General features: G+C 41.5%; 1 protein-coding gene and 1 long non-coding RNA gene across 2 annotated transcripts; one reads left to right on the top strand and one right to left on the bottom strand.

Moving 5' to 3' along the window:
- Window positions 1-44,256: 44,256 nt before the first annotated feature.
- On the bottom strand, window positions 44,257-44,856 carry LOC136371386 (uncharacterized). The gene is made up of 3 exons (XR_010745334.1): window positions 44,782-44,856; window positions 44,501-44,618; window positions 44,257-44,341 (listed from the first exon to the last, which is right to left on the bottom strand). It is a non-coding gene; the product is annotated as an uncharacterized lncRNA (long non-coding RNA).
- Window positions 44,285-61,710, top strand: HAS2 (hyaluronan synthase 2). The gene is made up of 4 exons (XM_066335444.1): window positions 44,285-44,371; window positions 53,378-54,004; window positions 58,510-58,611; window positions 60,580-61,710. Exons 2-4 carry the CDS (start codon window positions 53,378-53,380, stop codon window positions 61,510-61,512), a joined length of 1,662 nt encoding a protein of 553 aa, XP_066191541.1. The 5' UTR covers window positions 44,285-44,371; the 3' UTR covers window positions 61,513-61,710.
- Window positions 61,711-72,089: the final 10,379 nt, after the last annotated feature.

Here is a 72,089-nt window from a genome sequence, read left to right as displayed (position 1 = left end):
GGAAGATTCAAGTGCAGAGATAGATAGGAACTGATCATGGGAGGGAGTCAGGGTGGCAGGAAGAAAGGACGGTCATCACCAGGACAGCAGAGGAGTTTGCCATCCTCCAGGCTCCATGAAGAGCTGAATCTCAGCTGCAAAGCACCTCCTAGAAAAGGAACAGATCCTTTGCTCTTACCTGACATGAACAAGGCTCCCTAAAGTACAGAGATTATTTTACTTACTGGTGAAATAATGAGGGCAGATTCTGTCTCTGACTCCTCCACACACAGAGAGATGGCTCCAGGCCACCCAGAAAGCTCCATCAACTGTGAGCCATAAAATTATGCCAACTCAAGAGACAGGCTCCACATCTTGCTCTCATGGTGATATACCATTGTGGACACTTACAAAAAAATTATTTCATGGCTGCAGAATTAGCTGTGCATGCTGAGATCACAATCACACACAGTGGTCACTGAGCAGTGGAAGGAACAGTGAGAAACCATGATTTCTTTGATTTCATTGTGCAGAATGAGTTTTTCTTAACATTGAGAAAGAAGCAATACAAATTCTTCAGTTTTAAGTGAGGAACCCTAAAATTTCATAGCAGCAGAAGCTTTCCTTTGGTACTACTGCAGTAGTAACATGTTATAAGAGAGTCAATATCCATGGCAGTTAAACAAAACAAAACAAAAAAAAGGATCTATTGGCAAAAGTTTTCTTTGGTGACTCTGAATGATGTTATAGCTCTGGCCTCACTGTCAGCAGCAGATACCGTCCCAGTGCTCTGTAACTGGAAGATCTTAACTCACTTTTGGATACTATTAGAGAACAGATTTACCTTTTGCTAATTTGCAGATTTGTCTGCACATCTTTGTCCATGTTTTCCAATGCAATTCCAATCTAATCCTCCTTTGGTGATATTTCACAAAAGTCTTAGTCTGATCATGCCCAGGTATCCAATTCAGTCTGAGAGATATTGCTTTTCAGACTACCCTTAAATTACAAAATGTTTTAAACATTATGTTTGGAAAACATTTAGAAGCATTTCTCCTCTCCTACCAAACAACTTCACAATTAATATAGCTTTTGTTTTCTTTGAAGTCAACAATATGGTTTCTGCAGGTAAAAATACCACTGGTGGAATGAAAACCATCTCGTACTACAGGCAGAGAAAATTTTAAGAATAATTTGTTGCTTGGTGCGCTTGTGTGGTGCACAAAAGATAAAGACAAGAAAACCGCCAAACTTGCCTTTTTAGGTTTAATCTGGTTTGTGATTACAGTTATCTAAGAGGAAAGAGCAAGGAGCTGTAGAAAGAATGAATGGAAGTGGAGAAAAAAGAGAAAAGGAGCTATAAAACCTTCTGCAATCTACAGAGAGAAGTGCTGGCTAAAAGCACACAGGAGGCCTTTCAGGCCAGCTCCCAAATTCCTCCTTCTTTGAACATTTTGTAAACAGAGGTGGAATCTTCAGCACAGCAAGGGCTGATGGATGAGAAGCGCTGAATACCATAAGTGGTTTAGGAGCCAACAGTCCTTTTAAAGAAAGGATCTAGGCATCCAAAAAAATGCAAAACTGAATTTTTAACAGATATTACCTGGTAGACAATAACAATGTATGAACCCAATGAGCCAATGCCTAGGGAATTCCCAGCGCTGTGTACCCTGGCTCCAATCTTTGACTCTCTGGGGAGTGCATGGGGAGAGTTAAATACCTGTAGAGGGATCTGTTGGGGCCTGGCCAACTGTGCTGGGAGCTACTGAACTAGCCACAAGCTAAATATGGTGAGCCAAGGGCTTCATTGCACCCAGCCTAAAGTGCTGCTGCGGCAGCCTGGGTGGGAGCTGCAGCAGCCAGCCCTGGGTCCTGCCCTGCTTTTGTAGTCTGATGCCTACAAACCTGTGTATGCCACTGTCATCCCTCCCCTTGTGGCCAGTTTGTCTCCTCCAACCTCTCAGGAAGCTGTCAGGTCTTCAGGAGGTGACAGGAACATTGAGACAGGCTCATTTACTGCATGTCAGAAATCCAGGCAACCAAAATCTTATGCTTAAGATGCCTGTTCTTTCTGTTTCTTTCTTTGACATCTTCTAGCTATTCCAGACATTTGACCAGTCAAGCAGATGAAAACAAACAAAAAATAATCAAAGCAACACAAAGACCTGTTCAAAGTTGTTTGCAGGCAAAGATTTGGGTAATACAGTTGCTGTTGCAAATTCTTTATTTTCCCCTCATCAAAAGCAACAGCATGTTCTTTATCTTCCCAATGCCATCAAAGCAACTGAGATAAGAAGGACAAGCCACTCTTAACCTTCATGCACATCACAGTGAGATCACAGCATTGCTTAGAGTCTGTTGAGTCAAAGGGATCTATGAAGAAAGACCTCTACTCAAGCAGGTATCAACAGTGAATTTAGACTTGCCAGACATGGAGATTTTGGGGGAGGAGGAGAAAATATTATTCACTTTGGAACACTATTAAATTTGAAATTGTTTATATTATACCAACATGCCTAAATCTGTTAGAAAGAGGACTTGAGGCCAGCAAATATGCATGGATAAAAGTCTTGCATAGAGTAATATGTTGACAGAAACTGATAAAAAACATCATTTTGGTAAACTTCATTTTGTTCTGTAATATGCTAGGCCAATATAAACAATTTGCCACCAGTATAATTGCCTGTTCCCTTGAGTATTTTCTGTGTTGCAGTTTCAATTATACCACTGTAGTTAAAGTGGCAAAACTATCACAGACAAGCCTCTTTAGAAGGAACTCAAACTTCCTGCCAAATAGGGATTTGTATTGCTCAAATAAACTCCACACAAACATAATATTCAAAGGCTTCCAGTCAATAAACGTCAATGATATTAGTTCATAGACTGCCAGCCAGTGTGGGCCAGCTGTGCAGGGGCAGTCAGGGGCCCAAGTAAGGAGATGCAGCAAGTGGAGTCTGCAAAACTGCCTAGCCAGTGCAGAAGGCAAAGTGCCAGCAGCTTTCCCCAAGTGTGTGTTGTTACATACCTGATTACCTTTGTACCTCTGCCCTAAGAGCATGAATTTCAACAACAGGCGATGCTAATGCTCTGGTAAAAGCAGTTTACCAGCCTAATCCTCACAACTGAAAGCAGTCTGAAGTAAAAGATCCTTAGAAGATATCTGAGGTTGTCCATTTAAAATTTCTCATCCATTTAAAATTTCTCATCAACAAAAATGTTTGGGTACCAATGGAAGGGCCATACCAAACCAGGGAAGATTTAACAAAAGGATGTGACTTGACTTAGGTCAGGTCACAGACATACACTACACTGGAGACTCTCCCATCCAGCTCCCACGTGCTGCTCCCATCTCCGATCTTCCGTGTGTTCCTCTATTCCACACTGAACTGCCTGCAAGACAAATCTGTGGACTCAGACTTGGAGTTCTTGTCAGGGCACAGAATCTGTGTGACCACCTCATGCTGCAACTGCAGGTTGGGAAGGGCACCTCAGCTGAGTGAAACCAAGAGTGATCTTTCATCAGCAGGATTAGGAGCCAGGTTTAAATTAACCCAGAGCTGCAGCCTGCTTTCCTGTGGCAAAGGCTGCATAGACTGGCATATCCTGGTGCTTGAAACAGTTGAAGTGAAGGAAGCAATAAAGAATTTTTTGTGTGGGAAAGAAAGAGAGGTGTATGGACTAGGTATCCTCTCAGAGTCCATTCCAATCCTACTCAAGGATTCTCCACTGTGAGAAGTAAATGCTGGCACACATAAGAACAAACCTTGTGCTGTATTTGCTGGCAGAGTTTGAGCAACCCTGTTCCCTTCTCTGTAACAGCTCATGTAGAACTGACAGCAGTACTGTGGTTCTCAAGTCCCAGCTGTATCCCAGCGTTAGAGGTCACAGTAAGCTTTAAACATTGAAGAATCAAAACAAAACCTTGACTTGAGGTTTATTGGGTTAAGAGGTATTCTCACTGGAGAGGTGGTTCCCAAGGGCAGTGCATTATCGTCTATTATGTTGTGCATTTTCTTGGGAAGGGGGCCCAGACTAAGATAGTTCTGAAAGATGTTCTCCCTTTTATCCTCATCTGATTTTTTTTTATTTACCAATTCTCCAGAAAATTCTGTGGTCTGAGTAAAATTCCATCCTCTTTTCAGTAATAGATTTGGTATTACTGAAGATCTGCTGAGAGATTTTGGAAGTACACTGGTTTAAGTGTTTTTTGTGGTAATGGTTTAGCAAGAGTACAGCTCTACCATTGCTGCATAGCTCTGAAATAGAACAGACTTATTCTTCTGCTCATAAAGCTCTTGAAATAAAATACAGAAATTACCTTTTCATAAAATCATTCTATGTCACATTAGTCCCATTAATATTTCATGTTGTAACAGATTAATACATTTGACGCAAATCTCATCACTTCTTATAGCAACCTCAGGTGGAATGACCCAAATTCTGTTCACTTTGGGGAAGAGATTGTTCTTGAGCGATCTGCTCTGGTCAGTCTTGTGCTCTGGGGACAAACTATAGCCAATGCCAAAAAACCTCTCCTAAATGCAACCAGGTGTAGATATCAGACCCTCAACAACAACTGTTTGACCCTGATTCACTCATTTCTATTCCAAGTGGACTCTACTCCATGCTAACATATACACTGCTTTTCTGGGGCTCCACAGTATTTCTCTTCTTTTTCCACTCTTTTCATTTCTGTTTGTCACACTCTCTTTAACTGACATTGATTTAAAAACCTATGAAACAGATTTAATTTAAGCAAGCTTGCTGGAGTGATAGTTATGCAACATTTTCTTTGTGGATTTTTTTGGTGCTAATTTTTAATATTTTACTTTGCTTTAAAATATATTTTTCAAATTATTGCATTTTCATCTTTTTACTGTACTTTTTAGGCACATATTTTTGACTGAATAACTCCAAGTCTTCTAATAACATATTTGCACATCTGATTTTAAATAATTTGCAGCATTAAGCAGTTAAGGACATCAGTGGAGGTACTCAGGGGACTCAAATTACTTCTCTTGAAAGAAGATTTGGGGCTAAATTGGAAAACTTGGCATTCCACATATGTGTAATATTTGATGACCCACAATTTTAATCAGGTTAGGGAGAAAATGGGGTTTATCTATGTGTGACAAAGAACATTGTCCTCAGACACACCAGTGACAACTTTTAGACTATACTCAGTCACAGACAAGACCTTTTAAAACATATTTTTAAGTGGTGATTTCGTCCTATTTACTCCTTGACAATTAAATTAGGAATTAGAGGATTCTATGGAGAAAAGGAACCCATGTCTTCAGGTAGCACTTTGGCCACTTGAAGTCCAAATCACCCACTGGAGGTGCTCGTATTCCTTAGCGGGGCACTCTGCTGCTCACAACACTTGGGAATAGGGAAAGACATGATTGACTTACACCAACAAGAAATTAAATAGTTTTCTTTTTTAATACAACATTCTCCTCTTTTTGTATAATAGTGGAGACAACAAAGTCATTCTGTCAGATATGGATACTGTTTATTTCAGGTTTGAGAATGCATATTAACAAAACAAACATTTGGAAGAGCTTTAAAAGTTTGGAGTTCTTTTTCTTCATTGATTCCTCAATGAGACTTTCTACATTAATTACTTCTAAATAGAAGTCAATGCTGCACCTTTGAGAATGTTCTTCATGATGGAATGGGAAAATACCTACAAAAAAGATACAGCCTTCTGGGACATTGTGATACTAACGGAAAAGTGCTTTCATCCAGGAGGCCAGAGCCTAATGTGCCAGGGTTCTGTTCCCCAGTCTACCAGAAAAATTTGTGTGACCATCTGTGCTTAATATATTCAGTCTTTGAAACACACAGATAACTGACCATTACTGAAGGCTTTGACTCAAACCTATGATTCTTCAATTACTTTTGTGTAAAGTGTAAGTAACAGCACTTCTCTACATGAGAAGGGTGTTTTAAGTAGTTCCATTCCTAAGCAGAAAGGGCTGTGATATTTAAGTCAAGGAATCATGCATTGCATTGTGATTGTGATATTATGACTCCGTAGCTGACAGACATAATAAAGATCTGCAAGAAACTTGACTGTGCCTGCCAACATTCATTCAAGTTGAAAGTGAGTTGCAGTAGCATTATCTGAAAAATCAAATACTTATTCTTTGGCATTCAAACCCACTGTGACTTAAAAATATATGTTTTTCTCAAGACCACCAAGACAGCAGGATCTGCATGAGGGCTAATTACTGATCTCTGACATACACAATTGTGCAACAGCATCCCAGCAAGGTTAGCCAAACCTCATGCTTTTATATGTTTCAAACAGCGCCAGAGATTCCTCTTCCAAGTCCAAGTTTGGCCTCCTCTTTATTTTACAATAATTCTGTGCTTGGGAATCTGAACAAAGGCCACTAGAAACTTGAAATCCAGAAATGAAGTCCAGAGTAAACAACGGACCAGAGCTAAGCTCTCTCACATTGGCCTGTTGCTGGCACAGATGTGTCATAGCATTTGCAAGAGTAGAGTCCAGACCCCTGCAGATGCTCTTACTTTTTTATCTCAGTCGTTAGATAAAGATATGCCTTTCAGGATTGTTTTAGAGCCAAGATCATACCCATGATTATTGAAGGAGTTTCTAAGAGACTAAAAATTGAACATTTTCTCCCCATAGAAAAGCCTTATTTTCTATGAAATGCAACCTGCAGAAAAGCTGTCGTGTGATACTACAAAAGAGTCTCAGTGGAATGTCTTCTGTCCATTATCAGATTCTTTACCTACCTACTCCCTTTCCTTTTCTTTATCCTCTCTCAAAAATTACATAATTTAAATCACTGATCCTTTCTGGAAAGTTTTGACACATTTTTATCAGATGAGACAGGCCTTTGTATCACTTTCACTGCAGACTGGCACTGAGGGATCCTCTGCTTTACAAATGAGCCAACAGAATTCAGTGCAAGATCCTGTCAGGGCAAAGCACATTATGTTTGCACCAAACACTTTTCCTCACAGGCACTTCCAGCTTTCCCATCATTCCTATCACAGCAGATACATCTAGCATCTCCTCCCTAGAAGATATTTATAAAGAAAATACATTTTTTCATTTTTTTCCAGAGTGTTTTAAATGGCCTTGTCCTACCCCATGCATAGTAATGGTCACACTACTAGAAGAGTAGAGGTTACTTCCTTGTGTACCTCAACTTCTCACAGCTTATGATCTTATGATCTGATGATACGAAAGGTACCTCTTTGCTCTGCCTGAAGCAGCCATGGGACTTATTTTCAGCCTAGAGACAGAAGTGGCTATAAGGAGCTTAACATGGCCATGAGGTTATTTGCATCTGGGGTTTTTTTGCTGCTTGCTTGTACAGGGTGAACACGTGAAACTACCACCTTCGTGTCACAAATCCTCGAAGAACTTTTCCCTTCACCTTTCCCTCCTCCTTCAAAGGAAAAAGTGGTTGTAACAATTTACTTGTGTAAAATAATGATTGTATTTGTAGACAGATCACATTTTCATCAATGCAAAGGGCTTTGAAGTTGACATGAGAAGGACCTAACTGAATGCACAACACTATTGCTGTATATTAATACATCACCTTTGCTGAGTAAAACTTTTATTCCTGGCCTGCACAAATGCTACCAATCAGGAAACAAACTAAATAGAAAAAAAACTTAAATGGCATTTGTTTCCCACCAATTTCAAGGTAATATGCATCCACCTATCTTTGCAGAACAATTTGGGCAACATCAATGTGATGGCAGTAGAAGAAAAAACACCAACATGTTACTGATAGGCCTAGTCTCAGGCCTAGCTGAGACTCAGAAAGAAAAACTCCAAACCTCTGCCAAAGGCTGAACATATAGATTGCAGTTCACAAAATATTGCCAGGTGTTCTATAACTATTGCATTTTGACAAAACTGAAAAATATAACGGAGCTGAACTCAAATTAGGACTGGTATTCCTTCGTGTTTGCTAAAGGAATAAGAATGAAAACTGTTCAAACATTTTGTATCAAATCAGTGTGCCAGAAAATTTGGTTTGGCTAAGAGAAATGACCACAAATGTCATTGCTGACAGCAGATATTTTTGTACTTTTCTATATCCTTTCTTTTTTTTTTTCAAACTGTCCTCCTAAAGAATGGACACTTTCCTATTTGTGTGAAAAATCCCTTTCTTTTGGTTAAATATCCCTGCATATTAAGACACACTTTCACATACTTATTGCATTAGCTTTCATCTACTTAACTATCGTCAGGGTGTTCTTTGTAGAAACATTCATACACTTTCTACCTTTGATACTCCTCCCACTGTAGCAAGCTGAACTGGTTCTGTATGCATTTGCATCTCACAAAAGTTTGATGGGGTTTAGCAGCCAATTAGTACCAGTTAGCCCAAACCTGAATTATGAAATCCTCATCCACAAACTCCAAGTACTTCTCTAAGGAGATGCCAGGTATTTTTTTGGTTGTTGCTCCCCATCAGCAGCCCTTTGCACCAATGAGCCAGACACCCTAAATACAGTACCTAGAACCTTGCCTCAGAATTAACTGGAGGGTAGATCACCAGTAGCAGCCAGTGCAATTTCACCCTTGTGTTGTCAAGATTTACCTGGGTCAGGTGGGCAGTGATCTGCTCGATTGCATGTGCCACTGAAAGGGATGGGAAGCCTGAGGTGGGGAAAGGCTGGTATAGGTGCAGCATCAGGCTGCTCTCTCAAAGCCTCTGGAGAGCAGCACTACAAACAAGAAATGGTGAATATATGACCAGTTACTTACTGAAGCTATGGAAAATACTTTCACAGCTGGTCCTACAAAAACAGATGGGAATATACCATGATGGGAAAGATAGTAAGTTCATTGAGTTCATTCAGCCACTGAAACAGAGAGGGCCCATGAGGAAAGACTGCAGAAGCAGCTTTGCCATCCTGCGGGCTCCTTAGCACAGGTCTGCAATCGGAGGCTGAACCCTGTAACTCTTCTCTCTGATCTCTATGGATTAAAAAAAGCTCATCAAAAGATGAAAGCATCCAGAGGTGCATGACAAGGACAGAGGCCACAGCAGGTTCATGAACCCTGTTTGTGTCTTCATGGTAGCATGAAGAGGAAATCAGCTGTGTCACATTGAGACACGTAAACCCCCTTATTTCATTCTTGCTTTCCATTTCCATATTATGGGTAGTACTGTCCATAACAACTCTCCCTTAGCTTTGCCCTGGATTAAGCCAGACAGCTGCATACATTACATCATTATCCACAGAGAAGCAAGATTCTCCATGTTCTAATAACCAATCCCTCACCAAAGGACCCAAGCAAAGATCTGACAAGTAAGACTTATTTCCACAAGACTGACTCACATGGTGTTATGCCTTTTCAGAGAGGGCAAAATGTTCAGACATGAACTAATAAAGCAATTCCTGAAACTAGTGGGACATGCCTACGTGGTCCTGGTTCATGAGGACACTGGATGTGGGTGGAGATCAGCAACAAACCAGGGGTGATGGGACAGGAGAAAGTGGGTAAAGGAAAAATGTCTCAGTGGCAAGGCAGGAGATAAGACTCTGTTGCAGAAAATACAAGAAGGAGCAGGGCCCTTGAGAGGAGGAAAGGCTGTGAAGATGGGAAAACCAAAGAGCTGGATCAAAAGGGGCGAAGGGGAAAGGGCCTTGCCTCTTCACTTCATCACACTTGCTATGTTTCTGATATGTAGCACTGAAATATCCAGCTGACATTATGACAGTAGATTTCCCAGATAGGTTAGGAAAATTTATCCAGTTAACTCATGGATCTCTGTGACTTATCACCAAAGGGTTATGTCTACACTTTTAGAAGGTATCACTTTAGTTCCTGATGACAAGCCCCAGAGCCTCTATCAGCATCATCAACACTTCCAGGTAGCTGGGGCTGTAAAAGCTGCTGCTTGGCAGCTCAGCTGAGTGAGCCCAGTGAGGTGAAACCTGCAAGGTTCAGGAACAGTAGGAATCTTGCCTTATCCCAGCTGTACCTGGTTGAAGAAAATATATCTCTTTCCTCTGTAGTTCTATAAAACACATGTGGACAACTGGACATGCTTGCTAATTTTCTTCTCTCACCTCCAAATTCAGACTCACCTCACTTCCAGCAGACTGGATACAGCTTTCATGGACACAGAATTAGTGATGACAGCTTGGGGCTGAAAAACTTCGGGGATTTTCTAGTCAGCCCTACACATGGCACAAATTGTCTCGAGGAAGATCCCACATATATTTCCTGTGCAGCTGGTCAGTTAAGCCAGACCAGTTCCCCAAATGTATCAACAGATGTGTCTTTGCAGGCATACATGTTGGACATTACTGTTTTGTCTTCAAGGAAGTAAATCTTCTTTTAACAGTTTTACATGGGATGAAAATGACTTTAAACCGGATTAAATTGTATCGTCTCTAGCATCAGCCTCAGCTCTGTAAGCAGTTAACTCATTCACTTCTGTGCTGCCTTTTGGGCTAAGGTTTGTTATTTCTTTGTGCTGTTAATTAGCTGATAACAGTGGCAAGGAGTTGTGGGTGTAAGGACTGCATTTCTGAGGCAGAACAATAAACCCCTGAGCAATTAAGGAAATCCAATCAGTCCCACAAATATAAGGTGCAAGACCTTTTGTCCAGGGATCTGGTAAATGTTTCATGCCTTTATTCAAGAGAATCCAGTGGGGAAGCTGTCTGCCTCAAGAAAATGTTTATTAGTTGAGCCACTGAAGTTATGCCTGAGTAACATTCCTACTATTCTCCCGTAAAGCAAAGGGGAGATCATAACATAATTTGCTAAATTAGATCTACTGATTGGACTGCCAGCTCCTAGCAAGCATTAACCAGCACCCAGGTTTCTCAGGCAGCATAGACTGGCTGGTTGCACTAGTTACAAGGCTATTTCCTTGACCTGAGAGAGGTGAGCTTCACTTTGCCCAATATCATAATCATATTTAAACCAATGCCTTGGGAGTGTTCAGATTCTGTAGCAAAATGTCTCAAGCTCTGAGGACAGAGTTCAACACCTTCCCACAATCCACTCCTGGAAATCACCAGCATGTGAAATATCAAAATGTGGTAGCCCAAGGTTTATTTGATCTCACCCAGTTCTTCAGGTGAAAGACTCATACTTCACAGCCTACTTTCTTGTGGTGTTTAGTCATTAAAAGCAGAAAATCTTAGAGGATTTCCTCTTAAGTGTCTCCAATTCCCTCAGCAAATTATCTCTGACGTTCAAATCTGAAAACTTACACAACTGTCTCACTCTGGTTCTTGGAAGTAAATCCTTGTGCATCACAGCTTTTATGCAATATATACATGTTGAAGTAAAATTAATATCCTCTGTTTAGTCTGAATTCATTGGCTCAATGCCTAGAGTGACTAAGGAAAGAGACTAGCATTTATAGAACAAAGCTGAAATTAATTCTGCTAGGGAAATGGACTGTGTTGAGAAAAAAGACTGTGAGAGGTGGAAAACAATGGGACTCTCAGTATCCAGAAGTCAAGAGTTGTTACCTATAAACTGGAGTCTGGGAAGCGGAGAGGACATAACATGCCATAACTCAGAGAATAAAGGATCTGATCCAAACTCCTTGACTGCCACTGGAAGTTTATATGTTTCTGAGAGTGGGGCGCAGATGACATCTGTATACATTGAGTTTCTTACAGTTGCAGGGCCAAATTCCATTTTCATTCATCCTGGTATTCAAACAGAATTAATCCATCAGAATATAGACAGATCTACCCTTCTTACCATGGGTGGTAAGACAAAGAGTGGCTCCCCTGTGATCTGTGTAGCTGTTCACACCCAAAGAGGATGTTCCACTCCACCCATTCAGAGCGAAGGAGAAGAAAAAATTGCTCGGTTTATCCATTAAGCCCCCAATACAACTCTATTAATTGTTTTGGTCATGATTTGGAAACTTACAAATGTAGTTTGAGGATTTTCATGGTAGACATTGTAAGGCTGTAGTGAAGACTATCTCACTGTAAACTAGGGCCATGCCAGCAAATAGCTTTTTGCTATAATTTCAGCAAAAAACAAAATTCACATTCCCAGAAGTGGAAAAATGTTTGAAAGAGATGGACTAATTAAGTGTCTCTAATATTTAAGCAGTTTAGGGTTGAAATACTTTCGGGGTTTGATAATGAAAGAGAATAATGGATATTATGATTGAACTTGGGAACAGTTTAGCTTGAAGGAAAATTGTATAGATTAGAGGGCGCTTATACCTGTCTTGGAACCAAAACTTAATTGCTGTTCCTATAATAAATATTTCCATAAGCTAATCACTTCAAAGAGGTGAGCTGTGTTTCTTTGGAGTAAAAGAATGGTATATGAAAAGAGCAACAATACAGAACAGCCCACCTACCAAGGGCAAATTGTTTTACACACTACAGGCTACAAGATAATCTCTCTTGATCTTAGCATTTAGGCAGATTGACTCAAGAGTATGTGTGATAATTATTTATTAACAAACTCCATAGAATAAAGGGCTTTCTGCAGAATTAATATAACTCACATTGTTAACTCACTGACAAAAATGGATTGCTTGATAGCTTATTTTTATTTGGCGAAGTTATCCACTAATCTAACAGATTTAAATGCCACTTTCTTTGTGGCCACATCTTGTTGGAATCAGAGTGTTTTTAAGAGCAATAACAGTCAGCAATGATAGCAAAGGAATTTATAATTGAAAGAGTTTAGAAGTCTCATAGAAAATTGGTTAAAGGCATACCTCAACCCTTATAAGGGTTGACAAACAAGACCACAGATAATTTTATGGCTCAAAAAGGAAAGCAAATTTGAAGGAAAGGTTTAACCATTCATAAACAGTTTGACCAGGTCATAAAATTTCATCCATCATTAAGCTTTGATACTGCAATTAATAAAACAGCTGAGCACCAGATTTCACTGGTAAGTAAGATGTAAGTAAGTAAGATTTCACTTTGCCAGTAAGATATTCTATGGATGTTGTTACCGTAAAACTGTTTCTAGGTCCCAAAATTATGATTTTCAGGTACTTTGTTGTTTGCTACTAGTAGTTTAGAATTATGTTTATAGAGATGGGAATATGTGAGGCCTAATTCTTTTCAATACTATTTCATAAGTCTGTAATAACTGATTTATGTATTTGTTTCCCCTTCCTCCCCCCCAAAAAAGTGCTGGTATTAAATATTAATAAGCAGTAATTAATCCCACTTCATTAGTTTTCAGTAATCAATACACTGTTGACACTGATGAAGCAAAGCTCTCTATATAGGTAGATTTACTTGGCAATTCAATACTTCCATTTTTTTTAATGCCTTGGGAAGAGGCATCGCAAGAAAAAATACTGGCATGGGAGGTATATGCCCCCAGGAGAAAAACTGGAAGGTGAAAAATGGCAACTGAACAGCACCACTGATTCTGCTGTACCCCGGGGTGGTGACTGCCCAGCCACCATCAGTTGTCTTCTAAGTGGCAATGAGCACAGTAATGGATGCTTGCTGCTTTTACCTACTTCATACTCCTGAATTGTGTAGATGCTGCTTGCAGAGTCTCTTGACACAGATTGAAAGTGGTTTGGATCGACATGACCCAACAAGCAGAGAGAGGTGCCTGCTCCATACGTTCAAGTTTACTCAGTTAACAGAATATTATGGACATGATGTGGTTTTTCTCTTTATTCACATGCATATGACTTGTTTCCTTGCATTTTGCCAAACTATTTACTATTGACTGGCCACTTTGGGCAATTTATTTTTTTTAAGAAACAGTGTGGGTAGTTTTGCCAGCCTCCTGACATTTACTTCTAATGCCTTATGCTATAAAGCAATATATTCCTCATTCCCTTGCTGAGCATGTTCTGAAATGCCGTCAGTCTGTCTTCTCACGAGTGGTTTGTTGCCCTGTTTCTGTTCTGCTGCATTCATCTCGGCATAGCTTGTTTCTCAGTCGTTTCTTTCAGCACAAAAGCCTGCTTGCATGTGAGGCTCAAGATCATTACTGTCATAGTCTTAACTTTTACCTCGAGTTCCTGCATGAAGTCAGATCCGTTTTCATTTGCTGTAATACTTTGGCAGAAGAGTCTGTTTATTGCCATGACTGCAGTTTGCATACAGAATTCACTCCTAAAAGATTTACTGAACTCTCCAGATATACTTTATTCATTTGTTTTAAACATAAATTGAGTTCACTTAAATAAACGGTGTCTCAAATCCAATTCTTGAAACTACCTGGTTTCATTTAGCATTTTCAGACAGTTGCACTCTATTGATTTAGATTTTTCTTCATGAAAGACTGTAGAACTGTCATTTTTTTCAGACATATTCTTTTATTATGATGGTCATTATTATATGAATTGGTGAGAGACTTTAGCAACTACAGTCTCACTTCAAATCCATTTTGTTCATCTCTGTGAAAGAATAAAAAAGAAAAGGTTATAATACCTTAAAAGTAGAAGCTAGATTAACTGAAAGAATTTTGATCCAGCCGTGATAGTTTAAGATATGGTGTTCATTGTCAAGGCAATGGAAACAACACATGTGTATTGAGTTACAGCCAAAGAAAGGTGCATTAGGAAGTAATTGTCATTTGTTCATGGGAATGAATAACATTAGCACTTTGCTGTCAGCCCACTATGTCTCAGCTACAAGTATGTGCACAAACATTTACTGCTAATAAGCTCATCTGCAGGAACCCATTAAACTGAGATAACAAGATGTCTCAGGCTCATCTGCCTGCTCTGATGTGACATACCAATCTTGAGATAAGTCTCAGTAGTACATGCCATCATTTATAAGCATTCAAATGCATTGCAGAGATCAACGGCACATAAATAGTGCTCAGAAGAGTTTTTTACTAGCTCTCAAGTCAAATAAAGTTTTGAGTCAATGGAGTTTGCAATTTGAGCCCGCAACATATATCCAACACTTTTTATATCTACATTAAAATATTAAAAAGAAATGCTGTGATGTGAACATGCACATAAATCTCAAGGGCCATATTTTACTAGTCACGTTTTTCCAGTGGTGTCTGAAACATTTAGAAATGCTTCCAGGACTGAGACAACTTTAAAGTAGGCCCCAAACCTTCTTTAAGGAGAGAGAGACGGAGACTGCCTGCCCTAACTCAAGAAAGAATAAACAGGACTGTATTTGTTAATCAAAGGTGACAGCCATAGATGGATACTAGAGATAACTGTGACCTTAATGATGGTCACTAACAGCCAGGGCACCCTACCTCCTTGTATGGGACTGAAAAGGAAAATTCCAAGGCAAAACTGGGAAAAGGGAGTCAGAGTGGAGCTCCGTTGCCTGCAAAAGCAGTCTGAACTTGAGATGGGAAACACGGGTAAGGTAATAGCAGTCCTGGGCTTTGCTAAGGTCCAAAACCAAAAAAGCAGGGCTTCTGCAGGAAGTGGCAAGGTTTGGGGACCAAGGAGATAACCTTTCTGCCAGAGATGTGTTTAGCCTTGCTCCTAATGCTGCTTTTGGAGTCATTTTGGTCAAGCAGTTTGTTTTTCCCAGGCCTCCCTCTTTCCCTGGACTGCTTTTTTAGAAGACAATGCAAAGCAAAAACAAACTGCAATTAAGTTCAGGTAACACTAAATGTCTGACCTGAATCCACAAACACAAGGGATCTTTCAAGCTGAAGCTGGAGACTTCATCCCTATGTCAATGGTCTCAGTATTACTTCAAATGCCAGCTAAGATCATCTAACAAACTGAGACCACAGGTAATTGTGTAAAGAAAACAAAGTACCCTCAGGATGGAGTCGGGACTTTAACTCTGTGTGGTCTGGTTTCTGTTTGCTTGAAAAAAATACATTATTTCCTATGCCTGTTGCAGGGTCTTGAAAGTATTGGTTATAACAAAATCTCCTCCTAGCTCGACAAACAAACTGTAGTTCCCAGCTTTGAAAGCTGAAAAACCTCCATCTTTCAGGTGTTAACAGTTCAAACAAAAGGTCAGATCTTAAAAGGTGAGCTTATACTGTTGTATTTGCTGTAATTTGCATAGATACAATGCAGGGGAGACTTTCTTGATGCTACAGGAAACAAGGAGTTTACATCAAAGAGCACTGAAAGGTGTTCTGTAAGTTCACAGAGCAAGAAACTCCTTTGGTCTACATATCTGGATGGAAATCTCATGAAAACAGGCTCTTCCATAACATTTCCAGTCATTTCTAATCCTAGCTGGCTCAGAAACTTCAGAGTGATAACATTTCTCAAGTTATTTCAGTAGCCCTGGTTTTGGTCAAACACAGGAAGTATGTAAACTTCACAAACAAACAGCAGTCTGACAGACAGAGGAAGCCTCAGAAGAAAGGCTTACTTCAGATTTAGTTCATCTATGGATAAATTTTTTTATAATTTTAATAAAGATGCTATATACTTTCATCCCAGAATCATGGGATACCCTAGGGCCTAGTCTGTGCTTCAGTTTTTAAACAGTGCAATTCTGTAAATCCAGAGCTCCCTACTGGCATGGTTAAATCTACTTTTTCAGTTGCTCTACCTATATGAGACATTTTTTTTTATCTATGACATAGATTATCTTGTTTCATTGAACTAAAATAAAACTCTTATCTGGCATAGGTTGCTGTGGCTGGAGAAGGGAAACATACACATAACATCTCAGCAGAAGGAAAAGAATTAAAAGAAATAGTATGTGCTCCTCTCGTCCTGGATCCTGGACAGCTGCCTTTTTTTTTTTTTTTTTTTTTTTTTTTCCTGTGATGCTTTCTCAAACAGCAGTGCTGTAGGAGGGGATGCTTTAGGTGCCCTTCTCTTCTCTTTGCATACCTGTCAGGAACAGACCCCAAAGACCTCATCTCTGCTTATTGTTTTTGATATCATACTCTCTTCATGCCTAAATTGGGAGTTTAGAATTCAGTTCTCTTTTTATTATTTCCTAACTTACATTTACTCATTTTAAACTTTTTGAACCTTACCAATCAATCAATCAATCCACTTGCTTCACAGTAGAGCCCATGAAGCCTTAAGACCTGAAGACACTGCCACAGCATTAAATGATCAATGAACTCTCTTTGTCTTGCTTTTTCAGAGTGGAGGTCAATATGGCAGACACTGTGACATTATTTCAGTAGCAATCACATCAAAACATTAATAGCACATTTTTTGCATTTTTACCCACCAGCTTGTGATTTCATTTAGCAATTACATGATTACAAAGCAAAACTGTGTGTGCAGCCCTCATCAGTCCAGTCAAGATAGAAGATAATTGCTTACACAAAATAATCTTGACAGCTTGTGCTTCACAGGAGTTTTACTTGTATGTTTAAAGAGAACAAATTGCAGCCTGCAGGTCAGCATTGAATTTGCCAATAATATTAGCAGTCTAAAGAAAGCTGAGATGTTTGCCATTGCTCAGTAGTATTGTTTGCCTGGATCCTAGACTTGTCCAGTCTTAAGTAAAAGCAACGAGTCATTGCCAGAAGGAAGAATGCCACACAGGCCTTCAAGACAGAAACATTCCAAAACCAAGGCCTGTTTGAAGCCCCTTCATGGAAGTGTAGAGAGACAGTGCTACAAAGGAGAAATGCTGCTGGTCTGTGAGCAGACCAGGAAACTGGGTCTACAGCTGAAGAAACACTTCCCCTGCAAAACCTCCTTCACTCCTCTTGGCTTCAGCAGAAATGGATGGATCTGACATCTCAGCAGGGCACTGCCTTCTAGCCCATCATGTCACTTCTCAGTCTTTCATTCTTCAAGACCATCAATTTCGTTTACACATTTACAAGTAATACACTTGGTACAAGGATATTTCCCACTGTCATGAGTGAAAGCATTTTTTTGAGTTTTGGGCTTATTTTATTATTTGGGCTTATTTATGCCATTTAGGATGGCATCAGAGTCTTCTGACTCTTGAATGGCTGAGGATTCCTCATAACAAAAGAAGAGAAGCCAGAATTTGGGAAATACCAGCTATAGGCAAACCAAGTGCAAATAAAGGGGTCTGAACCTATTAACAGTAAGTAAATTTTCCAGTGGTAGTTTGCTGATAAAGTATAAACCATGAGCCTAGTAGCGCTTTGACAGCAGACACTTGAGCTCCAGGCATACCTTTCCACCTAGAAAATCCAAGTAAGAGAAGGAAACATGATCCCATTCCCCCTTAAGGTACCTGCTCACTCCAGAGAGGCTAAAAGAGACCTCAAAGATCAGTGCATTGATGTCAGCCAGAGGTATCCTCTTCTTGTTGCGTCTCACTCTGGTTTTGATCCAGACTCAGGCAGACTTCAGCAGCAGGGTGGTCATTCTCAGCAGAATAATACCTGACCTCTACCCTTGCCCTGGCAGCTGGCTGGCCTCAGAGGCAGCCCTGGGCATTGCCACCAGCCAGTGCTCCTGCTCACAGTGCTCACAGGCAGGCACAGCCCCATGTGCACAGAACTGCCCTTACTGCCACTCCTGTGCGTGCTTTCTGCTAGTCTGGCAGTGTTTGTGGCTGGCTCTTCCCACTGGCCGGGGCTGGTGCTGGCTGCCCTGTTAATTGCTCCTAGCTAGTTGTTCCAACAAAGTTTGTTCCCAAGTAATCTCTCCCATCACCTATTTGCTGCTTCCCTTGTTAATTTCCTGGCCCTGGTTTGCAGAGAGGCTCTCACAACAACCCCTGCAGTGATCCAACATGCAAAACGTATGGACTCCTCACTTCAAAACCGGAGGAAAACCCTTTAGGCTTTTGCCTTCTGAAACTTAAACATTGTCCAGCACCTTCTTTCCCTAGTCTGAAGAATAGTATCATGTTTTCTACCTCTTTAAAATTTGATTGTTCATAAAAGAGATGGTCCCTAATACAGAAAAAAAAAAATCAAATTATGTTCTCACTATATCCTATTCCACTAGTCTCTTCCAGATTCATTCCTTTCATTTTTGAACACCTACCAACCAAGGGTACCTCCCTCTCACAGTAATCAGGGTATCTCCTCTACAACCAAACCATCAGACATACTGACAGTGTCATTGCTAGCATTACTTTTGGTAACTTAGCTTTGATCCATATTTTTATATTTTTGTATTTTTATGCTTTTCTCCTAATGATGTAATATTTTTTCAGCACTCCAACATCCTTAAATAAAGAGCATTATATTACCAGAATGACACATCTCTCATTCAGATAACAGTTGAAGGGTTTCTTCTAAATGGGAGCTAAATTTCTTTCACAGTTCTAAAACCAGTCTTCCAATGTATAACTAAACCTTTCTTTCCTTAAAAGTTTTCAACTTTTTTTCCAAAATACAAGTCACTAGAGAGTGGACTCTCCAGCTGCTTCAGCTGAATACCAAAACTTGTATGGGAGTGTCTTTTTTAATCTGTGAGAGAAAAAGAAAAATGGACAGAATTCTACATGGAATTTCACAGTAGGTCTTAAAAAGCTAAACTTTATGTCCAGACCACAAGGGGCAACAGAATGAATTACAGCAAAACTCTGGTAAGAGGCTAACGGTTTGCAGAAAACATGTACATCACTAAACACTAACTAATCTGTCAGGCGTATCAAGGAGAATCAAAGCTTATTACAACATGTGCAAATAAGGAGTTGATAAAAGTGTTGAACAGTGTTAGACATGGAACAGCCCACTGGGGAATTTCCATGAGAAACACATCCATTTGGTAACAATTCCCCATCAACAAATACTTCTTGAAATCTGCCAGCTGGCCAGCTCTTAATCCATTTAGTGCATGCTGTACTCATGTTTTAGCTACCATGGTGCTAAACCAAGTGACTTTGCAGGAATATACCTATGCTAAATCTGAATTACTATGTTTATTAATCCATATGCAATTTCCTGAGAAACCGAAATAGTAGAAAATATTTTCCCACAAAATAATTTATGGGGTGTTGACCCAGACTGGATGCCACATGCCCACCAAAGCTGGTCTGTCACTCCCCTCTACAAGTGAACAGGAGGAAAGATAACAAACGTTACTAAGGTGAAATAAGAACCAGGAGAGATCACTCAGCAAATACCATCACAGACAAAACAGACTTGAATGGGGGAAATAAAGTTGAATTTATTACTAATCAAAATCAGAGAAGAAAAATGAGAAATAAAACAGATCTTGAAAAACATATTTACCCCATCCGTTTCTTCTTTTCAGCTCTATCTCCTCCCACTCAAAGGTGGAGGAAGACAGGTAATGAGGGTTACACAGTTCACCACAAGTTGTTTCAGCTGCTGCTCAGGGCGTGGAGTCCTTCCCCTTCTCCAATGTGGAGTTCCTCCCATGGGAGACAGGTCTTTATGAGCTTCTCCAATCTGAGTCCATCCCATGAGCTGCAGATCTTCATGAACTGCTCCAGTGTGGCTCCCTTTCCACAGGGTACAGTCCTTCAGGAACTGGATCCCCCACCAGGTCACAAGTCCTGCCACCAAACCTGTTCCAGCTTGGACCCTTCTCTCAAAGGGTCCTTGCCAGGACCCTATTTCCCACAGGTTCACAACCCTCTTTCAGGCATCCTCCTCTTCTGGTGTGGGCTCCTCCATGGGCTGCAGGTGGATCAGTGGCACAGCTGCCTCACCATTTTCCTCACCGTGGGCTGCAGAGGAATCTCTGCTCTGGCACCTGGAGAACCTCCTGCCCCTTATTCCCCACCCATGAGCTGGGTGTCTGCAGGGATGTTTCTCTCACATGTTCTCACTACAGTCTTCTCTGGCTGCAATTACTTCCATCCAATAACTTTTTATTTGCCTTCTAAAATAAAATTGTTATGACCGAGGCATTGCTACTTGTTGTGGTTTGAAAGTAAAATGAGTGAGAGGCTCCAAGTCAGAAATACAATTTAATGAGAAGAAAATGGAAAAAAATAAAATAAATGCAATAATACAAATAAGACCACTGACAGAGTCAGAATACAACCTGAGCAGGGTGGTGGAAGCGGTCCAGGTGAGGTGGTCTTCCTGAAGCAGTGATCCTGTAGAAAGGCCTGGTAGCTCTGGTCCTCTGGGAATCCAGTGGGGAAGGGCTGCCTGTAATATCCCAAATCCCAGCTTATATCCAGGTGAGAATGCTTGGCTCCTCCCCCTGGGCGGAGCATCTCACAATGGGATGATGAGTCATACAGGGGCTCCTTGATGGCCCATTAAAGAGAGATAGCCTCGGAGGGAGTTATCTATGAGTCATGGGCAAGGCATTGATGGGCCATTAACAGAAGGCACCCCAGAGGGAGGGGGGCCTGGGAAGAGCACTGCTATAACATTTGGATTCATCAGTTCATGAAGATGATGATATAATACATCCTATACTACAACCCAGGACACTGCCACAACTGATGGGCACTGCCTTGGCCAGCAGCAGATCCATCCTAGTGGTGGCTGAGATTAGTTCTGCTGGATATTGGAGAAGCTTTTGGCAGCTTCTTAGAGAAGCCACCCTATACAGACCCAGCTACCAAACCTGCAAAAGCAATACACATGTTGATTTGCATCAGTGCATTACATAATTCTCTACTTTTTGATCCTGTTTCTGCTTTATTTTTGTTTTGCCTAGCAGTGGAAGTTTCTTGGGATAAGTTTTAAACTGAAACACCAGAAGAAAACAAAACCTCTTTTAAAAATGAGAGAGGAGAAAAAAAATTTAGCAGAATCTGTATATTAATCTTTACAGAGAATTCTCAATGCCAACACCACTCTTTGTTCAAAATGGCTTAACAGCAAGAAAATTAGTAATACTGTATTTAGAGGGCAAATTTTTTCACAGAAAGGGCGAGACAATCACATGTCATCAGTGAAGTAAGCTGTTTTACTGTTTTGCTGGAGATAGTTCCATAATTCATTATCTGTTCTATTTTTGCTATCAATTGAACCATTTTTTAATGTGATTCAGATTTTTAGATGTATGTTTAGATGATTTTTAACCTGTCCACAAAAGGTGAATCTTTCCATATGTAAAGAAAACATCTTTGGCACTGAATGAGTGTTAATTGTGAGACTCTGGGAGTATGAAAAGAGTTTATTTATTGCAGAATCATTGAATGTCCTGGGTTGAAAGGAACCTTACAGACCAGCTAGTTCCATCCCCTTTGCCATGGACAGAAATGTGAACTGCTACATCAGGTTGCTCAGCGCCCCATTCAAACTTGTCTTGAACACTTCCAGATATGGGACAATCCCAGTTTCTGTGGTCGACCTGTTCCAGCGCTGCACCAGCCTCTGAGTTAAGAATTTCTTCCTAATACTTAATCTAACCCTACCCTCTCTAAATTAAAAATAATTGCTCCTTGTCCTGTCACTGTCTTCCCCGACACACACAAACAAAACCCCCAAACAAACAAAAAAACCACCAAAACCAACCAACCAAAAAAACCCACAAAAACCCCTCTCCCTTCTTTTTCTAAGCCCCTTTAGGAGACCTGTGAGGCTGCAATGAGGTCTCCCAAAAGCCTTCTCTTCTCCAGGCCGAACAATCCCAGCTCCCTCAGCCTATCTTTGTAGGAGAGGTGCCCCATCCCTCACATATTGAGCTCCTGGGAAGTGGTGATGTTGCTCTGGGAAAAGTTTCTAAGGAGTTTGATGCAATACAAAGCCAGAAAAGTGTAAGCATTTTCCTGTGCAACATTCAATATTTAATTTAATTTAATTTAAATATTTGGCTTGAATATTAAATATTTAAATTAAGTAATTAAATAGCCGCTCTGGATTTCAATTTTTTTGACCTTGACTTAGTGAATTATATGAGAAAAATCAGCATTAAAGTGATTTACAGCTTTTTACAAAGTTATAGAAAAAAGAGTGGTAGAAACAACATTAAAAATTTTGTTATGTACAGTCCTAAGAGATTTTGACTGAAAATTTGGGCAGCTCAGATCATAATTCCTGCCAGTATCATTACTTGCCTTTCCTCCCCAGGAGATGATAACATTCTTACAACCAAATAAGAAACTGCATAATGAAACAGGAGTTAATTGTGTTCTTATGCAAATTTAGAAGAAAAATATATTGTCTCCTTATACCATTCGGTGGGTGAGGGGTTTGTTGGTTTTGGTTTTTGTTCTCAGGGCTCTTCATTTACTGGATGTTTTGTGTCCAGTTCCCATTTCTGTTTTGGGAATCTCCCAGAAGGACAACAAGAGATGCTGGTGAAATCAAGAAGACCACAGCCATTCCGGGTGAACAATAAGTGCAGGAAGGTGAAATGTCTTCCAAGGGCAAAACAGAATTCAGCTCTTGTCTCTTGTATGGTTGTGATCACCCAAAATACTTTATCCATCAAGCAAAAAGGAGGTGTATTTGACAGATAGCTGTGGATCACTGAAAAAATCCATAAAAATTTAGGTATATGGATAATATAACATAAATCAAATAAATTCCTTACAACATGTAGCAACATAAACCAATTTTCCTTAAAGCCAACTATTTTTTTCTTCCTGGATATGGTACTGATGCTGCCGTTATGAACAACTAACAAGAGAGATTTGAAAAACAAAGTTATTATAAAAACGAGGTAGGAGAGGGAAACCTAAAACTCCTTACAGTCCATCTGATTTGATGTCTGAGTAGTGAGTATATATTTATAGTGCTAGAGGATTATTGAGGGAAAATAGCCTAGCTTGTTAACACCTGATCAGAGAGATTCACATCAGACTGATAAAATAAAAAAGGGGGATCTTGTTAAAGTGTTGGAAGTTGATGGAGTGTTTTGCTACTGATAGTCTCATTCTCAGCAAGACACACAGTGTTTGTACAATCTAATTATAGGGGAAATGGGATAGAAAATGTTATCATATCTTTAATGGGGGCTTAGGATGAGTTAGTGGAAGTTTTAAAAGGCTGGGCAGGAAAATGTTGATAAGTAGCATTCATGTGACTTGGAAGGTTTGAGTTCTTACATTTAGGAAATAAAGATTTTAAAAATAGTTTAACAAAAGTGTGGGGCTCACTGGAGCTTTTCTTATAGAAAATAGTCCCTTTTCTTATAGAAAATAGAGGAGCACTAAATGAGATTGAGCAGAGGAAGTGGAGTGAGCAGACCTGGGGACCAGCCCAAAGCATTGCCAACTCTAGGTCCCATCCAGACCCCGGAAAAGACACCTTGCTTGCCTCACTCCTGGAGCCCCACTGGGACCCCAGGCACCATCCTGGATGTCAGAGCTGGAAAGCTCAGTGGTGACACTGATCACTTCCACAGTGAACATCCAGCTAAAAAACAGCACCCACAGAAAACCAGACCTTTGGTGACACCTCAGCCATCTGGGTAGTTCAAGGTGATACTTCACTCAGAGGAAGGGAAAACCAGACAAAAAAAGCTGCTCAAACTGTAAGTGGTAATGCCTCATTTATAGCACTGTGGCCTCCCCAGGAGCTTCTGTGTCCCATCCAGCTGGTTAGATCCACCTGGGGCACGCTGGACACTTTGCACAGCGCATGTTGGTCAAGATGTGGGAGCTGGGAGTAGGATGGAGTGCCATATGGATTCCAGAGGTAGCTCTCCTTAGAGGGAGAGCCGCCTGCATGCTGCCCAGCCCTGACTTCATCAAAGGCTTTCTGGATTTCCCACAGTCAAGCAGAGGAATTCTTGTAATCTGGGAGAGCAGAAATTTGGGAGCTGTGAGGATGAACAGAAGATCCAGTACCGGGCTTGGAAGGTAACTCTGGGGGCTCCACATCCTCCTGGAAAATGTTGCCTCTGCAGCAGAGAGGGGCAGGGCTGTCTCCTCTTGTCTCTGGTGGTCTAGTGTGGTTCATGTACTCCACACAGCTGGACCCATCTCATGAACCCCACACAGCATCATCCAGCCAGAGGAAACCTTTCAATGTTCCAGTGCAGCAGACTCCTAGGTCTGGCCAGTCTGCTTCACATCTGGATCCATAGCAATGGGGCTCTGCCTCTGGGCAAACTTTCACTGGGCAAACTCTCCTCTGGGTTTAACCAGCCCCTCAGTCATACTGCAGCAGTGGTGATAATGTTATTGTTGACTGACCACAGGAACTGTAATTGCTGTGTCAATCTAACACTTTCTAGATGAGATCAAGATATTATGATAAGATATGAAAATCACTTGAAGTTGTGGAAGGATATATATATATATACACACACACATGTATATATATACATACACATGTATGTATACATACACACATGTATGTTAATTTCAAAGACCATCTAAATCAGTGGGGAGTTTCCTATTTATCACCATTAGGTTTAGCTTAAACCCTGTGGGACTGACATTTAAAGGAGCAAGCAACTGGGCAGGGACTCCAGAGACCAGTTTACATAACAGCTTTTTCCATTTGCTTCTTAATGACCTCAGACACCTCTCCCTATGACTCAATTTCCCCATCTGCAAAGGGGGTAAACCTGACCTTCCTTGGAGCAGGATGAAAATCTACAGACAGAAAAGGTGAGATGAGCTCGATATTCTTATTTTGCACACAGTAATAAGAGAAGAAATTAAAAAATAAAAGATAAGAAACTTAATCTACTTGAGTAAACGTGTTTCCTTCTGGTGAGGAAGCTGGTCTCTCTGAAGAATTTGTTAGCTACTACCAGAAAATTTCTAAGCAGCAGCTGCAGAGATTGGTAAACTGCAGCTACCCAGAACTCAAATCTATATTGTCTGTATCCTGAGTGTGCCATTATCAAATTCCTATTTATCACAGTGCAATGGTGGTAGCTAAGGCTGATTCCCAGCCTCAGACCCTTGGTGAACATAAAAAGCAAAACTCTCCTCACCACTCCTTCAGGAAGCAGCTTGAGACAGGGCTCTGCTAGAAATCAAACTGGAAAAAGAAGTCTGGGCTCTAATCTAATCAATGGAAACTCTCCTCACCTCTACAAAGCCAGGGTTTAGCCCTGTATCCAAAAATAAATATCAAGGATTTTCCAGTGCATATCTGTAACTTTTTAAGAACAAGCCTGGATGGGTTTCCTCCAAGCAGCAGCAGCCAGCAGCACCCTCAGCAGCAGCATTCCTGAGCCTTGCACAAAGTGTGCTCAGCAAGGCTTGCAGCTATTGCACCCCCTCAGCCATCCAGAGCTGCTGACCTCAAAAGCGTTTTAGAACATTTTTTAGCTATGGCCAAGTTAAGGGTTGCTTGGCTGGAGGGTGTTTTGGAAGATAGTGCAGCCACATGCTTTGAATAACTGAGTTAACTGAATCTCACATGTTCAATTATATTTCCATTGGTCTCTATAGCTACTGGGGCAGTGTAGGGCAGGACATGAGCTCCTGTCACATCGCTGGAAATGCAGAGAAAGACACGGGATTCAGTAATACCTCAGCTCAGCACAGTCCAGTAACAGGAGTCCTTTGGCACACGAATCTTCCATTAAGCACATTTTTGGAATCAGACTGATGGTCAGGGAGGGGTTTGTGTTTGCTTGATAGATTTACAATAGGATCTCACTGGCCTTCTGCTCTGTGTTTATCTGGCTCTTGCTTCTTGTTAAGCATTCAAAGCAATACCCTTGGGCTTTAACTGCATGAGAACCAAACCTGCTAAAGTCAAATGGCTAAAATGTGAACATCTTTCCTAGGATTCTATGAATCCTTGGAGATAAGTAAGGAATCCTTGTCACTGAGATAATATGGACACTCAGGCTGGCAAAAGAATCTTAGCAAATCTCCATGCACTGCTACTAAATGCTGGAATTTGGGTGATATTTTCTGTCATGAAAGAGATGCAAAATACAGCTGTTTGTGTAAATCAGGACACACCTTAAAATACCCACAGCCCTCTCTTACCAGCACAGACAAAGTCCAGTGAAGGACACCTTTCACTAAAGGTCAACGGGCAGAAAAATGCAAATGGAAATTAAAAGCATCAGAAGGAAGGTGACAGCTGGGTTCAGGGAATTTCAGAGGAAGGGTGGGCATCCAAGATGCAAGTCACCAAGGCTGACCTCAAACCATGAAATGAAAGATCATCACAGATGCCAGTAATGAAAGCACATAGGGATGTGACATAACTTTAGCTTCCCAATACATCATTGACTAATTAAATGACCAACACCATAAAAATGATTTTTACCACAAAAATCTAAAAGTGTCTAAAGACTTCAAAGAAAGTAAACTTAGTTTGTAGTTGACAAATATTAATAAATAACTCAATTAAGAGCCCCATAACCCTCTACTCAAATTTAAAGCTGCTTGCCACAAGTTATTCAATGGATTGCCATAGTATATCATGAAACTTACTCCTTATTTCAGTCAGGAGATATTTTCTTCCCCAGTTACAGTAGTAATAATATGGCTTTGCTTTCTTTATGGTGGTGTTAATCACAAACAGTGGAGTACAAAGGAAACATATCCAATATATGTCAGAGAAAATAATGGTAAGATTTAGCCATTTTGTATTTGTTCTTGAAACAAATAAACACAATTGTAAATATAAGTGGTTTGGGATTTTTTTTTTTTTTTTTTTTTTCTTTTATAGGGCTTTTACATTGCTTTCTATCTTAAAGAAAAACAATACCCATTAAAAAAAATGTTTTTCCTGCCCTCTAGCCACAGATGTAAGCCACATTACACATTACAAAACTGTCTAATGTTGATGCAATTGCTGATCACAGTTGTGTTGGTCATTTTAAGGAACCAGACCCACAAATGTGATTAGGAATCAATGAATCTGCCAATTCTAAACATAAATTTAGCCTTTGTCACATTATGCTGGAAGTGTGGCTCAGGAAGCCACCTCAATAACCTTGCCTATTCATTCATTTGGCTTTTATGAATGGAAACCAGAGATCTGGGGTATGGGTTATAGTGTGTGTGTGTGTGGGGGGGGGGGGGTTAGTTGTGGTTTTACTTTATTCTGAACAGAATATTGCATTTTCTACTGTGGAGGTTTATGTGATTTTATATAGCCTGAGTTCATTCAGATTAGGTCAGGGCATCCTGAATTTGTCTGTAAACTGACTAACATAAAATTACAGAGAGATTCAAGAGCAACACTTTGGTATCCTTCCATGTGTATTTTGTGCAGATAAACATGATCTAAGAGAAGGACAGCCAGTTTCCACAAAATTACAATATTTGCTACTAAATACAGGAGCTTTGATTCTAACAGTTTGGCTTAATTTACAGAAAAATATGAACTTCCATGATATTGTTTAGTTATTTATTTCTCCGTTGTCAAGCATTTTTTTTATTGTTGACATCTGAAATTGAACTCACATCTGTTTAGCAAAAGACAGCTACTCTCTTTCAAACTGTCTATTTATGAGAATTTTGCCCCATTGTGCAAGTTATGGTGTATTTCACACAAAAAGACAAGATTTATCTGTTTGCCAGAAAAAAGAGATATCAGCTATACGAAGGGGCTTATCTAAAAAATACAAATATTAATCCCTATCTAGACTGCTGCAAAATCTGCTCTTCTTCATGTCATCTTCTTGTGTATTTGAATACACATTTAGAGAGGGAAGCATCTTTCAAGTGATCTTCACTTCTCATTGCTCTAACTCAAACCAGCCAGTGTTCAGCCTGGCCATTTTCATGTGGGAAGCAGGAAACAAGGCAGAGATTTATCAGCTGTGCCCCACTGGCATCTGGGAATATCAGATATTTTATGTAATAATTATGCAGCATTTCAGCTAAACTGGTTCAGTTCTTAAGGAAGAAGATTAGGTTGCTGTGAAAGCCAATGCTAAGGGTATGAAGGATAAGCCTTTTTTCATTTAGCTGCCTAAGAATTAGGCATTTCCTTTTAATGATCACTCCAGATTCCTCATGAAACACTAATCCAGGCAACCTCAGGAAGGGAGGAACAGTCATTGTCAGTGCCTATGTGTCTCTGTCAAAAAGTGAGAGAAGCCAAGTGACCATCTTGAGCTCAGTATCTAATATACTTAGAGACACGAAGTTAGCGATGAACTCAAGAATGAGAAGTATATGCAAAAACTACTTAGCAGCTTTTAAAATTATAATTATATAATAGTACAAAAGAGATTTGACCAGATATAGATGAAAAGAAACTATCACTCTGCTGTAAATCTGTATCTAAAAATTGTTAGAACCAAAAATCTAAGACAAGATGTTAAAAATAAGTGTGACAGGTGTATATTTAGATATCTAAAGAAAGGGTAAGGATTTATTTTAAGTGTGTCTACTGAGCAGAGCCATATGGGTTCAAGGGGAGTTACTAGCATTTGGTGTTTTTGAAACGAAGCTATGTGTTAAAAGCTTTAAACTGACAGATAAATCTACTTGATGTCATTACTTTATTATTGATTTTTTTCTAAAGTTTTTTTATTGTCCACAACAAAAAGATCCATTTTTTAATATATTTTTATAATAGAATTAAAGGGCAGTGTTCAGATGTCCTGAAATCTTGCCTCAGATGAGACACACAGCCCAGGTGTTCACGCTTACAATTGGACAGACAATTCTTCAGCATCACTACACTGCCAAGGAGCCAAAATTCACCATGCAATCATTTGCATGTGCTCAGAAACACCCCAGCCTGCAGTGACCATAACTTAATTTTGCCTTTATTTATCTGCAGACTCTGAACTCTGCAAGAATCTGCAGGAACACCTTGAACAAGTATGTGTGCCCTGAACTGACAAAATAAATTCTGAAAGGAAGGGCAGACAATACCTGGAGGGTAGCTGGTGGAAGTGGGAATAGACCCTATATCATCTTTGAGAAATACTAGAGCTTTCACTCGAAAATCTCAGAAACCATAGTGGATGATTTAGTTATCTGCAAGTCGCTGATGCAGAGCAGCCCTCACAAGGAAGAACACAAAAGATGTTAAATGTGTGTATCAGAGAATCGTATAACAAATAACCTTGAAAAGGAAAAGACTGCTAAGATCGTCATGTCCTACTTTCTGTGCATATACCTGTGTATCAGTGGCAGCATTTATGGTCTGTGTGGAAATGGGATGAGGTTTAGACATGTTTTGCTGAGCTTCTTCAGAGCAAACAGGGCAAGGAGAGGATGAAGAAACACATTCTGTGCTCTTTACCTGCCAAGTGATTTAAAATGGTAGATTTATCCCAGTAGATGGTAGATGGTAGATGCCTGTCTCAAGAAGCACCACTTATAACAGAGCTGCTTCTGAAAGCATGAGTCTGGAAATACCTTGGAAGACAGAGGCTCCTGGAGAGCCTTTTGGTCTTATCGTGCATACAGACAATTGTCTGCAATTACAGAGAGGAATATTTTTCTGTTCTTGATACTGCTAAAGGCTTAGATCTCTTAAACCATAGCCAGTGACAGGAACCAGTCTAACTTGGGTGATAAAATTCTGCACTACAAGAAAAATGCCAAACCAACAAGAACCACATTCTTAACACTAAAAATTAAAAATAAAATATGAAAGGGTAGACAGGGAGAGATATTTGCCACCTCCTAAGAAGATTTTTAAATCAAAGGGGGACACTGTGATTAGATTATGGCCCCAGAATGACAACAACTCAACTTTCTCTTTGAACTCAGAGAGGCTCCCAGGATGAAGTGGTGTTCAAAGACAATTCCTTTGCATGAATAATATGGGGGAGGGTTTAATTACCACCTCCTCTCATTCTTCATCTTCTCTAGCCAGAAAGCTCAGGTTTCAGCAGTTTTGTTTCTCACTGACACTGTGGCAGACTGGGGGAAGGGAGAGGAGGCTGGAAATACTACAAGGCTGGGAAAAAAGGGAAGCAGCCAGTGAGCTGTAGCAAAAAGAACAGAAAAGAAAAGAAAAGAAAAGGGCACAGCCTCATTCATATATAAACCAGTAAAAAAATAGAAAAGAAAAGAAGAAAAAGAAAGCACTATCCCACTGATATTATAGATCTCTGGAAAGGGTAGTGTCAGAAATCACAACTCTAATGCGAAACAATCCTGAGTCTCAAAACTCATCTCACTCAAGTGTTACATTATATCTGTAAGGGAACCGCGGTGCATCTGAAACCTGGTTTCACTCTGGCTGTCAGCTTAAGTAGGGCTACAACAAATGCAGACCAAGAATGATAAATCCTAGTGTTCGCCTATGTAAATAAAGACTGAATTCATGTTGCCTTTATGTCGTCATTTATCCCCTTTTTAATGGATACAGTATTAATCACTGCTAGTGTTATTGGCCAGAAACACCAGACAAAGAGAGAAGTATGAATCTGTGTTTAATAGATTTCAAATATTTTCAAATACAATTGATTTGAGTTCCTATAATATTCACAGCTTAGATCAAAGGTAAGAAATGCTCTTAGTTAATATTAGTAATAATTTACAATCAGCCATGCTATCACTGGCCTCTGCAGGTCTCTTAAAATATCTGCAATAAGAGTGCCCTCTCTGGACAGAGGAGTAAGCCCTCCTCACACAATGCAGAGAGAGGGATCTGCTGTGTTTCCTTACTCAGAACAGTGAGGATCTGGCTGTGTTTCCTCACTCAAAGCTCTCCCTGTGACACTCAGTGGAGAATCACCTCTTGCTGCTCTCTGCCAGCTGAGCAGCTCTGCGATGCCGTGTCCCCGACGCAGGAGCCGCACGCCCTTCCTGACGTGAACTTTCCCCCGCCAGCTCTGCTGTGAGTCAGCTGGAACCCATTACTGCGTCGTGCAAAGCTCACGTTAGGCAATAGCAGCTGTGTGAGGGAGCAGATTCCTCCCAGGTTGCTCCATTTCCAGTGGTTTCTGACTAACTATCCCTGTCCATGCCAGGTGTCCATGGGACACCCCACCCCAAGGGAATTGCTCTCCCCCAGCCTCTGTCTTGGGTGGAGGTGAAAGGGAGCAGAGCAGGCAGTTTAGAGTGCACTTGGCTGGGTCCACCCAACCCAAGGGCACACGGGAGGAAAGGATCACCCAATGCCTGATGTCTGAATTACCTAACAGATTCAGCCTAGAGTGTGAAAACCACTCTCAGGACCTTGGCCTGAGCTCAGGTTTTCACATTCCATCTTCTCCTGCGCTAAACAGCAATGGGCTTTCCTAGAAAAATGTTCCAGCAGTTTGGCCTGCTGAGCAGAGGTCATATGAAAAGTCAGCATATAAACACAGAAGGTTTTGGCCAGGCATAAAGTGCTGGAGCCCATCCACAGTGTGGGGATGTGCTCCACCAAACCTCCAGGACTTAGCTAGAGACCTACGTGGGCCAAGTCAGAGGCAGCCCCACAGGTGTCCATATAATCAAGAAACACGGGCAGAAAGAGAACTGACACTTAAGCATGGTCTCAGGCCTAATTATACCCTGTAGAGATGCCTGTGAGCCCCTTTTGTTGCATGTACAATAAGACAAGCCTAACATTGCACCACACAAAGTGCTGCTTGGGTGATCATCCCCCATCAAGAGGGTGAGAGGGAAGTGGGGAACATTCAGTGGGGCTCCTGGTTTCTACAGGAACAAAAGAAGACAGAAAGTAAGAAAAAATATTTTTAAAAACCCTTTCAGATTTTGCTTCAATGAACTATCCTTCTCTGTTTCTGAGAAAGAAGTAGAGATGAGCAAGTGTAACACGTCATACAAACTAGCTCTATGCAACTCCACACCTTGGGGAATTTGGTTCCTGACATCATTTACCGAAACAATACCCAGTTGCTGAGGGGTTTGATCAGCCACCCCAAAGATGATGAAACAAGCGAAACCAGATGAGATGGGGGTTCCCCGTAGCAGACACAGGATAAAGGTTCAGAACACTGTGCAGCCCTGCCCTCCCTGCTGCAGCCAGCTCAAGCAGCCCACACAACTGCTGAGCTGCTTTGGGGAAGACCAGCTCCTGGAAGAGAGAAGATAAAGAAAGGGACGTGGACAGATCATCCAAGATTAATGATGGAAAAAAGTGAAAATACTTGTAAGAGGAAGATTTCACTATGCCAGAATCATTATTAATCACTTGCAACTCCCTGTGACTAAGAGTTGTTAAACTTCATTGGCATTTAAAAATGAAGATATTCCATTACGCAGGCAAAAAACAGCTAAGATATTGGGATATGAAAGGGGGATTAACTGCAATGGGCACTTCTAATTCATTATTTAAAAGTATTTTTTCAAAAGTATTTTTTTCCTTGTCTGTTTAACTTCTGGCAAGTTGATTTTACCTCCTCTATTTTAACTTTTTTTTTTCCTAATTTGTAAGTGTTTTTAACTCCTATGCCAGTTTCTATGAAATTAATAAGAGTGATAGAGAAATTTCCAAAATATTAAGGTATTTCAAGTACTGGCTGAAACAGTATCCAAAAGATGACTAAAATGAATTTCCTAACTAAGATCAGCAGAGCCACAACCCTTAGTAGACATCACAGAAGCAAAACTTGACAGGAAGCAGGCCTTGATGGTCACAGCATCATTTGCTTTGATACCAAACTGTATTTATAAAATAATCTTTTTTATTTATAAAATAATCTTTTTCACTTTTTTGTGACCTTTTCAGGGTCTTCTTCACAGGTATATCTTATGTAGCATCTTTGTCTTTCATTGCTTTGCACAGCACACCATTTTTTGAACAACATGAGACTGAAATATTTGTGCAAAGAAAGTCTGGCATTCAAGATTCCCATCTGTTCAGCTACAAATGGAGACCATGGAGACAAGTGTTTTGCCTAAGAGGGATGATATCACAGTAGGCACTACCAGGCTGTTTATATTCCACCCCATATTCCAAACTCAAGTATTTACAACAGATCTCAGCTGAGAGACCACTCTGCTTTTGAAGGCAGAACTGGCACTGGAGCTGTAGAGGGCTGACAAAGCACCAGCACATGGAAAACCATTTGCAACTCTTTGTTGGCTTGGCAATGGACAAAAAGCTGAGAGGGGCAAAGAGCTGAAACCTCCCTCTGAGGCCACAGACACCAACACATGAGTTACCATCACTCTGAGCCTCCTCAGTTCTCACATGCACCTGTAAACTCCCTTCAAACATGCAGGTGGGGGTTTCTGACATCTTCGGTAAGCTCTGATAAGGAACTTATGATATTGCCTCCTGAATCTTCAAGCTCGCCTTAGGCTTGGACTGTCTGTCTGAAATGGAGTAAAGGGGCATGAATTCACCTCTTACATGGAAAACAGTGACAGTTCATTGAAACACATGGCCCTTTACTTCCTCTGGAACAGAGAGACTAGAGTAGCTAAGCAAATTCAAAGGCAGGATGCAAGATAAAGGCAGCTTTGAGAAGGAGTTGAGGTTTTGGTTTTCCATTGCTCCATTTTAAAAATAACAATCAAACCTCAGGAAGGGGTAAATAAAAACCCTCTTTTTACACACTGTGAGTGTTGGTGCACAGATGCTATGGAAGTATCTCTAGCTGAGGCCTGGACTTGAGCTCGAGTCCCTCAGGAATGGCTTTGTAGTTTTGAGGAAACAGGTCTCTTCAATGACTGATATTTGCCTACCTTCACAAATCACCTCAATACTTTCACACACATTTCTTGAATAAAAGAAACAATTAATACACATGGGTGTGTTAAAATCTGTCAATTTTCCTTTGTGATGAGGAATTGTAACTAAAGGATAGATACAAATTCCTGCTGTTCTGGGTAGCAGGAGAAAGAAATCCATCAGCTGGGGACACTAGAGGGTGAATCCAGGGAAAAGCCACCAGCTGCTGTTACAGAACACTAGGAGGAGGCAGGCTGTAGGTTCAAAGGACCCAGCAGATGTGTCTGGAAGGGAAGTGGGGAAAGAAGTGTCTGTTAGCTGTCACCACCCTTGGACCAGAATGCAAAGGGCATTGGCAAAATTTTCTCTTGTTCCTTTGGGAACAGAAATTTATGAGAAAATGTTCCCTAATTTAGTTCTTCTTTTCCCAAGATTTCTCTGTCTCCACTCAGGATGGGTCTCCTTCCAGCAAGAAGCACAACTTACAAAAATGAAGAAACCCCCTGATCTTCAAAGGGCTGCAGCACATTGCCATAATGCCGTCATAGCAAGGACACAGCCCCATCTATACAGGCAAGATCAAACAGCATCCTGCAGAGTCAGGGTGCTATTGCATTACAACATGATTCTTCCCCATGACAGATTTGGCCAAAAGCCAGGCAATGAAATAGGTCTGCTAGAGTGAATGGACTTGGGGTCTTAGACAGCAGTTGGAGATTTATGCTGCTGTTGTTGCAGAAATCAAATCAAGACACTGTTCCCCGGCATTACTGGCTTACCCAGCCATCTGCAGACCAATGGTGTGAAATCTGTGCCTGTGTGTCACCACTGTAGCTAAACATCTTGTGTTTTTCTTTCAAAAAATGTGTTCATTGAGTTCATTGTAATAATAATAGATGTCAGTTAATACTAATCTTCAGAAAATGTGAGAAGGAAAATCCTTTGAGAATATCCCTAGGTGAGCCCATCAAGGGATCATGCTGTGTTCTCATTTTGTAATGTAGTTGCCCATTCAATGATAACTTGATAGGAAGTGGAGTAGATAATTTTGCTGCCAAGGTGTTTTAATGAAAGGCAATCAGCAGGACACAACAACCTGAAGTACCGAGCAATGTTACAAAATCCAGAGATTTTTGTGTAGAGATTTTATCTGTCCTTCTTCATTCATCTATATCCTTGATTTTGGTCTTGAAGTCATGGACATACTTAATATTCCTTTCAATATGCAGGACAAATCCATCAGTACTGCGGATTAGAGAGCAGAGATTGAGAGAAATGAGCCTGTTAAGGCTTGGTGACTCCTGCAGGACTAGCAGAGGGTCTGAGACCTTTAATGCATCTACGTTAAAGGGGCTTGTGTCTGCTGTAATCTGTTTGCTTCATGCACGTAGGATTTTGCATGCTGGAATTTATGGTGCATACTCATCTGAGTCACAGAATATGATAAGCTCAAACCCATTCCAAAACCTCCCTCAAAATTGCTAAGGCATTTGCACAGAAATAGATTAGCATGGCCTGAATGAGTGTGTTTGATTGGGTCAAGTGATAGGTTGCAAGATCTTAAGCTGCTGTAACATAATTCCCAGCAATCATATGCCTAATATGTTATCATGTCTGTGTTTATTCTAGTAAATGAAATTAATTAGAGTCTACCCACTAGTTCTGAAGGGTCATGTTCAGGTTTGTGTTCTCATGACTGGACTGGAGCCTGAAGCTCATACTCCCTGGTTTGGGACAGTAGAGACAGCCTGACCTGCTGTCAGAAGAGCATATTAAAAAAAAAAAATCTTTCTTGACCTCAGACAGCTAGAACCTCTGCAGGTGACACAGGCCTCTCTAGCAGGTACTTTCAGACAAGGGACTTTCTAACTATCAAGTCCAGAAGGACCCAGAGTTTCAGACAGATAGCTGATAGAGGATGGCATGTTTTACCACTGGTCACAGAATATGAGTATTTGCAAAATCACTGTATAAATAATGGTTTAATGGTGGACTTGGGAGTGCTGGGTTAACAGTTGGGCTTAGAGTTTTTTTCCAACCTAAATGATTCTGTATATTTATTATGCTAAATTGTTTGTCCATTGTGTAATAAAATCAGTAGTGTAAGCTATGTTTAACATCTAGAAACAGGCATGTGACAGGAGCACCAGAGTTACTTTAATAGCCAGATCACTGTGTGTCTTCCAGCCACAATGAGGAAAATCCACTCACTGAAACACAGGAAGATGCAATAGGGGGATGCTTCTTTAGCCTTTCAACTCCTTTAAGAGTCAGTCCACATCATAACACAACAGCTCTTAATCTTCAGGAAGGTGCTGACTTTCTGGAAAGATCTTGGAAAAACCATCCAGTCATTAAACCACTCTCCTCCTACCATGGGTGTGTTCCCTGCCTGGGGGGTCAGAGGCACAGTTGCTGCCTGTAGCCTGCAATGGGGACAGTGGGTAGCAAGGCTAACAGCTCTCCCTGACAGATGTTACATGGAAGTTCATGTCTTCATAGCATTGCTTCCATACTGTTATCTACCTGGACAGATTCCACCTCCCAGCAGCAGAAAGACTTTCCCCCAGAAAGGCCAGAGAGTTGATGTCACTTCAGAGCACAGCAAGCAGCAGCAGGAAAAGCTGAACTCCACATCAGGCCACATGAATACTCCCAGATAAATCTCTGTCAGTTCATTGGTAGCTCTGATGTGTCACCTGCTCCTGTGGCTTTGGTCAGGGAAAGACCGGAAAGACCTCATCATCAAGGCTTCAGTTTGACAACAGGCATAAAGCTGTGTCTTTGAAATCTGCCCTTATAACCAGAACAGAAAACATTTTCAGTGAAAGATCAGAAGAGCGAGCAGAATCAGCAGGCTCTGCAGACTGTCACTGCTCACATGTGTGCTTTGTTATCAGCACATACATTCAAAAGTATATTTGTCAAAGGGCTGTGGCACAGTTGCCTGTGCAAATAGAATTGTAGCAGAAAGCATGAAAAGTGTTTGCCTGTGATGAGATCTCACCTGCTTTGTGTGCAAGCTGCTGGAGATCACTAGTACTCTCTGATACTTGTTATTTGTAAGCAGCCCTGCTCTCTTCAGGTTCATTTCCAGCTCCACAATACAACACTGCCAGATATTTTCACACATTCTGGATGCTTTGGGTAACATGGAGCAAACATCTTCCACTACTGACTGCCTGACCATCTAATAACCTAAACAGCTGAGCTGTTGTAGGCTGCAACCCTGTATTCAACCAGACCACATGCCAAGAATATCCACGAAGGACAGAGAGCTCCACAAAATGGAACATGCACCCTTCCTAAAGCCTAGAGTGTATATGACAGGCAAGAAAGAATTTGGACTGGAAAAAAATCCAGGCTCCTGAGGCAGGAATTGATTGCTAGTGTTGTCACAAAAGGTGCTGGATCCCATTTTGAGGTGCACCCTTCCTTGGTGAACTGTGTATGTCACAGCCAAATTTCCACACAGCTGCTCAGCAAGCAGCCAGCTGGGAGGTGCACAGCACCACACAAGTGTTGGTTTCACTCCTGATTTTTAGCTACTTTTGATGAAAAAATGTGTTACTAGCTAAGAGCTGATGCAGGATTTCCAGAGAAAGGAATAAGAGATACATGTGTCCTCTGATTTCTAGTGAATTCTCATACAACATGGGCAGAAAATGGGCCTCTAACTTGTATGAGTACAGCTGCATTCCTTGAGGTCTCCTGGCGTAGTTGTTCTCAGATGCCTGCAGGATTTGTCGAGCCATCTCTCATGGAGCTGGTGATGGTAGGGAGGGCCTATCAATCTAGTTGAATTCACCTTCCTAACATGGATCTGCAATATGTGCTTGTGGAAAGTAAGCAAGACACCGTGTAATTATTTAGGTAAAGTGGCAACTTTGATTGAACTGTTTGGTAAGTACCAGCAACAGATAAAAGAGCATCCTAAAAATGAATAAAAGGGTTGTCCTATGCCCCTGCCTGAATCTCATACACTCTAGGAAAGCCTCACTTGCTGTTTTTTTATTCCAATTAATGAAAATTTCATCCCAAAGGAAATTTAAAGTCAATGAAAATTTGTATTTAATGTCAATTATTTTAAAATTTTACTGTTGTTGGTATTGTTGTTGTCATTATAAAAAATAAGCACCTTAGAGGTCCCTGTATCTCTGTTCCCACATGGTGGCCAGGAATTGCACTGCCTCTATTGGCATGACTATTGGGAGGCTACTACAACCACCAGGCTGTCAGAGGCCTGCAAACAGGCTGTGACTGGCTGCACCACTTCAGCGCTCTGCCCAGGAATAAGGGAGATTAATACAGGCAATGACCTCCAACCAGTCGTGGAGGCTTCTAAAAACCACTATGCTGGCACATGTAAAAGCCATTAATCATTCCAGTTTCTCCAGCTGAAGGTGTCTGGGAATGTAGAGGAATATTTCCCCATCCAATGATTGGCCCATTGGAGATGAGAGCCCAGGCAATTCTTCCAGGGGGGACCTGGTCCCCTTCAGGGATAGTCAGACTCTTCAAACTGTTCAAGGTCAGCCCTGCCAGGAGCTTGGCAGCAGTGAAATCGTGTGGATGAACATGTGCCTACTTCAAGCTGCCTGGCTCTAGTCAGTCTAATTCACTAGCAGAGTCATTGTGTATACATCTATCTTTAATTGCCTGTGCTCTTTGTTTCATGTGGTGTTATCTGTGGATCCTACAGAATATAATCTACTTTAGCATTGAGACATTCTAAACTGGACTCTAGGCATTAGACTATGGGCATGTGATTAAGTAATTTCTCTTAAATTAGACTTCACAAAAGAAACCTCTAACTGACCTGCTTTTCCTTCTGCTCCATGCTGGTTGCACATTAAAGCCCATTACTTCAAACCATCCTGACAAGCATTTTTGCTGACAGTCACAGTCCATTCTAGCCAAGAGTTCTGGACACATCCAAAGGTGCATGACTTGTTTCTAGTCTGAACCTGCCTGCTATTAACTTCTAACTTGCTTCAAGTTATAGCTTTCTCTGTTATATTAAAAAGAAATTGATGGAAAGTTTCAATTTTGGAAGAGTGATTTAAGTTTAAAGACCAATGGTTTTCTCTGGACCCTGTAAATCTTTGCATATAAATAACCTTGGATTTAAATTCCCAGAACACTGAAAGCCTCTAAAATGGCTCTATATATGGTGAAAACAACCACAGAGCATTAGGTCTGTCTGCACCCAGTCTTCATAAGCCTTAAACTGCCCATGATATTTATCTTAAAATCTGCAAGTGGATTCTCAAAAATCATAATTTAGGGCATGATTCTGCTTTCACTTTCATACATATGGGTTTCTGTAATTCTCCCACTTCCAGCAGAATTTGCTACATGTGAAAATAGGTGTGGAACACACCTGACATGTCAGTCTGGTTGTTGATAGCTCCATGGAATTTAGAGGGAAGGGACTGCTGGATCACTTTGTCTGACCTGCCCATTATGGAAATCCAGTTATTCTTGTACCAGGCCAAATAAATTTCACTGAACTAAAATGTAGCTTCCAAAAAAGCATCCAGAGGATTTCAAAACATAGGAATCCACCACTCCCCTTCATCGTTCAGATAACTGTTTAAAGAAAGCTTGCTACTAAATGTGCCTTCTGTCTAGCATGAATACATCTACCTTCCAGTTTTAGCTTTTCACTGTTACATGACAAAGATCCTTATATTCTCTCATTTTCTTACTTGAAGACAACTATGCATTGCAAAGAGTCAGCTTCTTGCTTTTCTTTTTGATAAGCCCTACACAATAGCTGATCTGCAGTAAAAGGGTGTGTGTAAATCCTTACCTTAGAGACAATGCAAGATAAGAGCCCTCAGCGCCAGTGGGCTCAGCCACCTCAGCGTCACTGGGGGACCAGATCTGTTCCTGTGTTCCAGTCAGCAATGCTCCTGAAGAGGCTGTTTAGGGCAGTCCTGCTGTCTGCTAGCACTGGCTGCTCGTTTCCACTGAGAGCAGCCCCGCTCCCTTCGCCCTGCACGGCCAGCTCACACATGCACGTAGGAAATGGCCATCGTGCTCTGCAGCTGCCTTCAGCACAGGTCACTGGAGGGATCAGTGAAGCACTGCAAACTCTGCCAGTCCAAGCTTGTGTGTATGCTGGGGGTGAGTATCCACATATTTAAGGGTGACAGGAAAGAAGAGGGAGGAAAAATGCACATGAGCCATTCACTCAGGTAAAAGTGAGTACTCAGTAGTGGCTGAAGAGTGGCTTACATGCCATCAGTTCATCCACTAATTTACTCTGCAGTAAGCAATTTATTTAACCATAGCCTATGCTAATCTCCCCCGAAAATATATTTTGTCTGACCTCTCTCAAACAAACCTGCTGCCTCATTAGAAGATTAAATCAGGTTAGTTAATTAAGATTTTTCTCCTTTGGCTCGTGACAATCTATTCTTGTGGACAGTGACACCCAAGAACTCCCTTTTCCTCACTACTTGTGACTATAAATCACAATTAAGAGACAGGATTGTTTGATAATGGTAACCATGTAGACATAACGTAACATATAAATGTAGATGTGATATACTTCTAATGAAACACATCTACATCTGGTTTCTATAGCACTCCATGGATTGGCATTAATCATATCCTCCTACTTTTAATTCCTTCCTGGTAGGCAAACCTAACTTCCTGACCTACGTTATCCCGCTTGCCCTGACAGTGTGATCACACAACATGAGCTATGGCTGAGAAGGAAATAGCTATAGACATGAGAGACTCACCATTCCCATTATGTCATTTTCTAAAGCAAAGTTTTGGTGTGATTTAAGTGCTGCTATTGCTGCACAAAGATTTGTGTCTCTGATCTACTGTCTCTTGATTCCTGCTCAAATCTAAGGAGCGTGGGATTAAGCCAATGGAATACTGCGTATTTCCAGAGTAATGTACATTCATCAGTAGGGAAGACATGCAATCTTCAAATGTAACTATTAAAAGGTGGAATAAAAAAAATAAAATTCAAAAAACACCAAAAACAACTAAACAAACAAAAAAGCTATTTCATTTATAACAAGTACTCACTTGAAAAAATTAAACTGTAACATTTAGTTATTAACCCAACCTGAAACCTCATTTCAGAAGTTATCCTAGACATTAAGTCCCCTGTGCAGGACATACATATCCCTGAATCAAGACAAGACCACCAAGTGCCCAAGGAACATGAACGAGGCTGGCAGCAACAGTTCCCCAAGACACAGTGTCTAGAATAAGCCATGGATGGATGTGCTAATCCTCTCTTGCCTCTCATAGTGCCAGAGAAAGTCTGATGCCAGGAAATCACACCCTAGGGCTCACAGAGACATCAAGGACTTGGTTTTGTGTACAACTGTAGAAGACCTTGCTGAGGTAGTGCCTTACCTGGCTAAATGACAAACATTGCTCATTCATCAGCAACTGGAGTGAGGACAGGGAGCAATGAGTATAAATTGAAAGAGGGGAAATGTAGGTTACATATTAGGAAGAAATTTTTCACTGTGAGGGTAGGGAGGTTCTGGAACCTCCTGAACCAACTGGAACAGGTTGCCCATGGAGATTGTGGATGCCACAACCCTGTCAGTGTTAAAAGCCAGGTTGGATGGGGCCCTGAGCAACCTGGTCTAGTGGAAGGTGTCCCTACCCATGGCAGGGCAGGTTGGGACTAGATGATCTTTAAGGTTCATTCCAACCCTGAACATTCTGTGATTCTGTGATCATGTTCTAAGCCTGGTTTACACCAGATACTTGGCTAGTAGGGTGGCTCCTGTGGAGAGGGGGATCAAGTAGCCCTCTTGACACCCTTCTGCCCTCTGCCCCTGTCTGCAGCAGATAGTGCCATACATCCATTGCCTGATGACAGAGGTGTGCAGGGCTCTGTATCTAAAGTTTTTGTGACACAGATTTGGAGGTGGTTGCAGTATGAGAATGGAGCAGCCATGGGAGGAAGGTCTGAGAGGGAGGAATACCTGAAAGCCCTGATAGACTTGCTTGTTAAGTCACGCTGTACTTTCAAGGACACTCTAAACCATCAAAAGCCAGATTGTTGCCAAAGCAGTTGTTTTGCTTTCATCCAGCCCAAATTATTTCTTACTTTATTGCTCTTCCCTCTCTCCAAACAAATAATTTCTAACCTAGGATGGTTCTCCTGACACAGAAGGGACAGTGAGGAGGAGGGTGAAACAATTGCTTTCCCTGGCAATGCCAGTTTAAGAATGCCCACAAACCTCTGGCTTAAACTGTAATCAGATTTGTTATTTGAGACTGATTTATCGTTCAAGGAGCTTGGCTTCAATGCACATCCTAAAGCCACTCTCCCCGTGGCAGTGACTGAACACACCTGTAAATGTAACCACTTCCCTAAAGCAGGTACTCAAAATATCTCCAGCCTAGGTAACCACCGACTTTAAACCGTTTATTGCACACGAGAAGCCCCCAGAGTGCTTTGGAGTTTTCCCACACCAGAAGGTAATGAGGGGCGATAACTCGGAGAGGAGTCATCTCCGGATTTCCCAACGGTGTCTGGATACGGTTCTCTTTGTGGGCTCGACGCCCCAGCGCGGCGACCTCTGCGGTCCTTGAGCAAGCAGCTCGGGGGAAGGGGAAGCTGGTCCCCGCCGTCCTCCCCCGCGGCTCCCTGCCAGGGCACGGCGGACGCGGCAGCGCCGGCCCGGCCCCGCTGAGCTCCCGGCCCCGCCGGGCTCCCGGCGCTCCGCCGCCTCAACAGTGCCACCCAGTGCCTCTTTCGTGTCACCTGCACCGCAAACCGGGAGCGACGGCGGGGAAACCCGCCTCGGAGGCAGAGCGGAGTCACACGGAGCGAGTGAGAGCGGCCGGCAAGGGGCAACGGGGTGTGCTGCGGGCTGCTGGTGCCCCCGGCTAACCGGGAACCATCGACAGAATCAACACTTTTGATTTATAACGAAACAAAACAAAACAAAACAAAACAAAACAAAACAAAACAAAACCAAACCAAAACCAAACCAATCCAAAACAAAGCCCACACCACAATTTCCCAGTTTTTAAATGGCCTAACGTGTTTCCCGGGTTGTTTTAACACAAGAGGCATGGTATGAATATCAGTGGGAGCTTCCTTGGGTATTTACTACAACAAATCTTCCCGCGAGTGAACGGGTAAACCAGGATTGAAAACTGCGAAGTTCATCCATTCATAGACGCAATTCCCTTATTAATAAAAACCACCAGCAGCAAACACTGTCCCAGCCGAATAGTGACTGTGGGAGGGATGAATCCCACACCCCAAGCCCAAGGATGCAGTGAGTGGGGAAGATGGGGGGTTCCCCCAACTGCGGGGCATGAAGAGGAAACCAGTTGGTGGCAACATATGTGTATTGTATTTCTCTGAAAAAATTTGCAACTTGGCTAATTAGATTCCTGGCGCTGAACTGGTCCTTGGCTGAGATCATGGCAATTGGGAGGGTTGGGTTTTTTTTTTCCTCCTTACAGGAGTTCCCTCCTTCTTCCCATCCTCCGCCTATTAAAACAAGTCAAGTCTCCCTTGTTAAAAGACCCCATAACGTGGAAGAGGCAGAAAAGCAGCAGCAGCAGCAGGAAAGAAAAAGACGTCTGGAAAATATTACCCGTTTGCTGCTGCTGCTGCTGAGAAACCTCATTGAAACAGTTACTCGGGTAGCAAGGTATCACCAAAGAGACTTTATCTGATGCTGATCTCTCAAACTTTCAGACGCTGCCTTGCAACTTCTCCAGGCTCCTGGCTAGCCGGGTTTGAAATAAGATCTTCAGCTTCGACCACGAGAAACTAACTCCTAATTTATTATTTCTAACTTTTTTTTTAATTATTATTATTATTATTATTACTATTATTTGGGGGAAAAAACCCACAACTTTGAGCTAGAAACTGAAGCAGAGAAAGACAAATACACGATAATTGTGAAAACACGTGGGAGAAAATGAGTAGGACTGAATAGCCTGACACTTTTTTTTATTATTATTATTTTCATTTTAATTATTTTTTATTTCTGAGCGTCTCAATAAGTCCCTGAAAAGTGCGATTTGTTCTTTTACCTCAAACTTGGAAACTATTCAGCGGGAGCAACGGTACGTGAGACCACACAGTTGGCTGGAGCCCCTCTATGACCAAAGGACAGAAGGACAAACAAGGTAGGTGATTTATGATTATGCTTCTGTCTGCTCAAGAGCAGAAGACCCTCTCCTCCCATCCCCACTATTCAAGGGAGGAAAGCTGGAACAGATCCCCAAAATACGAGTGGGGCTGGGGGAGGATCTTACCGGCTCCTACGCTACACCTATTTCAGCAATGAATAGGACCGTCGTGAGGATGAATGAGGTTTTCAGCTTCAACCCCTCCTCCGTGTAATCCGTTTAAAACATTGCTGAGCTTCAAGATCTGGGAAAAAAAGAAACCAAATTCAAAAAACCAAAAAACAAAACAAAACAAAAAAAAAAAAAAAAAAAAAAAAAGCCTACGGCCCCATAAGCCCTCTGAAATTAGACTAAAATCGAGCACACGCTGGGCAGCCGTTCCGCCGATGGCAGCGGGAAGGCGAGACCTGCTCAGAGCCCGGCCCGGGTTCTCTCCGGCCGGCCCTCGCCTTTGCATCCAGGGCCGGGCGGGGACGCGACAGGAGCGGAGGGAGGGCCGGGGCTGAGGGAAGGCAGGCGCGGCGGCGGGCGTGGGGCTGACGTCCCGCCCGGACAGCGCTGCCGAGCCGCCCGGGCTCCGCGCGGGAGGGAGGGGAGAGGAGGGGAGAGGAGAGGAGGGGAGGGCGGCTTCCCGAGGGAGGGCCGGGAGCCGAGGGCTGCGGGGCGGGGGCCGCCCGGAGCTCGCCGCGCCACACGCCCGCGCCGGGCCCGCCCCGGCCGAGGGAGGGCCGCGGGGCCCACGGCAGCGCCGCACAGGCGGGCCCGGGCCGGCCCCGGGCGGGGCGCCGTGACGTGGCCGCGCGGGGATCCCCCGGCCCCGCCCGGGGACGCCGCCGCTCCGCCCCGTTGGCCGCGGCGGGCCGGGGTTCCCCCGCTCCGTGTGCCGCCCGCGGCCGCTGCGGAGCCCGGCGCCTCCTGCCCGGCTGCCCTCTGTCCCCGACAGCCCTCTGTCCCCGACAGCCCTCTGTCCCCGACAGCCCTCTGTCCCCGACAGCCCTCTGTCCCCGACAGCCCTGCCCCGCACCTCCTGGAGCGGCGGTTCGTGTCCCTCGGACACGGCCGGGAGCCGGCCCGTCAGAGCCTCCCCGGACTCCATAGCGATGCTGGCAGGAGCGGACGCTGGCCCCTGGGAGAGAATTTACCCCATTTCCGTGCCCCGAGAGAACGCCACTGTAGTACCGCACTCCTGATGGGCATTGTCTTAGTCTAGAGAAGACGGAGAGGGGAATCTCATTAATGCGTATAAATAGCTAAAAGGCAGATGCTAAGAGGATGGTGCCAGACTCTTTTCGGTGGTGCCCAGTAACGGGACTATGAGTAATGGCCTTAAACTAAAACACAAGAAGTTTTATCACAGCAAGAGAAAGAACTTCTTCAAGTTAAGGATGGCAGGGCACCAAACAGGCTGTCCAAGGGAGGTTGTGGAGTCTCCCTCTCTGGAGACATTCCAAACCCACCTGACCCGTTCTTGTCACCTGCTCTAGGTGACCATACCTGGGCAGTGGGGTTGGACTCCACAATCTTCACAGGTCCCTTCCAACCCGGAGGGTTCTGTGATTCTGCAGGGCTGCATTGACCCCACATCTCTTAGTCCATAGCTGCTTCTCCATGTTTCGCTCAACTTCAGTCTTCTGCCTTTGGGATCATTTTTCCATTGGCACTCATGCACTTTTTTGAAAGCACAATTATGTGTAACGTGGGTGCCTGACGACTAGATAAGTATAATAAATCTTTCTTGCCCTGCATCCAAGTATAATAAATCTTGGGTCAAGGTTTTCCCAGTAGGAAGAGCAGCTCTATTGGATTCAGTGGAGTTTTACAGGCAAGTTCACTAGGAAAAAAATCAAGTCTTCATATTTGTGGCATAAAAGCACATTTGCTTCATTTTTTTTGCTATTCAAGATTAATGTATAGAACAGCAAAGTATTCCTCCATTCAGCGTAGTGGGACTTAGTCAAACAAGGTATGATCAGTGTTTTATAAACAAATTACAAGATAATAAGCTGTGTACCCCAGATAATTATTTATTTGCTGGATTAAGGCATGAAATAGATTTGTGCCAAAAGCATCCATGGACTTCATAACCAGCAACTAGAAAACATTTCTAAACTAGATATTTGTTTAACCCCAATCCAAAATATCTGAGTACTAATACGATTTACTTCTTGTTTTGTTTCTTGGAGCACTTGTCTGGGGATGTTTTTGATTGCATTTTTTTTTTTTAACGACTAGTGTATTATTGTGTACATTAGGGTCAAATCCAACCTGCAGCCATAGAATTCATTCCACATTGGTTACTCAGACCTGTAAGAGATTAACTTTGGGCAAATTAGTGGGAAACATACACCGAACAAATAGGAGATTCTGGATTTGCTGATCAAAGCCTGTGCATACAGATAGAGTTTGCCATCATCAATAATCCTGTTATTTACTTTTAATTTAACCTCAGAGTTAGCTTTAGTCTTATGCGAGCCCTTCCCAGAAGATCAATAGCATAACAAAATCTGGAAGTTATAAATAACCAAAAGTTCCAGATATGGTAATTGTGCTGTAATAAAGGTGTACAGATGGAGCATAACTTTTCACTTTCCTCTCTGCAGGCTGTAGAATAAAAGAGGGAGTCTGGACAGCTGTCTTATGCTTGTAATTAATATGTACCTGGAATAATTTTTACTACAATAATATATGATTTCATTTGCCACTAAATAAGGCTAATAATGAATCTAAATATTGTCTGAGAAACCGTGAGCCTCAAACGCCATGTACTCCCAGAGAGTGTGTGTAAAGGCCCAAAGACAGTGTGTGCAGGCACTCACATGTGCACTCAGACACACTAGTGTCATTCTGGCAGCTGCTCTGTGGCAGCCAATGCTATTATTCTCATAAGTAAGGAAGTGGGTATTAAGGCTTATAAAGATTACATTCTGCTTTGGTTGTGTGCAAAACAGCCTTTGGTGGCTGTATGGACTTATAGCCATGTCTGCTGGCTTTTATGGTGCCCACCTCACTAATCGCAGGCATCCTGCTGGGTTAGAGTTGTATGTTTGCTACAGACAAATCCCCACAGACTACCTTCAGGTGAATATAGGCAAGGAAAATAGCAAGGAGTGTGTTGGTTTTTGTTCTTTTTGATGAAGAACAGGTATATGGAACTAGAGAACAGGTGAATCTCATATAACACTAAAAAGATTAGCCTTATGAAGGGTTTTATAGACCTCCAAAAATTTCTTCAGTGATCATGATTCCCATTTTACAGGTGAGGAAGCTGTGACAGAGAGGGGTGAATTCACTTATCTAAGGTCACCCAAGACGTGAATGATAACACTAGGAAGCAAATTCAAATTGTCTACTGATTGCCTGATCCACTCTTAGATTCTGTAATGTAAGAAATGCAGTGGTTAAGTATTGACATATCTGACAACCTTCACAGGGGAGGTTAATCTCTACAATAATTTTGTCAGAAATATACTTGCATTTTTATCTCAAGTGTCCCAGAAATAGCAGCAGAGAAAGGGGTTTTTTGTGCCTTTACTACGGAAGTGCAAGATAAATTATCCACTGATTTCCCTCTTCAGCAAAATACCTAAGTGCACACTTATCTTTAATGACACACTTACATGCTTTGCTGAATTCAAAGCCTTAGCAGTAAGGTTGAATAGATATTCAAAAATTCAGCTTCCATACAGGCATATAAAAATGAGATGCTTTAAAGGTTTTCTGTGCTCAGCACTTCTGGTTTCCTCAAAGGTTCCAGACAAATCTGATCTGCAGATCTTATATATATGTGAGGTTGATTTGTATTATCAGTTTATTTTCAATGAGTAGGTGCTATCGAAGCTGCTACTACAAGTGTCCTCTCTTCAATGAAATTGCCTGAGTTTCTATTGCAAAGCAATAAATAACTGGACTCCCAAATAGTCCTTTAATTGGATTCCTCTTGAATGAAACTAATTGTAACATATACCTCTGGAGGACACTTTTCAGGTTTTTAGTCCATTGGGTCCAACTATACTTAGTTCAGAGCAAAGCACAAAAATGTATGGAGGGTGGAGTTAGGCACTCAGCATCAAGTGTTCCTCTTTGCAGATCTGTTCATGTGGTATTGCACTCTTTGCTGATGTGACCATAGCCCTCGATGTCTAGAGAGAGGCGTAACTCTTTGTAACCTTTAAAAGTGAAGGGGACTGTGGTGGGTTGACCCTGGCTGGCTGCATGGTGCCCTCCCAGCTGCTCTATCACTCTCCTCCTCAGCAGGATGTAGATGCAGAAAATAAGAGGACGAAACACCTGGTATATTGAGATAAAGGCAACTTAATAAAGCAAAGGCCGTGCATGAAGCAAAGGAAAACAAAAGATTTATCCTCTACTGCTCATCAGCAGGTGATGTTCAGCCACATCCCAGGAAGTAGAGCTTCAGTACTGAAAAACAAATGTCGTAACAAATGCTTCCCTCTCCTCCTTCTAGCTTTTGTTTCTGTGCAGATGTCATATGGTATGGAATACCCCTTTGGTCAGTTTGGGCCAGCTATTCTGGTTATGTTCCCTCCCAGGACCTTGCCCACCCATAACATATTTGTGTGGGAGAAAATGTTGGAGAGACATCCTGGACGCTGTGGGAGCATTGCTCAGTGTAGCCAAAACACTGCTGTGTTATCAACACCTTCCTAGCTACCAAAACCAAGTGGAGTGCTTAGAGGGCAATGGGAAAAAATAATTCCATCTCAGCCAGGCCCAGTACAGGGACATAAACAAGCAAGTTTGTGATTGACCTTTCTTTTATTTCTGCATCCTGGATAGATACTAGATTTTGCAACTTATGGTTATGGTTTTTCTAAATGTCTTCAGATGTTTGGAATTAATAAGCGCTAATTTTTTAAAACAACCTTCCAAATCATTACATGTAAGATACAAACTTTCTGTGTCTCCCTCTCTTGCTTTTTAATCTTCTGAGGAAAAGCTATCCAGAAATACTATGTGGCAATGTTTGAGTGTTGCACAGGAGGGCATTTCTGAAAGAGATGGTGTAGTAAGATGTGTCCCATGTGTTACAAGCAAACCTGACTTCAGTTTAACCCCTGTCACTAGTTCCAGGTCCTGTATCAATAGATGCCAGGCACCACCTGATTGCTTCCTTTGTCCTCATAGCAGCTACACAACAGAGGAAGCAGAATAGAACAGGCTGCAGATAATATTGATATCTTCTGACACTAGTGTACATTAATTTTCTGGATATCTATTTGTCCCTAATCAATATTAGTAACAAAATAAGATTTTTCTTTCTCTTTGCCTCCTGACTTTGTAAAGGGATGAACTATCTGCAGGCCCTGTTACTCTCAGAGATGCATGAAAGCTGATTAATAGCCATGTGGATGAACTTTGCCGCAGGATTTTGGAGGAGGAGAAATTGGTTCTTTACCATGCAGGTCACCAGTGTTGCTTGCTGAGTAAAAATTCAGTTCAAAACAGGACATAGGAGCCTGCTGAATTTTAGTCAAGTGTCTAGATCTTATAAAAGTTAGATCTATGTACCATAACTACAGTAAATACTAGCCTAAATATTTTTCAGAATAGAGAAAACTGAAGCATATTTTTCTATGTTCTTCTAATTTGAGATCTAAGGCATTATTCAGTCTGAGAAAGGGGTGTGATCTCCAGCACCACAGTTAACCCAAATCATTTGATGTACCTTTTAGGTATCAGTCATTTGTTAACATCATGTTTTTCATGAAAGCCTTGTTAGAATACTACAACTTTTAGTTATGCCAGTTGTTAATAATAATAATAATAATAATAATAATAATAATAATAATAATAATGTAAATTCACCTTCATCACAAAGAAGAGATACTCTTTTTGTATATATATTTGGCTTTATCAGGATGCCAAGAGACACAGTGCCAAACAGTTCACTGGGTGGACTCTGATGTCAAGTACATGCAAGTGTTCATTTCTTGGTCATGCTTTTCCATAGGATCCTCCAAAGGAAGACACTCCTTGCCTGCTACTAGGTATTACCTGCTACCTAGGTATTAGAGCACCAGGTCACTGCCAATTCAAACTGCTACTGTACAGTCACTACAAGACACATATATACTTGGCACTGCTTTGTGAATCAAAATGTGTGACTGAATCAGCAGCAGCCTACGCAGCATTAGGATTTAGCATATGGCTTTCACATTTCAGTTCTACTACATGGGCTGGTGAGCACTGCTCAGCTCCATCCATGAAAGGAAAGAGCTGCAACATCATGATATCAGATTGCTCAGTAGTAGACTTTGAAGGCTCTTTACATACACTCACCTTCTGCGTGCTTGCCAGAGGCTGTGTAAAACTCTTCAGCACCACGGTGGGTTCAGCACCACGGGGTTAGGTGAAGGTAAGGGATTTAGGGCCTGTAAGGGATTTAGGTGCCCAAATTGCAGGATAGAATTATTATATTCCACTGTGTCAAGCCAGGCTAGATGCTCGTAACAGCACTGTCTGGTCTGAAAGTCTCTGATGCAGCTGCTGCCTAGCCTCAGTATCAGTACTTGACTCAGCAATTCATTTTTGGTCCCAGACTTGTACAAATATAATTTCCTTCTAATGTCTTGGCTTAATTATTGGAGATAAGTGGAGAGTTTTTAGCTTCTTTGCCATTGCTTGGGCATGCTAAAGTTGACAAAGATAATTTCTGCTGGGAAAGCTATCAATATCTTGTTTAAATCTTGAGAATATTGAGCAACTTTTCCAGTTCCCCCAAGATTCAGTCAATTAAAGGACTACACATAAAACCAAAGGGGAAAGTTTCTTTGATGAAAGCCAGGAATTTAGATCAAAACACTGTTTATTTTCCTAAGGTTGACAGTGAAAGGAAAAAAGAAATGTTGTTTTATTAACGCCAGAAATTAATTTATTGATCTTAAAAGACTGGATTTTTGCAATGGAGGGGATCTGTGCTGTAATGACAAAATCAGAGAATTTGGGTTATTTTTTTTCTTTTGTGCAGAAGCACTTCATAGGTGGAGCAAAACAACAGGAAATTAATGTAAAAGATGCCTGCTACAGTATATAGTCATTCAAATGTAGCCACTCCAGACCTTAATGTCCATCCTGTTTCTTTCAGCCATATAATTATTAATGTAAGCAGACTAGGACCCCAAATGGGAAAGCACAGGACAAGTGTACCATTAATGAGACATTTACCATTAATGTTTGTGACATTTTGCATACTCGAGGGATTAGTAAACACATGGGCTCTTTTACTTTGAGGTAATCTAGAGAGGATCCATTACTTAATCTGTTTTCTAAAGCAAGTCTATTTTGGGCTCTGAGTTTCAATTCACCTATAGTGGTGGTAAGCATAAGTTGTGTTTTATTAGGCATCTTTATGACCTCTGCTGTGAAAGATTTTCAGACAGGCCAGAACAGGGAGGGTCCCTTTTGCTGGTGGATGATTACAGCACCTGTCAGAGCCCAGCCTTAAGTATTCAAGGAAGTCTTAGAGATAGGGTCCGATTTCTTTAACAGTGCCTCCAAATATACATTTAAGAGGCTTCCTCCTGTCTTGAAATTTAAGACCCTAAATAGCCAATGGAAAAAGACAAAGTCTTTGTAACCTCAAACTTCATGCCTTCCTAGTTTATTTTTATGTTGTAAATGATTCTGTGCTGAGTTTTTTGTCCCAAGCCTGTAACTTTTCAGACATATATATATAGTTTCAGACATATACATGACAGCTATGCTGCTGCATCTTGGTAGTGGTTTTTCAAGGAAGAGTTAAAAACATATATGATGTAAGGAAGTCCTGTTCCAAATTCAGCTTTGGCCAAACAAACATGAGCAACAGATGAGTGAGATGATAACAGCAGGGAAAATATGAATAATAGCAAGAAAACACAAATATTAAATCCATTACTCTGAAAGGACCTAATTCAGTAAAATATTCAAGCATCAGCTTTATTGACTTGCAACACACTTGCTAGGTTGGCTTTAAACAGACATTATCTGTTTTATGTCCTTCATATAAAATGCATCTATTGACAGAAAATGTTGTAATTATCATCTTAAAATTCTCAGAAAGCTGTTGCATAAAATGGGTAATGTGATTGTCAGAAAAAGCATTTAGGTACTAATAGGTTCCACCTGCCGCCTGCCCATACTGTTTTGGGAATGCCAGAGCACCCTCTATGCCAGCTAGTTGCTCCATAGCCCAGAGTTTATGTTAGATTTTACAGCCAGGTAACCTAAATATGTAGAAATGGTCAGAATCAGCTGATGTCCTAGTGAATTTCTGAGTCCAGGGTGGAGTGTTGGCTCTGTTAAATTTATGCATATTTTTGCCACAGACTTAATCTCAGTTAAGCTTTAGCCCCTATACACACATGCTCATGTGTGCATGTATCTATGTACACAACTATATGAATAATACATTTTTGCAATGGTATTGAGAAGACCTTTTAAAGCAGATGTCTGATTATATAAATATAAATTATTAATATAGTCAGACATCTGTTTAAAAAATTATAAATACATTCAGGCATCTGTTTTAAGAATGTCTTTCCAATATTTTTGCAAACATAACTAAGAGACAGAAACAATTCAGGGTGGGAGATAGTTGTGACATGGATGGGGGAGGAGATGAGGCTGCCCAGACATTCAGCTGTTTCACTCTCCTGTGACCGTATGAAGCAAGTGGTGGCCCAAAAACCCCTTCTTTAACCTCCTCAGGATAATATGACAGAGTGTCTTATCCAACCAGCCCAGGCTGCCAAGATAAGATCCTGACACAGATAGCACCTTCTGTGAGGGCACTGCAAATAGCAGAAAACATCTCTGCTACATGAAGTCTGTTCAGATTGTGCTTTAGTGGAGGAAGTAACTGCAAAGAGATGTTCAGTTGAGCGAGGCGATGCAGTGAGTATCTGTTGATGCTGAGATCTCTGTTGCAGCCACATGCATCCCTTATGATGTCTTATATCAGTAAGTGGGGGCTCTGCTAATGGTTTCCCTCCTTCTTTGCAGATGTATTGTGAGAGGTTTATATGCATCCTGAGAATACTTGGAACCACACTCTTCGGGGTGTCCCTCCTGCTGGGAATCACCGCTGCTTACATTGTGGGCTACCAGTTCATCCAAACAGACAACTACTACTTCTCCTTTGGACTCTATGGTGCTATCCTGGCATCACATCTCATCATCCAAAGCCTGTTTGCCTACCTAGAGCACAGGAAAATGAAACGGTCGCTAGAAACTCCAATCAAACTGAACAAAACAGTTGCCCTTTGTATTGCTGCCTATCAAGAAGATCCTGACTACTTAAGAAAATGTTTACTTTCTGTAAAAAGATTGACCTACCCTGGAATTAAAGTTGTTATGGTCATTGATGGGAACTCAGAAGATGACGTTTACATGATGGACATTTTCACTGAAATCATGGGTAGGGACAGTTGTGCCACTTACATCTGGAGTAATAACTTCCACGACAAAGGTCCGGGTGAGACAGAGGAGTCTCACAGAGAGAGCATGCAACATGTATCTCAGCTGGTCCTGTCCAACAAAAGTGTTTGCATCATGCAGAAATGGGGTGGAAAAAGAGAAGTAATGTACACAGCATTCAAAGCACTGGGGAGAAGCGTGGATTATGTACAGGTAGGTATTAGGGCAGCAGGTCAGTGCCAATTCAAACACACTTTGAAAGAAAGCAGCTTTTGTATATTTTGTGCAGCATGTTAGAGGCCATCCTAGTCCCTGATGAACACAGTGCTCCTTTCAGTCTGTTTGGAAACAGCTTGACCGTTAAAAGGGTATTTTGCTACCTTTTAAAATGGCCAGTCTATCTGTGACTGTTTTAAATCTGTGCACCAGCTACTGGAGAAATCTGAAGTCCTTCCTCTGCCTTCATTACTGCCCCCTCATCTAAATGGTTTTCCTTCAGACAAAGCCAGTGATCTCCTAAAAGCCCCATCTCTGCTCCTATAGGTGAAGGTCTCGGGTAAGACAGTATTTTGTGAGTGAGTTAGTGGCTCCATATACAAGCAGACAGACTGGTATTTGGTATCAATAGGAAATAGGAATTGGAGAAGTGGTGAAGTCTGTAAAAAAGATGGAAATGTGTTTTAAAGGCCTTGAAGGCAGTGTGGAGTATACAATAAAAGGATCAAAGTGTAGATTTGAAAGAAAATTTCTTCAGCTAAAGCCTGAAGGAGCTTTTGCTTCATCACTTACAGCTGCATTACCTCACTCACTGCAACTTGGCCTTTAAGGCCCTTATGACACACTACTCACTTAAAAATGAATTAGGCTGGGTCCTCTCTCCCTGTTTCCAAAGCAGCAGAGGCACATTTCTTTCCAGCTGCCTTGGATCCCCTGAAAGATTGTCTACATTTTTGCCTTACTTACATTGAGGAACTCCTCACTCCTGCAAACAGCCCTGCTGTGGGAAGGGGTCATATGTGGAGGAAGGCAGATGGGATCATGTACTCTGGCTGGACACCTTCTGTAGAAATCTTAGATGAGGCCAAGAAGGCTCATTTGACTAATCCCACTAAATAGGAGATGATTTTCCTAATGAACAACTCTCAGTTTTCCCCAGCTTCTCCCACACTCAGAGCATCCAGCAGCCTCCTGCAGTGGAGCAGCAGCTCCCCACGAGGTGCTCTCTGCTGGCTCAGGGCAGCTGCATGGCTGAGCCGCATGTGTTTCTGGGGCCTGTGCCCAGCCTTGTGTGGGTGTGTGTGCATGCTCTGCACAGCACAGCATCCACGTGCAGTGTCCTGGGGACCTGGAGGGGCTGCCAGTAGCTGGGCTGAGAGCAGTGAGTGCACAGGAGGGCAGAAACTGAAGAGTGCCAGGAACCGCACTGTTATTGGAGCTAGGAGAGTAAGGCCAAGATTTAAAACCCATCCTCTGCCACTTCCCAAACTGAAACTGATTTATTCTTTCAAAACAATGGGCTTAAGCTCTCCATTGTCTGTGCTTTGGTTTTGTGCTCTGAGGAACTATAATGGGATAAAAATGCTGATTTTCTTTATTAACACGGGTTTATAATCACTTCACACAGACATACCAGATTCCAGAGAAAGCAGGCAGAGAGGAAGCAGATTCATTACAAGTTTCCTCCCTTAGTTCAGCTCTTGTATTTTTCAGGGAACCTGGAAAAGGTGTTTCTATTTCAACAGTCATAGCATAAACTCAGAAAATAGAAGAGATATTTCTGTCAGTTAACACTCCTGACCTGGCTCAGAAGTTCTAATGAATTTGTCAGGGACTATAGTGTTGAGCACAGTCTGCCAACACTATATTTGTTCTGTCTGATGACTGATGCCACAGTCACATCTACAGTCACATCTGTAATAGAAATGCAGCCCCGTGGTGGTCCTGGCTTCTGGAGTCATAAAAATATGTAGCTAAAATGTGGCTGTTTTATGAATGAATAAAGGTTGAGATATTTCAAATGGTCCTTTGGGGTGACCCAGGGTAAATTACTTTAAACAAACCCAGTATTTCAAGGGTTAAGCAGTCTGCATCAATGATCAATAATTTTAAAACATGGCAAATCAGCACCACTGCCCACCCCCAAAACTGTGGGCATTACAGTTCTTAAAAGATACTCTTGAATTATGAACAGGTAATAAAAAACAGTCAGACCAGTGCAGATAACGAGCTGTTACTCATTAGTGGTCTCTCATTAAGCACTGTGCTGTGAAGGCTTGTTTCCATCCTTGAAGAGTTTATGAGTGTTCAAGTAATCAGATGGAGGAGTTCAACTGGCAGATATTATCAGTGCAGTGTTGTGAGTTAACCAGGGTGAAATTCATCTTGGCTTGTTGGAGGTGCCTGTGTGGACAGCCCAATGCAATCTGAACTAAGAGCAGCTGAGATAAACTGTCACTGCTTATAGCAAGCAACAGAACAGCTCTCTTAAGGTCAGCTGTCCCTTTCATGTAACTCTGTGACCCAAGGCAGTGATGTTTGGATCACTCAGCCCTTATGTGGAAAGATGGCAAATTGTCTCTTGGGCTGTCCTGGGCACACTCCAGCTAGGCAGGTGTCAGTGTTTATTTAGGCTCATAAGTGACTGTGTTTCTCTGTGTGTGTCCTCTGTCCACCTGCAAAAACCTCATCCAGATGGAAAATGATGGCTTGTTAGATTTGTTCCAGAAACCCAGACATACCCATTGTGCTGGCATGCCCAGGATATGTGATGGTATTTTGTTTAAAAATTCAGTGTTTTCAAGATTCTTCATTTCTATTATATTAGTAATGTGGCTCATGGACAGGCCTTTCTGCCATAGGTAAATACATCTGTGGGGTGGGAGTGACAGGTGACAAGTACTGGAGGGAAAGCAGAAGGGCTGGGTGGCAGCTGATCCCAGACCACCACTCATGGTTACAAGGAATGGCATGCTTGTCACTGCCTGAGCACCCTGGGAGTTCAGCAAACTACAGATTCCCTGTGCAAAACACTTAGCAACAGGTTTGTCCAGGAAGACACAGTAAAAGTATAGGCATCATTTCCCCTCTTCAGCAGAATTGTTTTGCTCCCTATCACCCAGTGCTGCCACTGATGACAGCTTTTCACTAAAGCTGGAGTCGCACCTTGGCCAAGTTACAAAGATACTGTGAGATGGGGCCATTGAGGAGAGGAGATGGATGCATCAAGTTAGTGGGAGCTGGAGATGCTTGTGGCTTTTCTCCTGACAGGGATATGAGAGCTTTCATCACCTTTCTCCTCTTGGCTCCCTCTGAGTGAGCACGGAGGGGAGCATGTTGGCAGAGTCCCAGCTGCATCCCAAGCTATGCAGTCCTACTGTCCTGGGTTACATCCCCTCCTGAGTCTGGTCCAGAGCAGAGCACCAATGCCCTCCTCTCCTTTCATAGAGCAGACATAAAGGTTAGCTCTCCCCTGGAGTGAGATGGCTTAGGTTGAATTCAAAATTTGTATGAAAGGACACAAAAATTATGATATCTATTTATGAAGCCTCAGCAGAATCTGTCTTAATACGCTGTTTATGCAGAGCTACTGGTTTGCTCCCACTGACCCCGTCACAGAAATGCAATATGGGGACAAACTGGAGGCAGTATGAGAATTTGTCGTGTGTGATTCAGCCGGTCGGAGGGGTGTTTCTGGGACAGTCTCTGCTCCAGTTCCTGGCTGTCTGTGAAATGAGTTCACACATGATGTGGCCAGTTCTTTCAGCTGCAGCAACTGCAACAAGGAGACACCCTCTTGTTTTAAACAGGTTGCAGCCCAAGTCATTCTCCTCAGAGCAAACGAAAGCAATGCCAGCTGTCTCACAGACCAGCCAGCCTGTCTTGAGCCCTCCTCCTACTCTCCAGGGGAAAGCCAATTTCCTAATGTACACAGTGTTTAGTTGACTAGGAGTGTTTGTGTAGCTGAAATGACTTGTGTGTCATCTACTTCTGCCTTGGTCTTTTGGAGTACTGAACTTTGGGATCCATGCTTTCTGACCTTACATATTTTTTAATAAGAATGCCAGAGGAAAATAGCAAATCATTTCTATACATCAAATGTCAAATCCCTGCACTACTAATAACACATCATGCGTCTAAAATTAAAAATGAGTTTGTTCTGAAATATGAGATACAAATTTTACGTGAATTGCTAAAGCCTTCTGAGAGTGAAAGAACTTTCAGTTTTCTTCCCAGACTCCTACTTAACTTTTTTTCTTTTTAATAACAAGTGCCTGGGATTTAACTGCTTGCTCCTTCCCTCATATGGAAGTAGGAAACATTTGACCAGAGTGCTCCAACCAATGCAGCTGATGCAGGAAAATTCTATGTCAGAGCACAACAGGAATCTGCTGCACGCCCACAAACACTGTCTTACTCTGCAGTGCCCCATATCTTACTCGAGAAAGCCAGTCCAACGTGCCAGTAAAACAAATGGAGCTGATACAGAGGATTACTTGTGAGCACAGCCTTAACAAGCGCTGTGTTTTGTGCAGCACTACGCCTTGCTGCCTGCTACAAGTGATCTTTAACAGAAATAACAGTGCAGACTTCAAAGTCAGATTTAATTGCATTCAGAAGACTACACATTTAGAGTCATTATAATCACTTGCATGATTTTTATTTTCTTCTGTAGTGTCCTCCTTAACCCATTTTTTTTCTTGTTTTTTTCTTATTTATAGGTCTGTGATTCAGATACAATGCTTGATCCAGCCTCATCAGTGGAGATGGTAAAAGTTTTAGAAGAAGATCCCATGGTTGGAGGAGTTGGAGGTGACGTGCAGGTGAGTACAACAATTCTCAGATTAACAGAGGTGTTTCAGCAACTATTTGCATTGCAACAGATTTCTCTGCCTGAAGTAGGATTAAATATAATTTATATGTATATACTATATGTGTGATGCCATTATAGATGCTCTTATCATACCTTAACCTTCTTGTCCATTGAATGGGAACTCTTCTTGGATGTGAGCACTGTATGGTTTTAACATCCATAGCAAGCAAAGAAATAATATTCTGTCCCCTATATGTGAAAAGGAGGACACTGGCATTGTCAGGATGGTTGTGGCATCTTTCTATCTCTGGGTATAGCTGCTTGTTCAAGGTACAAAAGAAAAGCTATAGGGGAGCAGGGAATTGAGAACAGGTCTCCCAAAGCCATGTGCACCAACTTTAAGCACTTCAATTACTACTGGCAGCTAAAATCATCAGAAATAAAAGTAATTTTGAAAGGCTGTGCACTGTGCACTCTGTGTATTGCTGGGTCTGCCATCTCTGTCAGGCAGGGCAATCAAAAACTTCCAAGCCATACCAGCTCCATCTGTGTTAGGATTTTCAGCATCACTGAGTTTGGTTGATTACTACAGCAGAAGCCTGTTGGTTCCTTTTAACACAACTACTTCTGCTGCAATTTATAAAGAGAAATGTGTGAATATTTCAGTTGGCCTTAGGATCAGTGCCCCATACTCAACTGGACTTTTTATGTGAGACAGAGGAGAAAGAGCCGTGTAAATGCCCAAGAACTTGCTAATGAACACCCAAGTAGTCAGAGGTATTTCAGGCATGTGGCTCATAACTCCAGAAATTAGGATTCCCACAGAAATCTGAATAGCTTTAGAGTCTAGACTGACCACGAATCAGGCGTACACAGTCTAGGTGTGTGAAATTCCAGGCATGTTTGAGTACAGGTTCAGCTGTGACAGGAAGGTTCATAAGCACCTGCATTGGGAAGGACATGTGTCCTCTCTGAGGAAAGGTGACAGAACAAAAGCTCTGGGCTTTTTTTTTCCCTAGTTTATTTTCCAGGGTACACTAAATACATTTGAGCCAGGCTTGATCCTATCCCCAAGCCCTGCTGCTTCTAACATGTCCTGGAATTAAAACTGACAGAAATTAGGACCATCAGAGAAAAAGACTATTTTTTTTTCTAGTAGAAGGGCAATGCTTTATAGTTGTAGAAGTTGTCATCCTCTGACACAAGGTGTGTGTTGAGAATCTGGATGTGAAGCCACAGACTTGTGCATCTGCATGCGCTCATAGACACACTGAGTGTTCTGACTGGTTGTGCAGTTGGGTTGTGCAGAAGAGAAAGACTGAGACACTTATGTGGGCCTGAGGAAGACTCTACTGGAATATCATCATATGTCTTGGGACAAGGTAACAGGCTGGTACTGCAGAGACAGAACAGGTTGTTGCTTAGAGGACCTAATGCTGGATATGGGGACACAGTTCAGGATTAAATCTCTAGGGTCAGCCTTATTATACAAAAAATGTAGTGCAAAGGCCATGTGCTCAGCTTTTCTCATGCTCCAGCATTGTTTGGGGAGGGCTGGAAGGAGTCCTGTGAGTCCCAAAGATGTGCATGGGCAGAAAAGCAGCAGGAAGCCATGAACTCACTAGCTCCTCTTGGGAAAGTCTAAATCCAGCAGGTCTTTAACAGGACCAAAAGGGAAGGAAGAATGACACAGAAAATAAGGAAATTTCTTGGTGGAGAATAGGAAAGGTTGCAAGAAAAAAAAGAACCTCTTGGTGAAACAGACATTTGAAGGTTTCATCTCACCCTTCCTGTCAGTGTCCTGACTGAAATGTTTGCATAGTTCCCAGATTTGCTATGAGTTGGACGAAGGAGTGAGGTTCCCATCACATTTCATCTAATGGTGCTCTAGTCTCAGTAAATTCTTTATTGATCCAATATGCACATTTTCTGTTTTAAGAGCTCATCTAAAAGGAACACTTTTGTTTTTATTTTGCAGATTTTGAACAAATATGATTCCTGGATCTCCTTTCTGAGCAGCGTGAGATACTGGATGGCATTTAACATCGAAAGAGCCTGTCAGTCCTACTTTGGCTGTGTACAGTGCATCAGTGGACCTCTGGGAATGTACAGAAACTCCTTACTCCATGAATTTGTGGAAGATTGGTACAATCAAGAGTTTATGGGCTCCCAGTGCAGCTTCGGAGATGACAGGCATCTAACTAACAGAGTGCTAAGCCTGGGCTATGCAACAAAATACACAGCTAGATCCAAGTGCCTTACGGAAACACCGATAGAGTATCTCAGGTGGCTGAATCAGCAGACCCGCTGGAGTAAATCCTACTTTAGAGAGTGGCTTTATAATGCCATGTGGTTCCACAAGCACCATTTGTGGATGACCTATGAAGCCGTAATCACTGGATTCTTTCCTTTCTTCCTTATTGCCACAGTCATTCAGCTCTTCTACAGGGGAAAAATTTGGAACATTCTCCTCTTCCTGTTGACAGTTCAGTTAGTTGGCCTGATAAAGTCTTCCTTTGCCAGCTTCCTTAGGGGCAACATTGTCATGGTTTTCATGTCACTCTACTCAGTGTTGTACATGTCAAGTTTACTGCCAGCAAAGATGTTTGCAATTGCCACGATAAACAAAGCAGGGTGGGGCACGTCAGGAAGGAAAACCATTGTAGTTAATTTTATAGGACTCATTCCAGTCTCCATTTGGTTTACAATCCTCTTAGGTGGCGTAATTTTTACTATTTACAAGGAATCAAAAAAGCCATTTTCTGAGTCAAAACAGACAGTTCTCATCATTGGCACAATACTCTATGCATGTTACTGGGTTTTGCTATTGACTTTGTACATGGTTCTTATCAACAAATGTGGCAGGCGGAAGAAAGAGCAACAACACTACGACATGGTGCTAGACGTATGATGTTTCCATGGGAAGTTACCCAGAGTTGTAAAGCAACCCAACGACCTTGTAGTATCAGTGGCATCAGACATATGTTGCCAAGGGAAATGGATCACTGCTGCTGGGAATAGGACACTTATTTTCCTCTGGGTTCATTTTCATCCTGCCAAAGTAAGGAGAAAAAAAAAAAAAGAAAAGAAAAAAAAAGAGAAAAACAAATCCCCACCAGATTTTTTTTGTTTCTAAGGGGGGAAGGACACAAACCACACAGTTACGACCTGTTCACAAGAAAAGGGGAGAACTTCTATGTTTATGCACTTTTTTATTGTGCATATGCCTGACAGTGTTACGTTCTATATACCTCACTGGTCATGCTTATGTGTGTGGACAGAAAGAAAGGGAGTTTGGAGAATCAAGAAAAGGACCGTACAACCCCTTGCAACCTAATTTATGAACTTCTCTTTTTTTATAGTTCTGTTTATAGGAAGGGTCTTTTGTTTTAGGCTGCCAAATGTAATGCCAAAGGTAAATTTTAAGAGGCCATTGGCTGAGCTGTATTTTTATATTATTGTATTATTTGTGTGTGTGTATTTTTAAGCCAACTTTTTTTTAAATCGCATATTTTATATTTTACTATCTGCCAAAAAAAGCTGCCTCCCCGACATTTTGTTCTTTCACCTTTTAAAATATATTTGGGGACAAAAATATCATACATTCTCCCCCCAAATTTCTGCTGAAATGATGTTGTTCACAACAGAAAGAATAAAAAGTCTCTCTGCATTTTTGCAACTAGTGAATGGTTATTTCTGTGAAAAAGCATTTAAATGTGCTCTTTTAAGACATTTATTAGGAAAGGCCCAAAAGTGTCAGGTTTTGCATACAAGCATATTTGTGCATAAAAAAAGGCCAAAGGGGTAGATATGTGCAATTTGGGGTTTTTGTTTTGATAACATTGTAAAAGGGAAATTTGCTTCTCTGCTGAGAACTTAATATCCCTGGTATGCACAGTAAACCATAAGGCAAGGCAGACCTCCATGCCACTGGAAAAGACATTGCTATGAAAAGCCTTCCACTGATTTTATATGGGACCTGAGCAATCAAAAACTTCTGATCTGGAAAAATACTGGGCACTTGAAACTGCTATTGAATTCACTGATGGTCATAGTTGTTCATAATCTGCTAGTACCAAGCAAATAGTTCAGGTTTTTTATTAAAACAAAAAAATTGAAGGAAAAACTTACCAACACTTGCAAAATGTATGTTGTACTATAAAACTTCCACAGAGCCCTTCATACAGTTTACAGAAAATAAACACAGCACCTTCTCTGACATCCGGTGTAATATAGACCCCAGTACTAAGCCCAATAATTTGTTTTTAACTACAGCATATCTACCAGAAAGAAGCCAATTTTTTATCAGAAAACATCAAGCCTTAGCAAAAGCATCACTTCCTTGGTGCCTAATAATCAGTCTTGGACATTTATTTTGGACCATGGTTTTGAGAAATAATATTCAGGACTAAATTCTGCAGTCCTTCACCAGCCAAAGGAATGTGGCATTGAGCCCTAATATACTCTATAAAGAGCAACAGAAAGACCAGCTGCCCTTTTTAGATTCTGGTATTAAAAGCACTGTGGTAAAGCAGAAATCGGCATATGATGCTTAAAGAACTTAGAAGCATTTTCAGCTTCACTTTTTTATGCAGACATGAATAGATTCTGCTGTAGAATGAACTGCACACACACTACCTTATTGTCTGATTATCTTGAGGTACATGATTGCTTGAAAGTCATACTAATATTATGTTAATGATTGGAGAGTTGATTCATGTTGATTACAAAATAGAACAGTATTAAAAGAAAGCAAGAGAAACGGTAAAAATCAAAAAAACTTGACTATGCCTTTTAACTATTTATGATGTAAGTTAAAGCTTGGGTTAACATTCAAATGTCAAATAAATCTTCTCATTCTATAAAAAGATTGAATTAATTGCCTGTATTTATTCTAGCAATTATTCAATGTATTTCCAATATAGGTTGTATAGTATAATTGTTACTTTCATAAATAAAATATTTTTGATAAGATTATGACTAATTCATGGTATTTCTCACCAGCAGTTGTACTTTGAAGCCAAATCTGCACAGTTTGTGGTTCTTATGTCACCAGCCTAATTTCCAAGAGGGAATTTGCCATGGAGCACCCGTGGAATGTGTGCCTGAGGTGGCCAGGGCTGGTCTGTGCTCTGAGAGGCAGCACAGGGCATAGGCAGCACTCAGAGTCTCTACCAGCAGCTGCTAGATCAATTCAGCCAAAACACTTCCTTCCCTTTTTCCTCAGCTTCCTGATTTATAAAACAGGAATAGCAATCTAACTTCCTTTTGGGAAGCACTTAGAATTTTATGGCCAAAGTACTTTAGTACTTTACATAGGAGCTGATGTTTTCCAGCCCTCATGTCCACTGGAAATCATCATCCTCCATAGCTTGGGAAGCAGAGGAGGACAGGTCCATGGTCTTCTCTTGCTCCTCATTACTGCTGTTTGTCAAGCCCCCTTTGCCCTGGCACAGCTGAAGTGCAGCTGTGTATTTTCTATCAGTGAAGGTTATGGGCAGCATCCACTGCTGCAGGGACACAGGGGGCAAAGTGAATTTCACACAGGCTTGCCACAGGTCAGTTACTTAGGAGACAGCTTTCTCAGCCCTCAGTGCTTGTTACCCTATGTCTGTGTACTGTGCCCTGTTACTAAGTTCCCCAGTACAGGGACATCACTGATCAACTGCAGCAAGTTCAGTCCAGGTTGGTTTGGGCTGGAGTGGAGGATCTGAGGCACCTGGGCTGGTTGGGATGGACAAGAGGTGGCTTTGGCAGGAGGACCCTAGTGTCACATTCAATACTTATAAGGAGGTTTCCAAGAAAATGGTTCCAGGCTCTTCACAGCTGCTTGGTTTGGTGATGGAAGATTCCAAGTTGAAAGGGGAGAGGTTCAAGGTTTAGGGTTTGGCCTGGATGTGAATAGGGACTTCTTCCCCATGAAGACATCTAAGCAGGTTGCCAGGACAGTGCATCCTCCCTGAGAGAGTTTCAAGACTAAACTAGGTAAAGTCGTGAGATGCCTGGTCTGACCTTGGAGCTGCCCCTACTTAAGCAAGGGGTTGGGGTAGAGATATAAACTCTCCTCTCATCCTTTCTGAAGCAGGTGCTGACAGCTCCCACCCGCACAGAGGCTCATTCCATTTGTTCCAAACACATCCATCCTGACCCCGGGCACAAATAGCTCAGCAGCAGCTTGTACTGAGTACCCAAAAAATCAGAGCCCTTCCTGTGACTGGGTCACTCTCCTTAACATGTTTGTGGCTCTTTAGAAAAAGGTTTCAGCAGAAAAATGGAGTATGAAACTGTTCTTATTGAAAGTGCTCTCAAACAAATCAAGATTTTTAATAACATTTCCTGGTTTTCATTAATAGCAAACATATTTTTGAGATCTCTGTCAAAAGGAGAAAACACGTTAAAAGAAATATTCATGGTCTGTTTTGAACATTTTTAAAAACACAGGGTTTTTTTAATTCACCTCTGATAGACAGATGGTGCTGAAAAAAGTCCCACAAATTATGAATTCCATATAAAAGTTTAAAAACAACCTTTCCAAATAATGCCATGAATTGGCAATCTCTCAAGTTATAAATCATTTCCATAGTAGACTTTGGGTTTGAGAGCATCTGTTTGCAGAGACCAGGTGTGATACAAAACCTACAATGATCAGAGGTGCAGCAGGGAGGAAAAACCCCTCCTCTTCTGTCTACTAATAAGCTTCATTTTGGCTAAGAATCAGGTTTCTTTCAATGGAAAATGCATGAATATTTAGCAGAACTTTTCTAGGAGGCAGAAAAAATCCTGTCAGACACATACTGCCAAACATGTCCTGATACACAAGCTGTTGTGAATCTGTCTGTTAAAAATTTTGGTCTGAATTTTTTTCTTAGCAATAGTTAATATGGTAAAGAGGAGACAAAACTACTGAAAGTTGTTGATGAGATTTGGTATTACTGAGGCTTTGTTGCAAATGCCACTTTTCTCTGGAGTTAACACAATTATCTTAAATAAAGAACATTTTTTCCCCCCAACTTTTATTTAGCCTAAATTTGCTGCTTCAGCTTTGTTTTGGATGGGTGGGTGGATGGATGGAGGGATGTGAGCCACAAATTGTTCCTGCTTCTTCCAGCTATGGAACAAGCATGTTATCCTTTTTAGAATAAATATTATACTTTCTATAATATTTGTCATGGCCAAATAAATCCAACTTATTCTCCTAAAAAAACCACTAAGATTTCTATAAGTTACTAAACTGCTTAGGGCAAAATAACCTTGTACTTACATTGTCACTAAATAAAGGAGAGATCCAGGCCATATTTCTGAGCTTTTGGTACATGATAATACTCTACTATTTAAGTGTAAATACAATCTGTGGCATGTTTTTGTAATAGGCCAGAGAGTCCTGCCCCAGGAAATTCTGGGCACAGGTAGGATTGATAAATGGAGCAGGAGCTAGCCCGATCTGGGAGACTGTAGAGTTCAGGTGTGATCCCTGTCATCAGATAATGACCAGATTGAAAAGAGTCCCTGGCTTTTTCTTACTAGATTTAATATAAGCTATCACTACCTCACTGAGAAGCAAAAGGCAGGTCATCTCACTTATTTACTGGACATCATATGGGATCTTATTCCTTCAGAAGATCCTTAGATGTCATTTAGTTCTGCAGTTTGCACATCTTTCTTTTTTCCACACATTTTCTAAGTCCTTTGGTCATGTGCAGGAAGCAAGAAAAAACACTAATCGGGGTCTAGGACCCATTGGATTAATACTTCCATTGCTTCTTTTATAGCATCCCTGCTGGGCCGATTGTCTTCTAGTACTTCAGTTTGTTCCAGCTGGACACTCTGTAGAAATTATATGGTTATGACAGGACCTCCTTTTGGCTGCTTCTCACAATATCAGCAAGAACAGCAAGAATTAAAAGCTTGCTCATGATCAGTGCTGCTTTATATAACCCAAGGGAGTAAAGTCTGGGAATCTGACATTATCAGACACATTATTAGAAATTACAAAACCCACAGAAAGAGCATGTGAAAGAGTGACAGCTAGCAAGTGAATCACAGGAAATTAGATTTTGCGAGTTCCTCTGCCCATATAATTATTTATTTCATAGTCTTTATGAGTAAAAGCAGCACTTCTTTCTATGTCTTGACCCTATAGCACTTTGGGGACATACCGCTACATGAAACCCTTAATCATGAAGAACTGAGATGAACATGGCTAAAAATAGATGAAGTGGGCAGCTTGCTCTCAATTAATTATGGGATTGCGGCCTGTATCTGCTCCACAAAATTGTTCTCAAGTTTTTCATACTGATTCTTTCTAATGAATGTAGCTTATAGGCTGAACCCATCCAGTGAGTTGATGCTGCAGATACCAGTAAACTCTGTCTGCGCTCATTCTTCATTGCCTTCCAAAGAGTTGGTCCTGGATTCTGCCACCAGCTATAATAATTAGATAATCATGACAGCACTGTGAGGTGTATTAGAAGATAGCTCAGCATCAAAAGAGAAAGTCTCTGAAGGTCATAGAAGAAGGCTCTTCCCTCAGAAAAGGAAACATTTGATAACAGGTATAAAACCAGCATTACACAGTACATAAAGAATCAGGCTTTATTTCATGTTTTTACATGAAATGCTTATTTCATGTTTTTACTGTAGAGAAATAGATAGACCTCGTTCCTTACAAATGCCTGTTGCTGTTCACTGCCTATGGAGGGAGGCTCAGTGGTCAGCTCAGATCATGGCTCATAGTTTAATTCAGGTTGGAGGGGTCTCAGGAGATCATTTGGTCCAATGTTTTGCTCAAAGGAGGGACAGCTCTGAAATAAAAGCAACCCAACAGAAGACCCTATCCCACAGTTTACACAGCCTTCCCCTAAATGCTGACTTTTGCAGATGCTCAGATTTGGTCAAATGTGTAAAAACATGCACTCTGAAAGCCTTGTCTACACAAGAAAGTGTAATGTAACCAAAATCTTTGTGATTTTATTTATTGTAGTCTAACTGTTATTATATTTGGTTTGGTTTGATTTATGTTTGTTGGGAAATTAAGCTCACAACTGTAAAATTGAAAATTCTGTTTACTAGCTTGTATGAAGAAAACTTCACTTAAATTGTGGTAATAAACTGATTTAATCAAACTGGCAGGAAAACATGACACTTTTATGTCGACCTATGCCAGATCAGTCTCACATGATTTACCACAAGATGAGTGAATTTACAGCACTTTTTTTCCATGAGGTCTGCCCTGAGCAAATCTTTGCTCTGCAGTGAGCATGAGGTAGCTTAAACCTGCAGTGTCAGAGTCATTAGTTACATTGCATTGGCCACAGGGCATGAGAGAAAATATGGACAGATAATGTATGATAATTAAGGCAGTGTAAATTCATGCCCATGGCTATTCAAAGCTTTTAGATGTATATGCGCCTTAAACTGCTCAGGGCTGCTTTCTAGGTAAGCCAGGGGCCTGTGCCATGTGCACACAAAGACACCCAAGACTTGTGAAGTGAATTGTGAATTGCCAAAATTTCAGCTTGGTTATTTAAACTGTTGGAAGACTCCGTCAAGAATGTGTTTTCAGAATAAGGGCAATTCTGATTTGATTTAGTAACACCTCCTCTTCTCCATATGTTTTTTTAGGTAGGACTTTAAGACAGTTTACCTCTTGCACACTAGAAGTGCGACCAAAATGTGGTCACATGATCACAAGTGTCGGATATGGGGTTGCCCTCCTGCAGGCACCAGAGAAGATGCTAAAAATACCACCTTCTGCAAAGCAAATGAAGCTGAGGTAGTGGCAGGTGTGCCTCTGGATATGCACTGTCTCTGCACGGGACTTTGCACAGGCCAGAACTGAAATACTTGTCTCCCACTGCCAGCACCTATTTTGCTCAGGCTGAGCAAGAAGCAGGCTGTTGGCTGAGCGACTGTATTATGGCCCTGTGAGGCAACTCAAGCATGACAGATGCATGGCTGCATGTATGTTGTACCCGTGGTAGAACAGAACATGCTGTACGTGCAGCAAACCCATATTAGCCAAGAACTACAGAAGTCGGGTGTGCAAGTAAGACATCTGGTCCTGGCAGCAGAGGAGGGATTTAATCACTAAAAGAATCATAAATAAGCTGTAAATGAGCTAACTCACTGCATAGCACATCCCTTTGTGGCCAGATGAGCATTACTGTGGCTGCTCTGCCCGCCGGCATTGGCATATCAATGTGTTACCACAGGGGGGAAAGAGTGTGAACCTACAGCGCCTTGTGCTGGGTGCAGCTGTCACAGTGCATGGTCTTCCTTCTTGGCCCACTGGAATCAGTTTACTCTTTTCCTGACAGACTGTTTAATACATACTGCAAGATGACAGCATGATCACAGGCAGCTGCAAGATCCATTTATTTCAATTTTTATAATTATCAGTCTTTAATTCTAGTAATTACTTATTTGATGGTCATTTGGCTTAACACAGTCCCAGTTCTAAAACACGTGCTGTAATCAATTGTATTCATCCCATGGAGAATGAATCACCTGCCCACCCCCAGCAGGGTGTACTCCACAGGCAGCCTGACAGATCTCACACGGGTGTCTTTACCTGTTGGGGAGCCTCAGCTGCCAGCTCGGTCCCTCTCTTGCTTTGTCACTGCTCTGATTGCTACTTATGTTCTTAATTACATTAAAGGAGTGTGAGGTTCTGGCCAAATTAATCATGGCTAGGAATCAATGTTCATATTTCTCTTGCAGCTTTGAAGGCTGTCTAATTTCCCCTGTTATCACTGTTATATCTGAGATGTGATGAGGGCTTTGTAAGTACACAGATTAGACAGATTGCAAAGTTAATGGGGACATATGGGTGTTTTTTCTCAGCCATTATTCTCTCTGTAATTGTGGTGGAAAGAATCTGTCAGCAGAAATGCACTCCTCAGTAATACATTGCTGTAGCACGTTGGTAAATGTTGGGGAGAGTGCTGGTCTTTGCCAGTGTGTTCTGCACTCACGATAGATCACTCCATACCCTGCATACCCTTTGTTTGTTTTGTTTTGTTTTTTAACTAGAAGTAATTTGGAAATATATCTGGCATTGACTTCAGCTTGCCAAGAACTGTGGGAAGTTTTCTGATCAACCCAGTGTTAAAATAAAACAAATAGCTTATTATTCTTGTGGGTTTCTTCCTGTGAATTTTGAGTGATACGCTGTGCACTAACAAGCAAAGCCCCGGGAAACTCAGCATCATTGCACAGGACACCTGTATCCTTTTGTTTTCCAGCCACTTCCTCAAATCTAAATTGTTACTTCTCTATTTAAATCGGCAAAGCCAGGCAGGTATAAAGCTAAAGTCTTAACCACTTATAGCAATTACACATGTTTCATAAGATTAGGCAGGAAACACTTCATAAATTCCAGTAGTTAACACTTGTTTTAATTGAATTGCTCCTGAAGCTTGAATGGAGCTGGTATTTCTGTGCTCTGAAGGTTGCTTTTCCCAAAACACAGCTGCATAACAACAAACAGATGTTTTCCAAGTGAGATAAGGCCACATTTCCAGTGTTGGTAAAGAGAAGCCTTTGTTTTGCACATTTATCATGTACTTCTGCACCTAAAGCAATTTGGTTTGATTCACCTGTATTGAATCCCTTGGCATTAACAGAAGCTTAAAAAGGTCATGCAATTAGCTCAAGTTTAGTTCATATTAAATAATTTGATCTTGATTTGTCTTCTTGACCACAGGCAGAACAAGTCATCATGATGCAGGGACACATGTTTTTCTAAGAAATGCAGAAAAAGAGCTAATGGATCATTCCTTAGATCCGTTTAGGCTGCAAAACATGCTATGGTGCAGGACTGTATCCTAGCAGAGCAGGTTTTTCCTAATTGCATGAGGTAAACTACTAAAATAACTTGCCCAGGAATATTGTGCTTTAGAAGACTTACATCTAGGCTAATGATAAATAGTCCATATTTAGAAATAGGTGAGGCATGCAAGATGCTCCCACCTTTATACCTGTTGCCATAGAGATTTTATGCTTTGCATCCTCCCCTGCTTCAGCACCAGGTCAGCCAGGTTAATGCAAACCATGCTCATCAAGGCTTAATCAGGTAAAATACTTGAATAGCTTTATCCAGGCAAATATCAATCTCAGTCCTTTTTATGACCCTAACTGTGGAGGCAACAGCAGCAGCCAACAGCCAGGGTTATTTACTTCTTCGAGAGTTACAGCTCCATCAGAAAGCACTGTCTGTCTTTGCCCTGATACAAGTAGACTCTAATCCAGCTGGCATCATCCTGTGCTGCTGCTGCCAAACTTCTGAGAGGGAGGGGCTGCATATTTTAAAAACCTTGTCTGCACATGTCAGTTTATTTAGTATATGTTAAGTCATTTATTTTAATCAAATAGATCAATGAAACTCTTGAGAGTTTATTCAGGCACACCTGTTTTGATTTTTCTTTTAAGCCTATGTTATTTGGAATTAAAGCCAAAAAAGCCATTCTTACACCACAGTAAGTCTGTTCAAGAGTAGAAGAGGCTTCCTTCATGGATTGTCTTATTATTTTTATATTCATGCAATAAAATCCAGACAGTAAAATTCAGACAAGCCTCAACTTATTGCAAACAAGAACATAAATGCTAAAATGCTAGAAGGAGCAGTCTTACATTATTTACATAGGAGCAGAATATTTTGGGAAAGTAGGTTCCAACCCACAACTCTGAGAGTCTTCAAAAACTGGTTGTTTTCAGAGGAGACAAGTTAAAAGAAGAGACCAGCAGCAGAGCTGAGCTTGGAACTTCTGCACTTTTGTTTGTAGCTTCCACCCGTGAGCTAATTGCAAACTGAAGACAACTGAAGAGTTTTGTTCCCAACTCTAATGGCTGTTGAATTCCTTCGTGGTAAATTCAACACTAATGTTGCTTTAGTACTTAGCAGAAAGGTAAGAAATTCTCCATTTAAGGAACTCTGAAGCCCAGTGAAATGCATTCCCATTTAACATACTTCTGTTAAAAATATGAGTCCTCAGATATTGTTTTCCACTTAAAGTTCTGAGTGTGTTTGTTAATTCTATACAGATTCTGTATATATGATGTGTACACCTTAATGAAACCAGATTTCCTCCAATGGAATTCTAAGATTTCAGGATCATTTTATAAAACTGTGTGAAATGTTACAAGGATGCATCAACTAACATCATTCAATGCTGAATAATGACCAGTTAGGTAGGTTAGGTTGTGGCACGATTACAATGTCCTAGTGTTTGCATAAAATTCAGTCACTATTTGATTGATGGCCAAATGCCACAAATAGAAAATGGATTCTAAGCCAACCTTGATTGTATCCCTGCTGAGAGAGACATCCTCTTTGAAATGCAACCTCATTTTTCAACCAGATGTCATATAACTATCTATATATTTTCACTAACAATGTAACTTACTGTAGTTCCTTTGGATCATAGGTCCTTGCTCAAGACATGGTCCTGTGAAATGTTTTGAAAGTTTAATCAAAATAAGAAACTGATG

The sequence above is a fragment of the Sylvia atricapilla genome, chromosome 1, assembly GCF_009819655.1.
Source record: "Sylvia atricapilla isolate bSylAtr1 chromosome 1, bSylAtr1.pri, whole genome shotgun sequence".
Lineage (NCBI taxonomy): Eukaryota > Metazoa > Chordata > Aves > Passeriformes > Sylviidae > Sylvia > Sylvia atricapilla.
The sequence above is the reverse complement of the archived record's forward strand: the minus strand, read 5'-3'. Positions and strand labels throughout refer to the sequence as shown.

Bases quoted from the DNA above. Each gene is read 5' to 3' on its own strand.
- HAS2 (XM_066335444.1), top strand. From the start codon at position 53,378: ATGTATTGTGAGAGGTTTATATGCATCCTGAGAATACTTGGAACCACA. The intron at 54,005-58,509 runs GTAGGTATTAGG...TCTTATTTATAG, and splicing joins GAAGCGTGGATTATGTACAG to GTCTGTGATTCAGATACAAT. The intron at 58,612-60,579 runs GTGAGTACAACA...TTTATTTTGCAG, and splicing joins GAGTTGGAGGTGACGTGCAG to ATTTTGAACAAATATGATTC.